This window comes from Aulonocara stuartgranti (assembly GCF_965226115.1).
Source record: "Aulonocara stuartgranti genome assembly, chromosome: 17".
NCBI classification, from domain to species: Eukaryota; Metazoa; Chordata; class Actinopteri; order Cichliformes; family Cichlidae; genus Aulonocara; species Aulonocara stuartgranti.
The window spans coordinates 6,111,061-6,172,008 of NC_138953.1; the positions used below are offsets into that span (position 1 = coordinate 6,111,061).

General features: G+C 41.5%; 2 protein-coding genes across 2 annotated transcripts; one reads left to right on the forward strand and one right to left on the reverse strand.

Moving 5' to 3' along the window:
* The first annotated feature begins 23,340 nt into the window (after positions 1 to 23,340).
* Positions 23,341 to 24,285, forward strand: LOC309691966 (enkurin-like). Its single transcript, XM_082510046.1, has one exon. The coding sequence runs from the start codon at positions 23,417 to 23,419 to the stop codon at positions 24,200 to 24,202; it is 786 nt and encodes a 261-aa protein (XP_082366172.1). The 5' UTR covers positions 23,341 to 23,416; the 3' UTR covers positions 24,203 to 24,285.
* Positions 24,286 to 27,487: 3,202 nt separating this feature from the next.
* On the reverse strand, positions 27,488 to 52,952 carry LOC309691991 (inactive tyrosine-protein kinase transmembrane receptor ROR1-like). The gene is made up of 8 exons (XM_082510093.1): positions 52,767 to 52,952; positions 51,250 to 51,567; positions 50,923 to 51,168; positions 50,616 to 50,818; positions 32,228 to 32,407; positions 31,327 to 31,554; positions 30,761 to 31,125; positions 27,488 to 30,562 (listed from the first exon to the last, which is right to left on the reverse strand). Exons 1-8 carry the CDS (start codon positions 52,795 to 52,797, stop codon positions 29,860 to 29,862), a joined length of 2,274 nt encoding a protein of 757 aa, XP_082366219.1. The 5' UTR covers positions 52,798 to 52,952; the 3' UTR covers positions 27,488 to 29,859.
* Between the last annotated feature and the right edge of the window lie 7,996 nt (positions 52,953 to 60,948).

A 60,948-nucleotide genomic window follows, 5' to 3' on the forward strand; every position in this document is an offset into this window, starting at 1 on the left:
ATGTCAGAAGGTAGGCTGATAGGAAAAAAACAACGAAAATACACTACATGAGGTAAGAGGAGGAGAAAAAAAAAACTCCACTCAGACTGAGCTCCTAGTGGGAGAACAGTTTGATAAAAGAAAAAACACCTCAGCACAAAAGCACATGACTATCAATACACCATAGAAACACGAGACAAGCAACAGGGGCGGGTAAAGGGTAAGAGAGAGCCGGCGTAGACAGCGCATCCGGTCCTGCAGCATCTGTGCTGGTCCAGTTGACTGCTATCATCCCCGGTAGGGCACAAGCATCGAAGGCGTTGGAAAGGGAGGGGGATGAGTGAGTGCTTATCAGTGTAAGTGTGTGTGTGTGCGTGTCCATAGTTTAGCTGAGACAGTGTCCTTCGGCCTATCAGGCTAAGTAAACAGTCCTCCAGCCAATCCAGGTGTCCTTCATGGGGCGGGAAGAATAGTCATCACACAGTCGTTATCAGGGAGTTGTTTTGGTGGGCTCCAGCCTTGGGCCTGCAGCTGGGGCCGTGGTGTCCAAATGTTGAATATTGTTGATTTCTCCTTTGTGAGCAGCTCGAATTCTAGCACTCCGAGGCTGGTCTCTCGATCTCCCGTTGAAGAGCTGCGAGCCTCCCCATGATGGTATCAAACTTCTGTTCCGTGGTGTTGTCAGTCTTTTGATTCTGAGACCTCACAACTGCAGTGATCCGTTCCGCGATGTTTTCCAACTGTCGCTCAAGGGTCTCATTTTGAGCAGGCCTCTCTCTGATGTTTCCCCTCATACGCTCAATGGTGTTGTTTTGAGCCTTCACAGCAGCTGTAAGCGTCTCCAAGGTGTTGACCATATTACGTTCGTTGTGAGAGGTCGCACCTCGTCCCGTCGCTTCGAATCCAGCGGGCAGCCTTGTGGGGGTTTGAACAGCCGGTTCCGCTTTCTTATTTCTCTGATAAACCAGGGCTAAGCCAACGCCGATCAGCATGAACCCTGTTATCATGGTTCCGAATAGGTAGATATCTTCAGCGTCCTCGATCGACAGTCCCGCCAGGCACACGGTCCTCCAGTTCTCCACCCGTCCATCGTGTAACCGGCAGGGAAAGTCCCTCCAGGGCACTCAGGCTCTCCCGAGCCCCGACTTCTCGTTAAGGGTGTCAATAGCACTCAGAGACCAGTTGATCAAATCCATAATTCTCTTTTAGGTTTAGAGAACGACAGTATTATACTGAACATAAAGTTGTTTGCAAAACTTGTGCATAATTTTTACAAATGTACAACTTCTATTCGCATTTCAAGTTATGAAAACAATTCCTTAAACATGTTTGTGGCTTTTACAGTAAAAATGACAAGTATTTTCTACTCGGATTTTGAATTTTTTTTGTCTGAATTTAGATCTATTGTGCAAATATAGTATAAATGAAAAATTAACTCAAATTTCAGATATTTGAGGTTGTGCCAAAAAAAAAAAAAAAGAAGATTTTTTTAAAGGTGAAATATAGAGGTAAAATCAAAAGTAGTCAAAAACGGCCAATTATACTCTGGACCCCAGAGGGTTACTAAATACATTTACATGTCTTGGTGACTGCAGCTGGAACCTTGGCAAAAAGTGTATGTGTGTGTGTGGAATGCTAGCTACCAGCATTCATAATATAATAGTTACAATAGCAACAGTAACCAGGGGGGTGGGGCTTAAATGACAGAACAAAGACAGGCTACCATGATGTCACATGCCAGGCCACCATGATGTCACATGCCAGGCCACCATGATGTCACATGCCAGGCCATAAAAATCTATAAATAGGGGTGCCTCGACACACAGTTGTAGAATTCCCTTGCAGGTGATTTTAAGCTAGCGATTGAATTGTGTTTTCAGATGAAAGCGCTTATAACCTTCTCCCAAAGTAGAGTACTCTTCCTCCACCCAAACCTAAAATGTATATTTCTAAATACAGGGAAGCAACTGTATTAGAAAATAAATATAAAAATGAACACAGGACCATGGTGCCAAGAACAGTTAAGGCCCCATCTCATCGCGAAATGTGCCCACAGAGGCCAGAAGGCGAAAAACCTGAACACACATTCAGGAAAAAACCAGAACACACAGGCATGAAGAAAGTCATGGCTCAACCTGCTTGTGTGGATACACGCAAAGGGGACAAGCAGCTCCTTGAGAAATCTGGACTTGTCCCCTTTTATTTACAGAAAAACGATTACGGAATCGTTCCAGGCTACCTGCGTAGAAGAAAGGCAGAGAAAGAAAAGGCTAAGCAGGACAATGATGCCTGGTTAACAAAACAACAGGAAACAGTTAAACCACTGGCCGAACAGGAGAAACAAAACATTCTCCAGGGCCTAAAGAGGAGGTTTAATGAGCTAAACTTTGAATATCAAGCCCTCCCTTTTACTATCTCCCCTTCACAGCACAAAAAATACAATTACAAAATGTTTCTTGAAGAGGCAATGAGTCAAGTTGAAAAAGACATTGCCCTTTTTGAGGAACATAAATACATTTACGTAGGCAGGGAAGATGCATCTGACGAACAACAGTTACAGCGGACTCCACTGCCACCCATTAGACCGAAAAACACAAAGTTGACACCCGCTCCTCAAGTCACACAACCAACGAAAAAGGAAACTTTCTCGACCGACAACCTACCACCTTTTCGTAGGATGTGTGTTCCACCTATATCCAGAAGTGGAAAGCAACCGATTCCCACCCAATCAGTTATAATTCCACAACCTAGTCCTGTCCCTCTGCCACCTATTTGTAAAAAAGCTGAATCTACACCCCGACCACCTGTAAGACCTCCAATGAAACGAGGTGTAACACCCATCCTTCCACCCATTTCCACCAAAAAGCTGTAGTGCTGTACCGTTAGAGTAGTTTTTTAACTACCTAACCCCCAACCGGTCTTGACAGAAGCCGCACCATCTGAGCCTGGTTCTGTCGAAGGTTTCTTCTTTTTAAGACAAAGGAGTTTTTCCTTCCCACCGTCGCCCAGTGCTTGCTCAGATGGGATCATTTGATTGTTTGTTGGGGTTTTCTTAAACATAAATTGGCCTATTGAAAAAATGTAGTGTTTCTTACTACATTTTATTTTCAATAGACCAATTTATGTTCAAAAAAAAAAAATTACAGCAGAAAAGAAAGCATGGGAGACATCTGATGCATTTCATTGCTTTTTAAAAAATAATTTATAATTTACCTGGAACAAATAAAAGAAAGTAAAACTAATCTTTTGTGGATTCTTTTCTTCAATAAGTAGTAGAATAGGCAGTTCTTTATACATAAAGCGTAGTGTTTTGTTAAAAAATAAAGTGGCACAGCGGCACTGTGGTAAAGGCCTGTGTTTTTACCATCAGCGTGACAGCACCGTGCCGCCTTTGCAGTTTTAAGGCCCAGGGAAACAAGCCTGCCAGCGCTCTGTAGCGGCTGTGACCGCTGCCGATAAGGAAAGGCTGCTCTTCATAGAGGACTCAAGCTCGGGGAAGCCTTTTCTGGTCGACTCTGGCTCCCAGAAGAGCCTCTGGAACTCTTGTGTCGTCTTTACAATGGTATATTATTTAATCTCAAAAAAAACAAAATTAAAAAAAATTGGAGATTTCCCGTATCACATAACATGTGCAGGTACACTGGTACAGCACATGTGAGCGAAATTCTTATGTGTGTGCAACAGAGGTGTGCAAAATACAATAACATAAGAACAAGCAAAATATACGAATGGGTAAATCTGAGAATTATAAGAATAAATATATGTACTGTCAGAGTATTTTTGCTCTTAAAGATTTTATTATTCATATAATAATCAGCTAAGAGTGTTTATATTTCTGTTCTGTACTCAACCAGCTGCATATTTTAATTGCTGGCTCCCTACTTTATAACGGAAACTGCTTGCCTTCACATTATCAGTCTTTGCCTTCACATTGTCACTGTTTGCCTTCACACTAGCAGGAAACCGCCACCCACGAGTAAGAAACAACCTTGTAGAGAACACGAAGTTTTTTGATAAACCACACCTGTTTTCTTGACAAGATAAGGATGATATTTCCTTTTTTGTATGCTTCATGATGTGTATAAATAAAGCCAGACTGCACCAAGGAGGTGTGTGAGTCTCTCCCTGAGTCTCTCACCCGTGCACGTTTAAAACTGCTCTAAGTGTCTGAGTGATATTTCATTGCATCTGAGTACTTTGATAATAGAATATCTTTAACATGTACAAATATAAGAGTGTATGTTAGGGCTGTTCGATATAACGATATATATCAAATGAAGATATAAAAATGTCTATCGTTTCCTATTACGCTATCGTTTGTTTCGCGATGTCGTAAAATAAACTGTTTACAGCAGTATTTTTCATCGTTTTGACGGTCACCTTAGTGGCTATATTAATTTCTTAAAGTTCTCTCTTTCTCTTATATTTAATATAACCACACTATGGGCGGGCAAGTGCCTGTTTTTACGTGTTTTCGTTAGCAACAATGACGGTAAAACCATCGCGTGGTTCCGCTGTACGCTTGTTTGTTTTCCACGTAAACCTTTCACAATAAAGCTCAAGATCCTGTTGAGACTTTTCAAAACAAACTGAATCACATAAGAGAGTATGCAGAGTTTACAGATGAGAAGCAAACAAAGAGCCGTCAGACTCAAACTATATGTATACACCTGCCCGCCTTCGTAAACAACTAAATGCTATGTTGCCCTATCATTTTTTGATTGGTCCACATGGTATATTTTTTCACCAATAGGAAAGGCTGGGGGAGTTGGGAGGGGGACTGAGTGCTTTCTAGTGTTTTTCCTTATAAAAACCGTTTCTTCCCGCAGTAAATATAAACAACGATAGTATTCAGGAAGAAAACCTGCATATATTATACTGAACATAAAGTTGTTTGCAAAACTTGTGCATAATTTTTACAAATGTACAACTTCTATTCGCATTTCAAGTTATGAAAACAATTCCTTAAACATGTTTGTGGCTTTTACAGTAAAAATGACAAGTATTTTCTACTCGGATTTTGAATTTTTTTTTGTCTGAATTTAGATCTATTGTGCAAATATAGTATAAATGAAAAATTAACTCAAATTTCAGATATTTGAGGTTGTGCCAAAAAAAACAAAAAAAGAAGAAGATTTTTTTAAAGGTGAAATATAGAGGTAAAATCAAAAGTAGTCAAAAACGGCCAATTATACTCTGGACCCCAGAGGGTTACTAAATACATTTACATGTCTTGGTGACTGCAGCTGGAACCTTGGCAAAAAGTGTATGTGTGTGTGTGGAATGCTAGCTACCAGCATTCATAATATAATAGTTACAATAGCAACAGTAACCAGGGGGGTGGGGCTTAAATGACAGAACAAAGACAGGCTACCATGATGTCACATGCCAGGCCACCATGATGTCACATGCCAGGCCACCATGATGTCACATGCCAGGCCATAAAAATCTATAAATAGGGGTGCCTCGACACACAGTTGTAGAATTCCCTTGCAGGTGATTTTAAGCTAGCGATTGAATTGTGTTTTCAGATGAAAGCGCTTATAACCTTCTCCCAAAGTAGAGTACTCTTCCTCCACCCAAACCTAAAATGTATATTTCTAAATACAGGGAAGCAATTGTATTAGAAAATAAATATAAAAATGAACACAGGACCATGGTGCCAAGAACAGTTAAGGCCCCATCTCATCGCGAAATGTGCCCACAGAGGCCAGAAGGCGAAAAACCTGAACACACATTCAGGAAAAAACCAGAACACACAGGCATGAAGAAAGTCATGGCTCAACCTGCTTGTGTGGATACACGCAAAGGGGACAAGCAGCTCCTTGAGAAATCTGGACTTGTCCCCTTTTATTTACAGAAAAACGATTACGGAATCGTTCCAGGCTACCTGCGTAGAAGAAAGGCAGAGAAAGAAAAGGCTAAGCAGGACAATGATGCCTGGTTAACAAAACAACAGGAAACAGTTAAACCACTGGCCGAACAGGAGAAACAAAACATTCTCCAGGGCCTAAAGAGGAGGTTTAATGAGCTAAACTTTGAATATCAATCCCTCCCTTTTACTATCTCCCCTTCACAGCACAAAAAATACAATTACAAAATGTTTCTTGAAGAGGCAATGAGTCAAGTTGAAAAAGACATTGCCCTTTTTGAGGAACATAAATACATTTACGTAGGCAGGGAAGATGCATCTGACGAACAACAGTTACAGCGGACTCCACTGCCACCCATTAGACCGAAAAACACAAAGTTGACACCCGCTCCTCAAGTCACACAACCAACGAAAAAGGAAACTTTCTCGACCGACAACCTACCACCTTTTCGTAGGATGTGTGTTCCACCTATATCCAGAAGTGGAAAGCAACCGATTCCCACCCAATCAGTTATAATTCCACAACCTAGTCCTGTCCCTCTGCCACCTATTTGTAAAAAAGCTGAATCTACACCCCGACCACCTGTAAGACCTCCAATGAAACGAGGTGTAACACCCATCCTTCCACCCATTTCCACCAAAAAGCTGTAGTGCTGTACCGTTAGAGTAGTTTTTTAACTACCTAACCCCCAACCGGTCTTGACAGAAGCCGCACCATCTGAGCCTGGTTCTGTCGAAGGTTTCTTCTTTTTAAGACAAAGGAGTTTTTCCTTCCCACCGTCGCCCAGTGCTTGCTCAGATGGGATCATTTGATTGTTTGTTGGGGTTTTCTTAAACATAAATTGGCCTATTGAAAAAATGTAGTGTTTCTTACTACATTTTATTTTCAATAGACCAATTTATGTTCAAAAAAAAAAATTACAGCAGAAAAGAAAGCATGGGAGACATCTGATGCATTTCATTGCTTTTTAAAAAATAATTTATAATTTATCTGGAACAAATAAAAGAAAGTAAAAATAATCTTTTGTGGATTCTTTTCTTCAATAAGTAGTAGAATAGGCAGTTCTTTATACATAAAGCGTAGTGTTTTGTTAAAAAATAAAGTGGCACAGCGGCACTGTGGTAAAGGCCTGTGTTTTTACCATCAGCGTGACAGCACCGTGCCGCCTTTGCAGTTTTAAGGCCCAGGGAAACAAGCCTGCCAGCGCTCTGTAGCGGCTGTGACCGCTGCCGATAAGGAAAGGCTGCTCTTCATAGAGGACTCAAGCTCGGGGAAACCTTTTCTGGTCGACTCTGGCTCCCAGAAGAGCCTCTGGAACTCTTGTGTCGTCTTTACAATGGTATATTATTTAATCTAAAAAAAATTTTAAAAATTTAAAAAATTGGAGATTTCCCGTATCACATAACATGTGCAGGTACACTGGTACAGCACATGTGAGCGAAATTCTTATGTGTGTGCAACAGAGGTGTGCAAAATACAATAAGAGGAGGAAGAGGAGAAGTCTATCTTATGGCCAACCTCTGACTGTATCTTGGTCACATTACCCAGCAAAACCCAGTATGCAGGTTCACCTGTAACAGTCCTTGTGCCACAGATCAACACTGTTGCTTCTACATTAAACAGAAGAGCAGTGACGTGGGTGCAGGTCTCCGTGACTCCGGCCTTACAGCTGGAGTGGGCGGCTTCAACCTTCCCTGTGATGCTCACAGTGACCCATGGCTGCAATGCTGGTTCATTCAGTCTTTGAGAGTGCAGGACCTGAAACACACACACAAAGTTCTTGTCTTTAAATGAACTATGAGCCAAGGCTGACATAAATGTTTTATCTACTTAATCATTAATGTAACAGTGTTTAGAAAGTTAGCACATACATGTAATTTTTCATTTCTTTATGTGTCCATCTATAGAACGCTGCATGTTATATTCTAAATCTGCCTGTTCTGTCAGAAACCTGCCTGCAGAAAATGAACCTAAAGGATGTAATCACTTTCAAGATGGAGAAAGCATAAAGTGACAATTATGAATCACTTAATATGATAAGGAGATTCTGCAGGTCATTAATCAATGTATAAAATTAAAATAAAATGCATTTTTAGTGACACAAGATACAAATATGGAAGCAAGATGTATAATCGCTCAGTTTGGGGAAATTGTGGGTAGTGTGGGGGTGAACAAAAAGTATTTGACCAGCATAATATAATCTGCAGTATGATCATTGCTTTAACAATGTAACAGATAGCTTTAAGAAGGCCTTAAGATGCTTATGCACACAGTTATTATGTTTAGTAGAGGTTCTTGATTAAAACATTTATTTAGTAAAAGTCATATCCATAGTTTCAGTTCGATTATTACATATACGAGAGTGGTTTCTGTCTCTCTGTCTGGTGAGGGGTCAGGAGCTAGTCGCGAGGTGAAACAGGGTGCAATTGTGGTTAGCACACAGATACACACTTAGTTAGAGAATCATTTATAGGTGAAAGTTTAATTATGTTTTGCTGATGTTGCAAAGAGCAGTTTGTCGCAGAACTGCTGCGAGCATCCGGCAGTGACAGGAAGCACCTGTTGTGAAGATAGGAGACAATTGTTCTTTTAAACTGTGTCAAAAGTCGTTGTGGTTTTGATTTGATCTATGTATAAAATGTGTCTGTGACGTATGAAGGGGCGTCAGTAAACAAACCCTGATGCTATAAAATATCTGTTCATGCTTTGATTGAGTCGAGGACTACTGGCTGTCTGCGTACAGAGTGTCTTCCCACGCGTGTATTCATTAAAATCATTGTTTGACCAAAGATCCTCTGGACCATGGGTGGTGTGTACTCTCCTTCCTCAACTTTGAATCTTAACATTTGGGGGCTTCGTCCGGTGGTTGAGGAGGGAGAATTGGAGGTTTAGATGGAGAAATTTGGTGGTCTCTGAGGTGGTCTGACGGGCAGACATGAATTCCAGTGGTCGAAGTGAGTGGGCATAAGCCGGCTTATCCAAAAGGTAAGGCACTACCTGTTGAATTATTTCCAAAGTGTGCCAAATTGGACATGATAAAATTTAAGTCTACTCACTGAAGTTACTGGTGGATGTCTGTTTTGATTTTGATGAAAATTTCATGAGTTGAAGCAGTTAGAGTTCTGCTAAGAAGAAATGAAAGCAGTTAAGAGTCTGATAAGAAAAGTTTAAATACTGGGTTGAAGTCCCAAAGAAATTGAGTTAGAGTCTCAAGTAGTTTGGTAGGGAATTGGTTATTGTGTTGGTTAGAGTCCAAATTTGGTCATAAGAGTGGACCTGAGCGGTCATTTTGTGAGTTGGAGTCTCCATTGACCACTAGGTTGCACCTGCCTCAGTTATACACTTGTTTCGGGTGTTGATTGTTGTTTCAAAGTATTATAAATTATTCTAGAACGGCAGTTCGAGTCTGCTAGGAAGCGCAGAGCCCGGAGGTTACGCTCCCTCCTTGTCGTGGACGCGCGACATTGACCTCTCGGCGAAGAGGGATAGTTCAGTGTGGCTTAACTGTGGGGTACAGGGCATCCTGGAATTAAGCTAGGAGTTAGAGTCTCCTTACCGTTTGGAACGGTACCTGCGCTTTTTTGGGCAGCAAAGGTTGGACCTTGGGTGTTGGACACTCTTAAATTGAGTTAGGGATTTTAGAGATGAGGCCAGAAACTGTTGGACAGATACTGGTTAATTGATTACAAAAAAGTTGGACTTTATCGGTTAGACCGTTAACTGAAATTTGTCAAAATTGGTTAGGCGCTAAAGCTGACAGATCTGACAGTAGTTGTAAATATAAGACGTCTTTGTAATATAAAAAGATCTGTGTGAAAGGAGTCTGAGGCAATGCTGCTGCTATTTTTAGACGGTGTGTGTGAGTGAAAATGCAAATGAGTAAGCAGTGAACTGTTTAAACCACAGTTGGTTTTACAAATACTGCTGCAAACATTGTTGAGTGTGTGTTTCAAATGCCATTTATGTTTATTAGAGGAACTTGCAGCAGCGACAATTTGTGCACAGGATGTTGATGATCAGATAAGGAAAAATAGAGCGAGCAACCGGACGTGAAAGCAGGGCTTAAAGAGTTTTAAAGTGATGAGGAACGTTGAAGAATGTACATAAATACAAGTCAATAAGTTAAGAAGATAATTAGGATCAGGCTTTTGATTAAAGAGTCCCAGATAGGATAAGTTAGGGAGATGCAGGAAAAGGTGTTTTGTTTCCTTTGCAGAAGATCGATCTCGGCGTCCACAGGAGGGGCGAGGATCCTGGAGATCTTGAGGCCTGCAGAGAGGGACCGAGAAAACCTAAGCTTACACATGGAGTGTTCTCGAAGGGGAGCTGGTGTTTATTACCGGACCAATTAGATGACATGAGGTTGTCTGATTTGCTGAGCGAGGACACAATGTATTGCGACCTCTGGTGTTCCAGAGGTCGAAAGGGGGATTGTGGGGGTGAACAAAAAGTATTTGACCAGCATAATATAATCTGCAGTATGATCATTGCTTTAACAATGTAACAGATAGCTTTAAGAAGGCCTTAAGATGCTTATGCACACAGTTATTATGTTTAGTAGAGGTTCTTGATTAAAACATTTATTTAGTAAAAGTCATATCCATAGTTTCAGTTCGATTATTACATATACGAGAGTGGTTTCTGTCTCTCTGTCTGGTGAGGGGTCAGGAGCTAGTCGCGAGGTGAAACAGGGTGCAATTGTGGTTAGCACACAGATACACACTTAGTTAGAGAATCATTTATAGGTGAAAGTTTAATTATGTTTTGCTGATGTTGCAAAGAGCAGTTTGTCGCAGAACTGCTGCGAGCATCCGGCAGTGACAGGAAGCACCTGTTGTGAAGATAGGAGACAATTGTTCTTTTAAACTGTGTCAAAAGTCGTTGTGGTTTTGATTTGATCTATGTATAAAATGTGTCTGTGACGTATGAAGGGGCGTCAGTAAACAAACCCTGATGCTATAAAATATCTGTTCATGCTTTGATTGAGTCGAGGACTACTGGCTGTCTGCGTACAGAGTGTCTTCCCACGCGTGTATTCATTAAAATCATTGTTTGACCAAAGATCCTCTGGACCATGGGTGGTGTGTACTCTCCTTCCTCAACTTTGAATCTTAACAGTAGCCTGCAAGAGCCTCAACTTCTCCATACCCACAATGTGCAACAAATGGGCACAGCTGATCTTCAACAGTGGAACATCGGCCAGTTACTTCCAACTTTAACGCAGCTTGTAGTCTTGGAGAGCAGCACACCAAAACTGCATGCACAACTTCTGCTAACAGTGGAAACGGATTAAGAAATCCATGCAAACAGATTCATAAACCGAAAGAATATTATTTTACAGGATTAATGATCATATCAGCCGCTGGCTGATCACAAACCCTGAGGGTGTATCCACAGTATTTCTGATTTCGCGCCATTACCCCGATTCATAGCGGAAGCCGGTTTTTTACTTCCGCTTGCGCTGTTGTTGACAGTTGCGGGGTTACACCTTCACTGTTGATAAAGATTTCTCTCACTGCAGTTTGTTTTACCTGGAGTAAATGGCAACACATCGAAGGTGGATACACAGTAAAGATGTTTTAAAAAGCAGCGAGGACAGTTCAGTTGCAGTGCCTCACCCGTCACTTCTCACGGAGTGGGTAGATGACATGAAACTATGGCCCGATGTTAGCTACATCGACATTATTAATTACCTTGTATTTTCCGAAGGCGTTGATGGCGAGGAATTACGTAATTACAAGAGCACCGAGGCGTATAATTACCTGCACAGCAACAAAATTGATAAAGTACTGCTCAACAAACAAGGCGACTTTATTTTTCTTAAAGCAGCTGTAGAGCCGAGCCAGAGTATTAATCAAGCGAAACACTTAGCATGGGCAATGCTAAGAGAAAGTGGAGTAGTGGAGACAGTCGGCTGTTCCTGTATCGCCGGATTAGGGAGATCATGTAGCCATGCGGCTGCTATTCTGTGGAAGGTATATCACTTATCTGGATATCACAATGTTTAAATCACTGAAACAGAAACACTGGACTGGTCAAAGGCTGTGATTAAGGAGTCACGCTACTGCCATCTAGCCAAGTATTACGTGGAGCACTGTTTACATGTGAAAGCCACTCGTTAACTTTGTGTGGGCTGTATGCTGTACAATCACATGAAGATAAAATATAAAAAAAATAAAAGACTGAACATTAAGGTCAAATTTACAAGACAAGAAAAACTATAGTTATAAGAAGTGACACAGAGTAGTATAATACATGTTTGTTTATATATATGTATATTTGTACACACACACTACTTTGAAAAAAATTAGACTGTGGATGTATATTTCTGCATCAAAAAGTAACTGACTATTAATATGAAATGGATAATATGGGTGACTTTGCCAGTGTTTATATCTGTTTTGGATATGATTCAGGTGTATTGACCCAGGGTCATATCTATAACATGCAGGACACCAACCGTGTACTGCTTTTGTTAGTGTAAACTTCCTCGTTATGTTAAATCTTGAGTATTGACAGTGAGAAAAAACTATTAATGTTTGTTACAGGTGCAGAATGCTGCGATCAGTGGAAAGACAGGGCTTGCGTGTACAGACGAGCAGCGCAGGTGGAATGCAGGGACAGCAAAGAACCTTGAACCTAAACGTCTAAGCCAGATAAACTTCAGACATCACAGGGCAGAGCAGCAGTACGATGTGAACTCCCGGACTGCAGTGACACAATCTCTCCCTAACACACCATATCACCTTACACATCAAGACTTTATTGACAGTGTTAGCAAAGCACCAGTGAAGCCACTTTTCCTCCTCAAGAACACATTAATTGGAAAGTGTTACAATGCCTCGCCATCTGCAGGTCCTCACCGCAACAGTAAAGTTGATGAGCAATTTTTTCAGCCACACCAAGCACACAGTTACAAACTAAGCTGTAATCCATGCAGGGCATTCTACCAGGCATACATTCAAGTTTCTGAAGAGCAAGCAGAACAATTACAAGAAGAAACAAAAGAGCAAAGTGCATCTGATTTGTGGCACAACTGCAGGAAAATCAGACTTACAGCAAGCTCTGCTAAAAAAGTTCCAGTACGTGCCACCACAAAAAATGACAAATTTTTATCTGAGCACATGTACCCTTCCTTTCGTGGGAATTATGAAACAAACTATGGTAAAGAAAATGAAGTTAAAGCTTGTCATCAGCTGAAAGAACAGGGTATGAACATCCTTCACATGGGTAGTGTTATCAGCATCCAGGAGCCATGGCTCTCTGCGAGTCCTGACGGGGTCATTGACTCAGATGTGCTTCTAGAAATAAAATGTCCTGTGCAGACTTATCCTTCACTCACGGAGCAGCTTACCCAGAAATGCAGCGATATCAAACTGGTAGATGGAGAACTGCAGCTGCAGAAAACTGGCAGCAGAGGCTATTACATGCAAGTGCAACTTACAATGTTTTGCACAGGGCTCAAGACTGCCACACTTGTGATCTGGACACCTACTGAGCATGTTTCATTTACAGTGCAATATGATGAAGCATTTGTAAAGGAACAAGTAAAACGCTTGAGAGGGTTTTACTTCTCATATTTCTTACCTCGACTTGTAGAGGAGTATGCAGCAGGACGGTTTCAGTTAAATGAGAGATACTTGAAGATAATGGGCAAGCTTTAATACATGTTACAACTATAAATGGGACAGTCAGACACCAACATGTCTGCAGAGTTTGGTCTCTGTCTTGTGAATGAAAGGAGACATTCAATATGAAATCTGTTAAATATTTCAATACAACTAAAATGTACGTAGTTGTAACATATGGTGGGAAATGAATGACAAACTGACAACATTAAATGTTGTGAATAGTTCTGTATTTCTGTAATCTTCCAACACAAAAAAATGTCAAGAATGCACAACTAATTATTGTAGATTTGAGAAAAACATTTTTTTTTCATTTAAGAAATTTATCACATTGTGGTTGAATAAAAAAGTAATAATTGTTCAATTGATTGATTGCAATTGTTTTATATATACACATACATACATACATACATACGCACACACACACTGTATCACATAACCTTTCATCTAGAACACAAGATAAAAAAGTGAGACCTGGAATTATTTACTCTCTACATATATGTACATCAAATTTTAAAATAATTACATTACACTACGCAACTTTATGTCCTGAGTAACCATCTTAATATCCCCGAGTCCACAATTGTTCATAACATACACAATTATTGTGTATCACGAATGAGATCCTCTCTTAAGTTCACTAAAGCAGCACATATTCTCAGTATCTTGTCTACTTTAGGAGCCATGCTTATAGGAACAATTTGTGAAAGTATTTTGTAGACTTTCAAGCATCTGATTGCTCTTTCAACATGGATTCTTACATTTGCAATCCGATGTGTGTATGTTACCTGTTCCTCAGTTAGCTGTCTACGTTTTTTTGTGAAAGCGGGTATTACTAATCTAACTTTTCTCTCAAAGAGTAAGTCTTTAATTGTAAAACCTCTATCTGCCATGACTTCATCACCAGGTTTTAGGTATGTTAATATTCCAGAGTCCATTGTGATAAATTTGTCACTACATCGGCCGCCATATGCCGCAGACACAAACATGATTAGTCCACATGGTGCAACAGCAACCAAATATTTGACTGTGTTGTGTGAATAATAATGGCTGTATGATTCCCCTCTTGAGCCCAGATTTCTGGGTTTCTGTAAAAGGGTCTCACTGCAGTCTATAATGCATGTACTATTTGGAAAGTTCTTCTTGAAGGCTTCAGGCATAGTTGCTTGAATAGTTTCTTTTGGCAGCCATGGAATTAATGGTCGGAGAACTTCCTCCAGCTTGTCTAACCAGTGTGAGATGATCTTGCTGGCCATGCTTTGTGATATATGAAACTGGCGGCTTAGGTAACCTATTACACGGTTACTCTTTAATTTCATAAGTGTCATGAGGACTTGATCTCGGACAGGCATGGTAAATTCATTGTTGTCATATCCTTCCAGTGTCGACACAAGTGTGTTAAATGTTTCTAAGGCTATCCCAGTGTACAGCAAAGCGTCTGCATCATTTTGAAGAATGAAATATGCAACTTCATCACACTGAGTCATCTTATCCTGCACATCTTTTCTGCGAGACCTGTTGCAGTATTGATGGTCTTGTTGCGAAGGATCCTCCCACTGTGTGTGGACTGAGTGCAGATGTGGCTCAGGGGGTTGTGTGGAGATGCTGGCCTGGTCTAATTCCACTGAACGTAACACTGTGGAGTCTGAATAAGACAAAAATATGATCAGATGTACAGTCTGTCATGGCAGCCTACGTACGCTCTTACAGAAACCTGTGGATACGAGAAGCAGAAGAAGCAGAGGGAATATCCCGTTTAAGTTTAGATAGTATTTGTAAAGATATTGACCATATCCTTTTCTGAAAGTGTGGATATAATGGATGGGGTAAGGTACTGACATGCTACAACTTTATAGTTGTTAAATTCTGGCTACAAGTATACATACCCATCTTGTACATGTTTTTTTTTAGTTTTTTTTAATTATTATTATTATTGTTATTATTATTATTATTATCCTACCCAATTATGTGTTTCTTTTAATCAGAGTATGCTGTTTTAATGACTTTACAATATCATTTACATTGTGTTCCTTACATTTTCCCTAATTGTATGTTATATTAATCCTATATTTCCATCCATCCATCTTCATCCGCTTTATCCGAGGCCGGGTCGCGGGGGCAGCAGCCTAAGCAAAGAGGCCCAGACCTCCCTCTCCCCAGCCACCTCCTCCAGCTTATCCGGGGGAATACCAAGGCGTTCCCAGGCCAGCCGAGAGATATAATCTCTCCAGCGTGTCCTGGGTCTGCCCCGGGGCCTCCTCCCGGTGGGACATGCCTGGAACACCTCACCCAGGAGGCGCCCAGGGGGCATCCTTGTCAGATGCCCGAACCACCTCAGCTGGCTCCTTTCGATGTGGAGCAGCAGCTGCTCTACTCTGAGCCCCTCCCGGATGGCCGAACTTCTCACCCTATCTGTAAGGGAGAGGCCAGCCACCCTTTGGAGGAAGCTAATTTCTGCCGCTTGTATCCGCGATCTCGTTCTTTCGGTCACTACCCACAGCTCGTGGCCATAGGTGAGGGTAGGGACGTAGATCGACCGGTAAATTGAGAGCTTCGCTTTTACACTCAGCTCCCTCTTCACCACGACGGACCGGTGCAGCGTCCGCATTACTGCAGCTGCAGCCCCAATCCGTCTGTCGATCTCCGGCTCCCTTCTCCCATCACTCGCGAACAAGACCCCGAGATACTTGAACTCCTCCACTTGGGGCAGGAACTCATCCCCGACTCATCCTATATTTCCGTTTTTATATTTCTAATGTTTGCCTTGTTTTCTTCACTGTCTAGTCTGCCTCTGTCTTGCCTGTATGGATGCATTTACACCGAAATGTCCCCAACAAAGGATGTTTTAATTCACCACTATTCCAGTGAAACACGAGTCTCCCATCTTCCTGCTACCAGTCTGGAGTTTTTGTTCACCAAAGCACACACCAACTTCATACTGACGGACAGATCACTGCCCTTTTGCCGCCTTGTCTGACCGTGTTTTGTGGCTGTGGTTCACTTCACCTCACTCTTCCCCATTCTTGTCATTAAATCAGGCTGTTCTGCAACCATGGCAGCCATTCACTCTATGGCTTTATTCATGGTGTATTTTACCCCTTCACCAAAGGCCGTTCTCGTTTCCAACATTATATTTGCAGTGTTCGTCTATCTATCAATATCTGCGGAGTATTTTTTTTAACGAGTATCCTATTTTCTAAAGCACAGCATGTAAAGGGTAGCTCGGTTAGCAGGATGCTAGCATGTAGCGCTTAGTGAGACACGCCTCAGACGAGTTGAGCAAAGACCCCGTCTGTGTACTTTATACGTGAGCAACGGATTTAAATAAAATTAAGGTTTCAAAAGACAAACTTGAAGATAAAAAAATATATATATACTCACCGGAGAGCCGCCAGGGTTTGCCGCTGCCATCTTGGCGCTCCTAAATTCAAAACTGCCTCTGCAGTCAGGCAGGGGAGGCGTGGAAATTGTCTTTGAGTTAGTCAAACGTTTTCCTTAGTTCGAGTAGATGATAAAAAAAAATAATAATAAATGGGATTTTAAGTCGGACTAGGCGTTCTGTAATGATCTCTATTTAGGAGAAAAACTTAATCACTCACCTTTAAACAGCTCTCTTTTAGGAGACACACTGCTGGCTAACGGTGTCATGTGATCAAACAGCGTAATTTAATTGGCTGAGAGCCACTCGACTCGATCTGGTGCTGATTGCTCTGGCTTGGGTCATTAAAGTTCATCACTTTTGCAGTTGAATTTTTGCAGGTGAATTTTTGCAGGTGAATTTTTTTCAGGTGAATTTTTGCAGGTGAATTTTTTTCAGGTGAATTTTTTGCAGGTGAATTTTTTGCAGGTGAATTTTTTTCAGGTGAATTTTTGCAGGTGAATTTTTTGCAGGTGAATTTTTGCAGGTGAATTTTTGCAGGTGAATATTTTTGCAGGGAAATTTGGAGGATAAAAATTCAGTGTCATAAATTCAATGTCTAAAAATACTTGAATTCTGATGATACTATATTTCTTCCATACCGCAGTATGTCATGGAAATTTGGACGACGAAATATCACATAGGGTCGCTCAGCGTTGCCGAAGAGGACCGGGAGAAAATGCAAGCTTGACAAACGGGACTGTAGTTTTTCCATCATCTATTAGTGTTTGTTTTCCACGCTACGCTATTTGGAAAGGTTATTGATATGCTGCGGCCTGCATCCGCGCCGCTGGAGTTCACGCACATCGTCCCCACGTATGTACAAACAACCTCACGTCGCTAGTGTTAATAGTGTGGATAGTGTACGTGAGTGCAGTGTAAACGGAGAAAAAAGGGAAGAAGATAACTAGCACAACAGCTAACCTTGGACTGTGGCTAATGAGCTAATCAAGAAGCCATCGGTAGTCTCGGAGCTAAAGACTCTGGACTACCCCTGACAATGCCACCCAAGAAAAACTCAGCCTTGGAGGAGGCGGAAGATATCAAAAGATCACTGGACTTCCTATCACAGGATGTAAATGACATTAAAATTAAACAAGACAAAATACTTAACCTAGTGCAGGAAGTGACAGAGTTGCGTGTACGCCTTGCTGAGCGGGACAAAAAAATAAACAGCGCTAGAGAAGAAAGTCGAGGATTTGGAGCAATACTCAAGGATAAACGATGTTATTGTGACTGGGATTAAGATCAAACCCCGCTCTTATGCTCATGCTGTGACCTCCGGTAACAATGAAGAAACCGGCTTACGGGAGGAGAATTCGATGGAGCAACAGGTGGTGTCTTTTTTTGCGTCTAAAAAGATACACTTGGATGTAAATACCATTGATGCCTGTCATCCTCTTCCCACGAAGAACAACATGCCAGCGGTGTTCCTGAGGTTTGTCAGCAGAAAAAACAAAGTTGCACTAATGAAGCAAGGGAAAAAGCTAAAAGGTACTAACGTCTATCTGAATGATCATTTGATTAAAAGAAATGCGGACATTGCTAAAAAAGCCAGAATCATGAGGAAGCAGGACAAGATACAGAATACTTGGGTCATGAACTGTAAGGTATACATCAAACTGAAAGGAACGCCTGAGGAAGCTAAAGTGGTGATTATCAGAGATATAGAGGAATTGAATAAATATGAATGAATACTACTGAGGGTCTGCACAATCTGTGTCAGTTAAGGGAGCGTAAACTCATACAATGACATCTAAATACTCCTTAAAACGGAAAAAAGATGAACTAGAAACACATGAACGGAGTTTAAATCTTGAGGATTTGGAACTGAAGCATTTCAAATATACTGATCATAATGCTTTAGATCAAGAAGATCATCTAGACCCTGACAACCATTTCCTATTAGCTAACCCAAATGACTGTAAATATTATTCTGAAAAAGAATATAATTCCTCAATTAAAACTGATAAGAAATTCTCAAACATTCACTTTAACAGTAGAAGTTTGTATGCAAATTTCAGTTCAATCGAGGAATATTTACAACAATTTCAAGACCCATTTAGTATTATAGCAGTATCAGAAACATGGATTAAAGAAGAAAAAGGTGTTGATTTTGAATTAAAGGATTATAATCTGAACTATGTTAATAGAACAAACAAAGCAGGAGGAGGTGTTGCTATATATGTCCATAGGAAATTTAAATTTCGAATATTGGAAAGTATGACATTGACAATAAATGACTTATTTGAATGCTTAACCATAGAAATTATCAATGAAAAAGTGAAAAACATTATTGTTAGTTGTCTTTATAGATCACCTGGTTCGAGTCTAGAAGTATTCACTGGATTGGATTGAAAAAATATTTTCAGTTGCAAGTAATAAAATATTATTCATCTGTGGAGATTTCAACATCGATTTGATAAATCCAAACAATCACAAGATCACCGAGAATTATATTAATAGGATGATTGGTATGAGTTTATATCCCACAATTTTAAGACCAAGTCGTATAACATCTCATAGTGCTACCCTTATTGATAACATCTTTACAAATAACTTAGAGTTAATAATTGCTAGCGGATTAATGGTATGTGATATAACTTATCACCTGCCAATATTTGTAGTGTATGACGTTAAGAGTGTATGTGAGAAAGTACCTCAGAAATATATCTACAAACGAGTAAGAACAGAAAATGCAATTAACCTCTTTTATCAGGACTTGATGACTCAGGATTGGAATGCAGTGTATGCCGGAGATGATGTGGATGGTGCTTTTGAAATATTTTTGGATATCTTCAACTCTCTGTATGATAAAAACTGCCCAGTCGGGCAAATCAGTATCAACAATAAATTTATTAAATGCCCGTGGCTAACAAAAGGATTACACAAGGCCTGTAAGAAGAAAAATTCTTTATATAGACAATTCACTAAGCTAAGAACTGAAGAAGCAGAGTATAGATATAAAAAATATAAAAATAAACTAACGGAAATATTAAGAACTAGTAAGAAATTATACTATACTAAATTAATACATAAAAATAAAAACAACACTAAAGAGATATGGGGAATACTTAACACTATTATTAAAGGTAACACAAAAAAGGGCTCATATCCAGATTATTTCACTAATAATAACAGTGACAATTACAATTTAAATGAGATGGTGGAGTGTTTTAACAGCTTTTTTGTAAATGTGGGACCGGAGCTGACTACAACAATTCCAAAATGTAATAGCAGTGAAATGTCATTGATAGAAACAAATTCAAAATTCAAATTCAAAGACTATGTTCTTGTCGGGAGTTACAGAATTAGATATTTTAGATGTAGTTAACAACTGTAAGAACAAGACATCTACTGATTGTTTTGGTATAGATATGACATTAGTCAAACGAATCATACATAGCATTGTTAGACCTCTAGCTTATATATGCAATTTATCATTTCAAACGGGAAATGCCCAAAGAAAATGAAAATAGCTAAAGTTATACCCATATATAAAAATGGAATCAAACACATCCTCACTAACTATCGACCAGTGTCCCTGCTCCCTCAGTTTTCTAAAATATTAGAAAAACTTTATAATAATAGATTAGGTAAATTTATTGACAAACATAAATTAATTAATTAATGTCAGTACGGATTTAGGATAGGAAGGTCAACTTCAATGGCTATCATTGATGCAATAGAAGAGATAACCAACAGTTTGGATAGAAAAAAAACATGCAGCAGGGATATTTATTGACTTGAAGAAAGCATTTGATATGATTAACCATAGTAGATTACTTAAAAAATTAGACAGATATGGTATTAGGGGAGTGACTTTGAAATGGATCCAAAGTTACTTGACTGAGAGACAGCAGTATGTGAAGATGGGCGAGTTTGAATCGGGGTATTTGGGCATTAGCTGTGGAGTGCTACAAGTAGGGCTGGGCCATATTATACCGTTCACGGTAATACCGGTATAATGTTAGGCAACGATAGGAAAATGAAATATCGCGATAGAATGGGAGTAAAACGCGCATGCGCAGTGCCTTTGTTTTCATACGCACATGGCCGATTGTTGAGTGAAACAGATGAACCAGAATTGGTTTGTAAAAATGGTGCAACTTCAGTGATGTGGAACTGGTTTGGTGTTTGTCCGTCAGATACACAACAAAGCACTTTTTTTTTGCAGAACATGCAAGCGGCCGTCGTTATTGTCGTATTTGTCGGACTAAGATGCTCTTAAATCTGGGAGTAATCTGGGTCCTAAACTCCGTCTTTTTCAGGTCAAACAACACTGCAGCATTACTGAGAGTTAAAAACTGTCTAAATTCTTTCATCTTTAATAAAACGATCAGCATTGCTGCTTTACCAGGTGTAACTATGAAGTTTAACTTCCAGGCATCCATGAAAACAAAATTTATTACATTTAACGGAGTTAGACGTTAGCAGGAAGCTAGCGGAAGTTAGCTCGCTAGTTTCGCTAGTTACCTAAGCATGATATTGCATGTTCTGACTGAGAGATTTCTGAAAAAAAAATCAAACGTACAGCTCTGCTATCACTTCCAACATAAATGAAGACAGGAAACTAAACAGCAGTGACGTTTGTAGGGTTACTGAAGTTGGGCTAGCTGGTATAAAATGATGTGCTACGTGATCGCTAGCGACACAACTATGTTAGCATAACATAAACAGTGAAGCTGGAGGACGATCACTAACACTTTTCCACTTATAAAAGTTAACGTGAAGGTTCCTCATGGTTAGAGACAAATGCAATCGCATGGCAGGATGCTGTAAACGGACCAAACTTCAGTCAGGAGAACAACTGAGATAATTCATCCACAATACAAGGTTAGTCATTAATATACTGCAACAACATGGGAATAGAGCAGCTGCCAGAGAATTCAACATTAATGAATCAATGGTACAGAAGAGGAGGAAGCAAGAAGAATGAGTTTAATAAAGTTTGATTTATCTGACTGCTTTGTTTCGCTTAATGTGCCTTATAATCCCGTGCACCTTATGGTCCAAAAAATACGTACTGCACACTGCAGTTTAATGTTGCAAAGCACCTCTTTTTAACTTCAGTGGACATGGTTATGCTCAGGATATGTCAGCCCATTTCTACTGGAAATGCCTTTTGGTTAAACTTTCAGCAAGGAATTTGCATTTGCACTGTTACATTTTTATAAAGCTTTAATGTACATAAAAACCAGCTTCTTGTTTAAGTGAAAATAAATGGAAGGTTGTCTTTTTGCGCTAGTAATGTTGTAGAGTTGTATTTTGTCTCGCATCAATTATATCGTCAGTTATATCGTTATCGCAAATTTTCAAGTATATATCGTGATAAATATTTTTGGCCATATCGCCCTGCTCTAGCCACAAGGATCAATTCTGGGACCAACTCTATTTAACCTTTATATAAATGACATATTTAATGTATTAAAGTTATTAAAACTAGTCATATTTGCTGACGACACCAATATTTTTTATTCTAACGACGATCATAGTGACCTAGTACTTAACATTAACAATGAATTAAGGAAACTAAAAATATGGATGGATGTTAACAAATTATCTATAAATTTGAGCAAAACCAAGGTAATGTTCTTTGGGAATTACAATGTAAATGTAGATATTGCAATAAAATTAGATGGTGTAGACATAGATGTAGTATCAGAAATAAAATTCTTGGGAGTAACGATTGATAGCAAATTATGCTGGAAATCACACATTAGACATATACAAAATAAAGTGTCTAAAAGTATCTCAATCATAAACAGAGCCAAGTTCTTCTTAAACTACCATGCATTGTTTTTGTTATACTGTGTACTAGTCCTACCATACTTGACTTATTGCGTAGAGGTGTGGGGCAATAATTATAAAAGTTCTCTGCACCATCTGGTCACACTACAAAAATGTGCTATAAGAGTAATGTATAAGGTAGGATATCATAGTCACACTAATATATTGTTTTGGCAGTCAAAACTATTAAAATTAACTGAGTTAGTTGAATACACGACTGCTCAACTTCTATATAAGGCAAATAAGGGTATACTGCCAGAAAATATCCAAAAGCTCTTTACACATAAAGAAGGAGGTTACAATTTGAGGGGATGTAGTAACTTTAAAAGGCAGAGAGTTAGAACTACCAGGAAAAGTTTGTGTGTGTCTGTGTGTGGAGTGAAACTTTGGAACAGATTGGATGTCGAGCTCAAACAATGTCCAAATATTCATCTGTTTAAATTGAGGTACAAAAAATGTATATTGTCAAGGTACAAAGAGGAATCGAGGGTGTGATTTTCCTTGTTTATATATAGAATGTTAACAACAAATTTTTTTCATAATTCGTACAGTTCAAAGTGTTCAACAGCAGCATAAAAAAATATTTATTTATTTTTTAACGTAGGTCAGTTTGTTTCATTTAAATTGACCGTTAATCAACTAGCTGGTGTCAAACAAATTTGGAGATTTTAAGGCTATTAGCCTTCAAAAGAAGCTACGGCACTCTTTCGTTAATCGCCTCTTTATTCATGATGTCTGAAGATGTTCATCTTCCAGAAAGTGCCTTCAATCTCCTTCCAGTGGAAGACAAAAAGAAGGAAAAAGCTCCCAGATATATATCAAAATTCAGGCCTGCAGTTATGTTGGAGAGAAAACTGGTGAAGGAGCCGATAAGGACGATGGGACCTGCCAGATTGGAGTTGCCATCTCCAGAGAATTTCCTCAAGAAGCATTCGAAAGAGCCCAAACTGCCTGAACAGACACAGAGCTCCAAAGATGTTCATAAAACCTGCTCTTTCACTGAGAGGAAACCTCCAGTCCCCAGAAGGAATGACAAACCACTGATGGGAATTCACACCAAGAGGGACTTTTTAAAGGAAACACCTGAACTGGTGCCAATGAAACCACAGCCTGCATGCGTAGACACCAGCAAGGGGCACAAACAGGTGCTGGAAAACTCAGGGCTTGTCCCAAAGTTCATCACACGAAAGGACTTTGGTAGAGTACCAGCGTACCTCCAGCAGCGCAGCAAAGCAGAGAGGAGGGCTCGAGAGGAGTATGAAAACTTTGTAAAAGCAGAGCGGGAGCAGAGGGCCATGAAACACATAACAGAGGAGGAGAGACAAGCCATCCTGAAGCGCCTGAAGGAGACCTGGGATAAGCTGCATCACGAGTACCAGGCCCTTCCCCTCATCATCGACACTATGTCACAGAGGGCCACCAAGGACTGCCTCGAAAGGCAAATGAAGCAGCTGGAGGACGACATCAACTTATTCGAGAGGTTCAAAATCATCTACATACCTAAAGATGATTAAACTCAGCAGAGATGAGATGCAGTGTAGTGAATGTTGTTATTTGCCCCATTCACGAGGAAAATAAACTGGTTGATTTACTGTAAAAAAACAAGAAAAAAACAACAACAAATAGCTATATAAACAATTATCTTATAGAGTTGAAATGGACACTGTTGATATTGTCTTACGCTGTTGTTATCGCTGCTATCTCAATTATTAGGAAACAGTAGACCAGAATTAATTCTTAAAAGTAAAATTAATGAAGTTACTACTATATAATGGAAGCAAACTTCATTGATATTTTTATAGCCAAAATATAAATAATAAATGGAGAGGATGTATTGATGGTGATGACTGTGATACTCAACGGTGGTAACAAAGACTGTATTATTGATGCTAAATATTTGCACTACTGTATGTTGTAATTATGACAATGTCAATTTTATAATTGTAATTGTATGTCATAAATATTTAAATGTACTGTGTAGCTATAAAATTTAAAACTCAGATAAGATTGTAGGGGTGGGAGTTAAAAAGCTTGTCTTCATTCCACTCCTTTTCGAGCTAAACTTGTTTTTTTTTGTGTGTGTATAATTAAGTGTGCCTATGCAAAAAGGCACACTTATTACTATTGCTCGGATTTATTAAGTGTGCCTATGCCAAAAGGCACACTTCTTATTCTTTCTCGGATTTATTCTTCTTCTTATTATTATTATTATTTTCCTTTTTCCGCCTGAAATTTTGGAGCGTAACTCATCCCACAGTTTTGACACAATGAATTGGATTGGACTTGTTTGAGGGTAGGAAATTTGTCTATCGCACAGATTTCTTCAGATTTCAAACTGTGGAAATGAACCACTTTTTTCTCTCGTCATAACTTTTTGTTGGATTTCCACAGAGACCTGAAGATTTCCATGACTGTTCACCAAAGCCTGCTGTCTCTTACGGTGAAAGAATGATATCGATACTCCAAATAGATTTACGGTGTGTTCACACCGAACGCGATGGACGCGAATAAAACGCCCCAAACGCCCCTAATTTGACGCGTGTACATTCGCGTCTCAACGCGTGTCCAAGAAAAATCCATCGCGAGTCAAAATATCATATTTTGACGCGCGTGAACCGGAAATGTGGGAGGAATGTGGGAGGGAGTTGTGCCAGACCGGCAAGATGGCAGCTGTCGAGCTAGCGCTTGAAGAGAGAGTCTCCCTTCTCTATGTACTGTGGAGAGCAGAGCAGCAGCGTAAAAGACGTCCTCGCCGTACCTGGGTCCATCAGGTCCTCCAGAGGCATGAGCAGTTTGGTGAGTTTCACCACTTGCTCCAGGAGCTGCGCCTGGATGACGGCCGATTCCAGCGCTATCACCGTCGGCCAGTTTGAGGACCTGCTTTCCCTCGTCGGTCCCAGCATCGCCCGCCTAGACACCAACTACAGACGCTCAATCCCACCTGCAGAGCGCCTGTCCGTCTGCCTGAGGTTAGTAAAAGTGTTTAATACGGTAGTCCTTTATTGATATCTGTGCTAATATGCTAATCCATCCAGTTATACACTGCTAACATGGATGTGCTATGCTAACAGTGAATGCTGTCGATGTTTACTGAAAGCAAACTGTGGTACAGAGACGACTCTTTATAATATTTCTAGCGATACTCAGAAGGTCTCATCAAGCCCCGATTTAATTCGATTTATGCTGTTATCAGTGTTTGCGATGATAGCATGGCTGTGGTGTCCTATCAATGTATGCGCTCGGTGTTTGCTGATATCAAACTGTAGCATTAGCACCACTGAGTTAACATTTGTAGTGATACTCACTCCTTTTTATTTAGACCTGGTTTAATTCTGGGATAGTTGAATATTTGTATATAATCCCTGCAGCTGTCAGACTCTATAGCAGGGGTCACCAGCCTTTATTAAAACAGAGTTAGATCAAACTGAACAGTTTGGTTCATCTTTAGTTACATGGTTCTATCTTGATAAGCTGTCTTATCACAGATTAATTTTTCAAAAATATTAATGATTTAAGCAAGGAAAGGGCTACATGTCAACACACAACTCTTTATTTCTATTAATGTCTTACTTCATTCCTACCTGATTGACATGTTTAGGAATTATGAGTGATTGGCTCACTGTAGTGGCAAAAGTTGCTACCAATCAAATTATGATATGTTAAAGTTAAAACAAAACACAACTGTTTTAGATATGATCTAATATACATTTTGTAATTATCCTTATAATTACAAAATGTTTTATGTAAGATTTAAGTTTTGTGATTTAAATCTGACATCACAAAAGTATTTTGGAATTTGAATAATGTATTTTGTAACTGCAGTACACATAATACTGATTTTGAACAATTTTGTCCAGGTTCCTTGTCACCGGGGACTCCTTCACGACCAAGCATTCAGTTACGGAGTCGGTGTGTCCACGGTGAGCCAGATCACCCCCCAGGCAGCGACGTCCATCTGGGACTGTCTAGTGGACGACTTCATGGCTGTGCCTTCAACTGGAGACTGGCGGTCCATCACAGAGGGATTCCAGGAGCGCTGGAACTTTCCTCTGTGCTGTGCAGCTCTGGATGGGAAGCACATCCAGACAAAGGCACCCCATATATCATATAGGAGACACACACATTGATATACACTAAATATTTATTTCATTTCTTTTTTGTGGTGCCCAAATTTATGCACCTGCTTGATTTTGTTTAAACAATTATTGCACACTTTTTGTAAATCCAGTAAACTTCTTTTCACTTCTCAAATATCACTGTGTCTCTCCTGTATGATATTTAACTGACATTTTTTATTGTAACAACCAACGATTTATACAGGAAAATAATGTCTATTAACAAGGTTGCCCAAACCTTTGCATCCCACTGTATTAGTATATTTTGTCATTAGTATAATATGAAATAAATTCTACATGTGTCAAGTCGTGTGCCAACATTTGCTGTGTAGTAGAACTGAGACATTAGTCATTATAAAAATTTATTTGAAATAATATTAAAAGTCTCAAACAGAAAAACATTAAACATAAATATATAAAATATAAGAATTTACAGAGAGACAGGAATAAAAAGGACCAGCTGCTCTCCAGAGCAGGAACAAGGCTGAGGAGGAAATGCTCCATTGGAGACTGGTGTGGCCTCTTCAGGGACTCCAGGATGGCCAGCTCCACCGCCGATGGACCGTCCAAAGACATTCAAAACTGTTCTCAGAAATGGTGATTTGGTGGACCCCAGTGGATTCACATTGCTATTACAAGTCTGTATTCTTAAAACTGATCGATCATACAACAGAAGCAGCGGGATTTACCAAACATTATTTAATAAATGATTTTGCAATACAAAACATCTGTGCAAAAATATTCAGACAAAATACAAAGCCAAGGCCTCTCTTGATCAATATGCATGTAAACCTGTTATGGGTACACTGGCATTGAAATATACATATACTTTTGTTTCTTCTTACCAATAAAAGACAAAAAAAAAGGCACTATAATGAATTTTTGCCAAATACAAAAATACCTCAACTTGATTAAGATTCACAGTCTTGTGTACAAGTGGTTTGTGCACTGCTATATTAGTACATAGACTACATAAAAAAAGATGACTGTAGCCACAATGACGGCACCCAATGGTTGAAACCTTCACTTGAGCATTTTCACTTTTATTATTTTATTCTATTAGACTCTGTACACTCATACGGTAGCCATGCCTTATACTATTCTCTGCCTTATTAGCAATTGTCAGTGACAGCATCCTTAACAAAATGAGAAACGTCCTGTATTAAATAAGGCTTCACTGATGTCAAAAATCAAGTGAGAAGTGGACTGGACTGGGGGAGTCGCCCCCTGTTGGCCATCAGTGCAGACTGCGTTGGCCTTGCTTTTTTAAATCTGGAAGCAAAGTCTAGCTTATATATACAGTCTATGTTAGTATTCGTACATCATTTACATGGGTAAAGATGCTTAGGTAGCTCACTCTGCTTTAGATAAATAGAATCACAAAAACACACAGAGAGGAAAGGCATTTGAAAAATACACTCTCAAATGATTTCAAATAGCATGGACACAAGAGCACACCCTTCATGCTGCTAATAACAGCCAACCAGCTTCACTACTGACCTCTACTCACTTGAATGCTGAGGAAAACTAAAGAGCAGTAGGATTTATAAAGACAACTGAATTTGATTTTGATGCCATTTTTGCAGCTACTTTTTTCTTGTTGCTACATTTCACGTGTCCACTTACTTTACAACTCAGAAATGCACTTTATTCTCTGCATGTCCTCAGTAAAAACAACCCGGATGTGTTATTGCTGTAGTTAAAACATGCACTCAGGAACATTCGCACCCATTGATTGTTGACTTGACACATTACTGCTGGTTTTCTGACTTTTGTTTTTAGGGAATGAAAGAAGCTTCATATTTGGCCTCTCATAAACCATCGTGGATGGCTGAGGCATAGTTTGTGCGGCTACGAAACTGAGACTCACCAAACACACACTTCGTCATCCTTCACTGGGAAACAGACAAAACGGTCAGACTTTTTTTTCAGGTTGTACTTTTTCTGTTAAAAGCTGCACGTGCTGAGCTTTTTTTTTCCCATCTCCAAAATGAAATCCGTAAAAACTTTCGGAAAAAACATAAAAGACTGTATCCAATCAATTATGCGGCGAATGAAGTGTTTGCCCTGAGAACGGTGTGGGTTAGCTGTGGAAGGAAGCGAGTGCTTTGTGATGTCTTTTGTTCATCTGCAGGGGGCCCTCTTGCCAGTTCTGAAGTTAGATGCGATGTCTCCCGGAGAAACAAAACTGGGGGGCGATGATGAAAAGAAATGATACTTAAAGGGAGGCCGATCAGATAAACTTCTAGCTTCACTGTGTCCGGTCTTCTTGTTGCAGACGTCTCAGACAGCGTGATGAAGTTGGAAAATAAAAAAACAAAAAAAAACAAAACACACATTCAGCTGTCATTCTCAAAGGGACTTCTTAGCACCTGCATTAGTACTTTCATAGCTGTTGGCAGCATGGGAATTATGCATGCTAACATAAATGTTACTGATTGGTTTATGAGGGCCAAGGAGGCATCATTTATTGGAGCAGGCCACTGTTGATCGTTTTTATAAAGTTACTCGCCGTTCCAATTCCCTTGGATATTTGATTTTTTTGTGTTGACAAGCAAGCCAATGAACTAGTTTAGAAAAAAAGGCACCTGAAAGTCATCACATGAATATCCATGTCTGCCTGACATCCTGTAGGAAAAAGTCCATCGAGTGGGAATTGTTTAGTTTTTTTTTGTCTGATTGGAACACAAACTGTTGAATAAGGCCACGGGAAGAATGTTTTCACCTTTAAAGTGTTTTACTTAATAAAAAGTTCATTTGAATATATATCTTTGTATTTCATTCATTCATTCAGGACCTATGTACTGTATTTACACAGAGGTTAAAATAACATTTTCAAACCATGATAGTAAGTACGCCTCCTGTAAACAGTAAGGCATGACAGAGTCAGACAGCTGCTTATATAGCCTGCTTAGTGTTTCTTGGATACCCAGATGTGTGGCACGCTCCATCTCTGTTGGGTCTCGGTAAGACCAGAGAAGAACTGTGACGCTGCGCCACTGGCTGAAGCGCTAAACGTCTCATATCTGGGATCTAAGCTCAAAGAGGTTGAATATTTACAGGTCTGCAGTGATGACTGAGTCGTTGTACATCAGCACATCAGAGTCAGGGGTAAGCAGTGCTGACGTCTGAGACACGTGGTCCACCATCCCCTTCTGGGAGATTTGTCCGTACACCTGAGCCGACCCTCCGCCGCTCCCCGGCATGATGCAGTGGGACAGCAGCGGCGTGTTGGCGTCATGGTTGGAGCCCGTTGTGGAGGGCACGCCGCTGACATGACCCGTGCTGGTGGAGCCGCTAGCGCTGCTGGGGGAGCGGCTTTTTGGAGGGGGCAGGTGGTGCTGGATTACCCTAGTAGGCGGAGCTGGGGGTGCAAAGTGAGCTGGGAATGCTGCGTATCCTGGCGGGATTGGGTATCCGTTGACTGGGATAAAGCGCTGGTGGGTTTGGGTCACGGCCATGGGCGTCCATGCTGGAACTGCACCCATCTGTCCCGGCGCGGGAATAGCCTGGGCTGGGTAGAGGTACCCCGCGGCGGCGGCAGCAGCGGCAGCATAGCGTGGGTTGCTAAGGTTGCTGACGGGGCTGGCGCTGAGCGAGGTGGTCTGAGTGGTGGCGTTGCCTCCTCCTCCAGAGGGCGTGCTGGAGCTGGCGTGGGACGACAACCCCTCCCAAGCTCGCAGGCGGGCGTGAATATCCTTGAAGCGCGGCCGACGTGCTGGTCCTTCCTGCCAGCACTCTGTCATCAGACCATAAAACCTAAAAGCCAACAGAGTTATTTCATTACCACAAACAGCAACAATCAGACTGCTTCTAAAACTCTATTTGAATTGAATACACTAAACTAACCCTAATACCAGAGTCCAATAAAGACACTTGCACACTTGAGTTTCACCATTAGCTGGATGCACTATCTTCTTGTATACTTCTCATATTGCACCGGTAATTGCAACATACCTTGGTGGGCAGTCTTCGGGGCAGGGCAGCAGCTGCCTCTTTCTCGCCATCTCCATCACTTCCTGGTTCGAGAAACCATAGTAGGGCTGTAGCCCGTAGCTGAAGACCTCCCACAGCACAACTCCAAACGACCAGATGTCCGAGTCTGTGGTGAATTTTCCCGAAGCGACGGCCTCAGGGGGCATCCAGCGGATGGGCAGCACAATTTTAGGCTGGAGGCAGTAGTAGTCTGAGGAGTAGATCTCTCTGGAGAGACCCAGGTCAGAAATCTTGACGTGGAGCTGCTCGCCTACCAAAATGTTCCGAGCTGCGAGGTCCTTGTGAACGCAGAAGTGGCTGGCCAAGTACTCCATCCCAGCAGCCACCTGGTTCACAATATTTAGAAGACGTTTCAAGGAGCAGTGAAAGGTAGACATTAAAACACTGATTTTAATTCAAAGTTTCTACATGAGCGATTAAGATCATCATCAACATTTCATGTAAATGGTTCATGTTTAAATGGAAGGCACAACAGTACTTCTTCCACTACGCTTGTAGCCAACTACGAGGATGTTTTTAGATCCTACCTGTATGGCCATATGCAGAAAATCTCCATGATCCAGGCTGGATTTCACCGTGCCGTCCTCATCGCTGCTACAGCCGACGTCTGAGTGTGGCGAACGCATGATGAGGAACTCGTGGAGGTCACCTTGGGGCAGAAACTCAAACAGCATGCAGACTGGCTGCTCCTGGGTAACCACACCCACCAGGCACACCAAGTTGGGGTGCTGAAGCTCGGTCAGCACTGCGGCCTCCTTTGATGAAGTTGGATAAATAACGGTGAATTTCAAAGAAACAAACAAACAAAAAAAGGTGGCTGGCAGGTTGATTTCAACATTTACTGGAAAAGTGGATATTTACAAAAGATGTGGGAGTTTAATGGAGAAACTGAGTCTGAAACTGTGTGGCTTTGACAGGTGATTATAAGAAGATCACCCAAGCTGGTTTCACAACGGCTCATTGATCACTTTTGAAATTGAGTCGATGGCAGTACCACTTTAAAATGTGGGCACAGTTCAGGTCTGCCTCACTTTCTGTAAACGGAAAGTGAGGATTACGTCTTACACATGCCGACTGCCTCAATCCGCCGTCACATCTAAATTTATCTGGACAACCTTCCACCAAGTTACAGTTTATTTTGGGAGCTATTTCCAGAGAACTCATCTACAGTTGAGCAGTTCAGCCGTCTCCAATCTTTCACCGCGTCTACCTTCTATAGACATACAACAAGCCGTGCTTGAAATCTTGTGGGCCTAGACGCCTTTCCTCTAAGAAAGCAGCCACATGTAGTTTTTAGCAATAGGATATTTTAGTGGTACATTTCATTTTCCAACTCTACACAAAGACGACTGATGTGGCTTCATTATTGTATATATATACATTTTTTATGTGTGTTGTAAAAACGGTTAATTTAGAAACATTTCTTACTTGCTGGAAGTCAGCCCACTGCTGGGCATTGGAAATGTCTTTGAGAGTCTTTATGGCCACAAGCTGGGCCTGGTCCATGCCCGGCAGATACAGATGACCTTTGTAGATCTTCCCTAGAGTACATTCTCCGAGCTCCTCCATGAAACGGACGGCTGATAAGGGAAGCTCCTTGGCCTTGCTCTACAGAAAGAAGGAGGAGGAAAAAAATGGTAAGGTGACATCAACAGGTTGAAAACACATTCAACAAAAATGAAATCATTACTTTCTTTGTCGGGTCAGCAGCCTTTCATCACCGCTGTCCTTGTAGGGAAAAGAAAACATGATGTCGCTGCTTTCAATCTGATGTAGGCGAACTGCCTAATATAACACCAAATCCGTGTTTGAATTGTAGAAGAAAAATAAAACTATAGCTCAGAGCTGATAATTCACGCAATCAGACTCAGCCCATTACATCAGCCCCCAAATCGCCCCTTTCACGCCTCTGGAAAGCGATGTGGGAAAATTGCGAAATCTGGCAACATGTCGCAGCTTAAAAATGTCATCTGGCTGACAGGTTAAGCAAAATTTGGGAAGATGAGGCAATTAATTCTCTTGCCAGTAAACCCTAGAATCAGCTGCAACAATAGCAGAAAACAATGTAGCGCTCCCTGTGAGGGATGACTTTGCTTTTTCATCTTTTGGAACTCACTGAGGAGTGCTCTGACTGGAATGCTGGGTTACAGCACATCTAAATCCAACAGGAATGAGCTGGGCTGTGGGGTTAGGACAGGGTCAGGCACGTTTTGGAATTCATTTAAAGTAAATTGCAGTCAATTAAATCCATTTCCTCATTAAGATAAAGAAAACGAATGATTCAAATGGAGAAAATGCGGTTCAGCAGTTTCCCACAAACACCACAGCAGATACACTGTGTAAATGCCATCTGTTAGAAATTAGTCACCTTAATAAGTATATTTAGTGTCAGATTTCTGTGTAAAATAGTTGAGGGGAAAGCAGATCACTTGTTTAAGAATTCATGAGGACTGTTCATCAGATGCCCCCCACCTTACCATCTCTCAAAAAAAAAAACGAAATCCAGGGAAAATGGCCTTCTTCAAAGGAAAGTTTATAAGAATTTATTTTTTATATTTTATGAGTGATTATTTTTTAATTTTTTAGGGGGCAAAGTCTGTGAGCTACACTTCTGAAAGTGTGAGCACAGACTTTCAAACCTCAGCTCAAGTTAATCCAATTTGGATGTCCGATCTCCAGCAGCAGCTTGGGAGGCCAGTAGAGGAGATGGGACCCACATTTTGTTTACAGCTTCACATGTGCAAAGCACGTAATAGACTTTAAAATGGAGCAAATCAGCTGAACACTTCACAGATATTAAAGCCTGATTATGGGGGAAAAACACATTTTCATCCATCTTCAGTGCGATAAGTCCCAGGTATGATGCCATAACTTTTTTTGAGACTCTTATCCAAAATCTGTGACGGTATTTTAATTTCTCAGTATGAATTTTTTTTTTTTAACATAACGTCTTATTACAATGTGTATCTTTCCCCTGATTTTTTCTTCAGGCAAATCTGTGATGTCAGGTTTCTGTGTGTGTCTTCTTTTTTTATTTTGATCATTAAGATTAGTCTTCTTTGCAACCAGAGCATGACCACGGTTGATAATCATACCGACCATCTCATTAGAACAGCACCAACAGATGACGGTGGGGATGTTGGGGACTGAATATTTTTTATATAAAGTCGATGGTGCCAAACTGCCACTCGTATCTATGCTTGGGAAGAGATAAAAGGTGCAGAAAGGTTGGCAGAGATTTCCAGATTCCAGGAACTTTGAGATGAATAATGAAATTCCTCTGTGAGGACACATGCACTCACACACTCACACATGCACACCGTCTGTACGAGCTCTGAGGGGGGTGGTGAGTGTGTGTGTTGTGCATGATGTGAGACACAGATGTTTTTAGTTATGGGTTTTTTCCCCGCTGTCTTTCCTCCCCACACCCAAACCCTCAGAACCTCCTCACACCACCACAGATTTCTATGTGCGTGTCTAAATGGACTGTCATAGGCAGTAACCCTTGGGTGACCCCCTGCAAGCAAAGCCTGTTAGGTAGCAGCTTAATCCAAGACAAAGCTGCAGATAATGAAAACAGGAAAGAAAGACATTTGACTTAGTAAAACGTCTAAAAGTCGGAATATTTAGCCCATATAAAAAAGTTTTTAAAAGACAGAAATCACACAGCCGCTCCCTTTTATTAAAATTTTCTTGTAGATCTGTAAAATTTAGCTACAAGGCTGAATGGACGCATGAGGGCGGGGCTTTGGTAATCTTTCAGCTGATGGTTATGCAGTCTGCTATATTTCAGAACCAAGTTGGCAACAAAGACCATTTAAAATCAACTGTATAATTCCATGACTGCATGGCTGTCACTCTCCTGTAAACGTAACTCTTTGCAGACACAAGGTCTTCATGTAAACAGCAAGGAGAGACTCCCTTTTTAGGTCAGTGAAACATTTATTCCAGTCCCCCTCCCAAAAAACCCTCAGAAACAAAATAAAGCAAGGATATTAATGGATTCTGACGCATCTGTGACATCTGCAATTCTCTCCGCGGCTCTTCGCTGTAATACTATACGCCTTACCTTGAGCATCAGCTCAAGTGTGCCCAGCAATACATGCTGTCTAGATAAACCCCCAACCCTCCGCCCTCAACCACCACAATTATGTGGAAAAAAAGATGCGCTTACACGACATGACAGGGTGTGCAGCCTTGAAGGCAACATGATACTCATGCTGATGTGAGCTGTGTGTTTTACTGGGAGACCATGATATACATTACAAAAAAGAAAAAAGCTCCAGTGGTATTAGGATGGACAGAAGCATAGCAATGGAAAACTAGATCTACTTCTACTGAATCGAGAAAAGGTTCCTGAGAAGAGATTTAATTTTCAGTATATAAGAAATTTGGGGCGTTTCTGAAGGTACTGTACCATGTTAGAGCATCTTAACATAGAGTCCTTGAATACTAGGCAGTTGTAGAGGATGAGTTACTCTACTTTAAATGACTCCCACCCCTTATTGGAGGATTTCAGCTTCTTCCTTTGGGACAGAGGTTTGCAGCCCCTAAATGCAGGCGAAGCTTGAAGAAACAGCTTTGTCCAAATTGCTATTTTGTTGTCGTTGTTGTTGTTGTAGCAAATGACACACATGTTTTTTTCTGTATTTTTTTAAAACTGTATTTATTTATTTACTGTACTTATTTCTCTGTTTATGACAGTGCTTTTATCTCCTTTTTGCCGTTTTATATCAGTATAGTGTTGTCTAGTTTTAGAAGCTGTGATTAGGACGTCTATTTAAATTTGTTGATTAAAGATCATAATTAGAGATCATAAGCTGCCTTTGATTTAGACATGTCTGATATTTTTGTAAAAACACAAAATAGTGTATATATATGAATATTTTCAAAAAATGCACAGAATGCTCTGTGAGTTCATGACATCATCATAACTGATTTACTGAGCAGCTGAGTTAGAACTTGTCACTCACACACTGAGCAGCACTCACAAACTTTCTGTTTCTAAACAATTTGTTCACTTTTTATCTCAGTCATGCCTGAAAAGACATCAGGTAACTTTTTCCATCGCTTTCGAGATTTGATTCAGAGAAAACGCACAGGTGGAGATGTAAGTAACTAAACATACTCATTCTTGACTTCTCTGCTGTTCAAATGTAAACGTTTCGGAGAGATGTGTTATATTTTGCTGCTTTGCACAGTGTAATTTTTGTGTAAGTCACTGTAGACAGAGCAACTGTCAGCGCTTCACCACAGAGTCCAGGATCCTGGACTTTCACAAAGCTCTGAGCAGTAAGAGAAATGTGTTCTTTCAACAGGCAGACACATCGCATATCGCACAGAGACCCAGAGATTATGCTGTGCGACTCCCACCTTTACCTAAGCAATGCGCAGGCTCTCCACAGAGAGTCCAGAGAAGCAGGAACTTAAGTCCCTGGTTGGATGACCCCTTTTGGAATCAGGAGGACCCTAAAAGAAGTCCGTGTAGCCTCAGCTCTGTAGACACACACACACCAAGTGAGCTGAGGGCCATTCCTCTCATTGACAGTCCTGTTGAGATGACACCGCTCACTCCAGTTCCTCCACCTCCTCGAGCAGCTTGTCCATCACAATTGCCTGTTTTCTCTGCTAAACATTTAGGAGCAGGTCAGTTCAAAGGTGATGCTTTTCTTTAGTGGTTACACCTGCTGTTAATCAGTTAGTTTAGATTTTAAAATTTGACACTGTAGATTATCTATTTTAATGCTAAATTACACATATTCTTGCTGTCCATTCATTTTATATGCTTTTTTGTAGAAAAAAAAATCAGGAAGAAAAATGTCTATTGTTGTTTTTTTTTAGTAAGATGTCAATTTGTAGTTATTTATTTATTTTTTGTCTAAACAGACACGAAGGTCATTCGTGGAATAAGAGTCTTGACAGTAAAAGACAAATTTGGGCCTATTTTGGAAAAACTGCAGCATTTCCAGGATGGGATTGTAACCTCACCTGGACACACAGTACCAACCAAAACATTTACTGCAGTAAAGCCTTTGACTCCAAAACCTCCAACAGTTCCCATACCGCAAAAACGAGGACCTCGGCTTGGGACGCTGCTGCGCCGTGCAAAAGTCGTCCCTATAGACGGTAAGTGGTTTTCCTCAGTAACTGTAGAAGATGCTGAATAATCAAACTTTAAATTAAGAGATTTTTTAAAAAGATTTTAATGAACAATTAATCACTGCATCATGTACAATGCTTCAAATTAGAAGAAATTACATTTTCTCTTTACTAACCTCGTTGATTATCAGACAAGAAAGCAGACAGTCAGTGCAGTCAGAATAATCCAAGAGAGGGCAGGGTCAAACTCCCGCCTCTAGCTACACCTGTAGAGAGCCTGTCCCACAGCTTTAGTCTGCTGTCTTCAGACGACTGGTAAGAAGCGTAGTAAGGAGACATTAAATACTGCACAGAAACAGTGCTGCATAATGTGGCTGTGTTATTTGTGGTGTTCCTGAAGTCGTGTTCAATGTTGTGTTGTGTAAATACAGGATTAAGAAAAGACAGGGGTTGCAAACTATTCAGTCTCTGGCAAAGCACCACTCGGACATCCTGAAGACTAAACTGCATGAAGTGTGTCTGGTCCTCACTGAGGAGGTATTGCACACTTTATGTTTCTTATATGTGTTTCATGCAGCTAGTTTCCCTTCAAGTGCATACTACAGCCTCAACTGATGATTTTCACTCACATTTTAGGTGAAAAACCAACGCTCAGCAGTAGCCTGTGAGGCCATACATACCATCGATGAGCTCTACATTCAGCTCCAGAAAACAATGGACCCAGAAGTTGAAACAACAGGCCGAGCTCTATTGCTGAAGCTTGCACAGACCAACAACAACTTTCTTCATCAGGAGGTCAATCTGGCACTTGATGCCATGGTGGAAAATTGCAGCCATGGACGGATTCTGAGCGCTCTGTTTAACACAGGACTGACGTAAGAGGAGAGAAGAAGCTGTAGTGATTTTATTAGAAGACATGAAAGAGAGATGATGTTCACTGAGTTGTGTGTCTAATATTGTCCTTGCTCAGCCATCGCTGTGTCGCAGTGAGGAATAGCACAGCTCAACACCTGCACCAGCTGGCAGACAAAGTTGGAGCAGCCGTCATCCTGAAAGCAGGAAGCTTCACTGAAAGGTTTCTAATTGCTGCCTCTAGAATGGCAGGGGATGCTGCACCTGAAGCCAGGTGGGTACTTTTAAATGGGTTTGAAGTGCATCAATGTTTTATTTTCTGTGAGTTTACACAATTAATGACAACTGTAATCTTCCACAGGTACCATGGGCGAACAATCATCAAGAAACTGACCCTTCACAAGGACTTTATGAATTTGTGGATGAAGATTGTCCCTGAAAAAGACAGGCGTCCTGTGGAGAAGAGCCTGAAAAAGGCTAATAATTACAGGCAGCAGGTCAGCATTCAGACTAGGCTCTCCTCTCCAGCAGGGCCTGGGATCCCCAGATGTGACAATGCAAGTCCTGACGAGTACAGAGGAGAAGAGCTACAGTAGCAGCAGCACTCTGAGGCTAAGCTGGGAAAGTGGTTGGAGGTTCAACCATCATGACCACAGACAGTCCCAGTCGCTCTGCAGGAGTAAACTTCTCCATCTTCAGGACTACAAACTATTTCTCTGAAGGACAATATTATTTAGATTTACATTAATTATTATTACATCATTCTTATTATTACATTATTTGTATTATTTCATTATTATTATCACATTTTTAAGATCCTGAATGGACAATGAATGAATAAATCCCTTTTTTTTTCATGTGAATTAAAATGGCACTTTGGTTGGCACATATACAGTTTCTGTTTTTCTGTCAACAAATATTAATACATTCTTAGTTCTCTTGTTTTCGTTTTTAACCCATGATTTTGCATTTTTATCAGGATTCAAAGTCATTTTTATAACATAAAGAAATATTAAATAAATACTAGAAAGCGAAAATTTCAGAAGAAATTTTAAGTGTGTCTATGCTAATCAGTGTAGTTTAGAATAGAATAGAATAGAATTCAACTTTATTGTCATTGCACATTTCTTGGATTCATTTGGTGATTTATTAAATCTATAACTGTTATTCTAATCTGCTGCTGAGTCTCTTACACTTTTCTTTATGCTGTATATTTTCACGTCTCTGGAATAGTTGGAAGTTAGATAGTCAGCTGGGAAACTTTGTGTTAACTCATGGAGCTGAGGATATCGTGGACATGCTGACCTCGCTGCGTGGTGTACAGAGCGAGGTCAGCATGATTAATATTCACAATAAAAATATTAGCCGAACATCATGAAGTCTGTATGTGTTTCATAGTGTCGAACAACCTTTGTACAGTTAAAGCCAGCAGTTACTACATGACAGAAACACCAACGTTATCTCTTTTATGCGTTTATACACAGGTCACGCTGATTACTGAACAAAAACCCAAAGATCAGATGTTAAACAAATTTATTTGCTCTCTCTCCTCCTTAAACATGTTTTTAATGTTAGTTATGATTCAGAATTGGCGACTGAAACACGTAAGACACATAAGAACATCAGGAAATAAAACACCGATAAATATAACCTCAGTAAAAGAAGTCAGCGGGGGTTACTACAGCTGTGCGCTTTGTCGGTGGGATTGCTTGCGAGGCGAGCGGGTCTATCCCACGCTTTGCCGTGAGACTGGGCAGACATCTCCGAAATCATCGAAACACTTTTGCAAAGAGGCTGTATCTTGACAAACCGACCAGACACATGAAGATTATAGTGATGGGATTTCCGGCTCTTTTTAGAGATCCGGCTCTTTCGGTTCGGCTCACTAAAAAGAGCCGGCTCTTTCGGCTCCGAACCGGCTCTTCAGGTTGTTTTGTTGCTTTAATTAATTTATTATTAACAATAATATAAAATTATGCACAAAAGGAATTACTAACGTAAAAACAAGTGGTTTTATTTATATATGTTTATATATAAATATATGCGGTGGCCCCTAGAGACAAAACACGTACAAACTCCAAAACACATTTCTAGCATGAACTGAACTTCCAAAGCAGAGCTACTAGATCACTTAAATTACACAATTGAAAGCATGTGTGTATTGTTTGTATATTTATACACAGGCACTCATATATATATTCAAATAATTTAAAAAAAAAGTTCATTTACCTGTTATTACCACACACCAAATCCGGTCGTTGGTACTTGCTGGCTTGTGTAGCCACAAGATAACAAAGGCTCAACACTGCGCCCAGCATCCTGGAGCACTTCTGTTGTCTTTTGTACGTGTTTTGAGTTTTTATGTGCTTCTGAGTTTTTATATGCTTCTGAGTTTTTACGTGCTTCGGAGTTTGTACGTGTTTTTACGTGTTTTTGGAGTTTTTACGTGTTTTGGAGTTTGTACATGCTTCAGAGTTCGTACGTGATTTGAAGTTTGTATGTGCTTTGTCTCTAGGGGCCACCGTAAATATACTTTTATTTATTCACTCCACATAAAATGTAATAAATAAATCATATAATACAAAAATCAACTATTCACATTTCAAGTTTTAACTATTTAAATTTTCAGCTTTTTCCTTTCACAAATTTAAAGTGAAAAGAACACAAAACACTGCAAACCACAACACAATTAAATATAAATTATAATATGAAAACTAAAAGAACATGCATATTCTCTGTCATATGGACCTGCATGAATAAACTTTCTCAATCCTTTATCATCTGCAACCGAAAATAGTTGTGGATGATTACTATACCTTTCTAATGTTGTTGTCCCTGCCTCTCTTTCTCTCTCTCTGGCTCTGTTCCTGTGCTACTGAGTGTAACTACCGCCCCTCCCCCCTCTGCCCAGCGTAAAGCACAAGGCTCGCGTGCAGAGTGAAGCGGAAAAAAAGTGCGAGAGAGAGGCCGAGAGAAAGAAAAAAAAAAAAAAAAACCCCACGTGACGGCTCGCGATAAGGAGCCGGCTCGCGTCGTTCACGTCAAAGAGCTGGCTCTAAGAGCCATTTCGTTCGCGAACGACCCATCACTAGAAGATTAAACCACTACATTCTCGGCTAAAAAAATATTAAAACGGTATTTGGTGACACACAAACAGGGTTTTTCAAAGCTCAGTTCTGTTAGCTTCCACATGCCGGTTGTTGTGTGCTAGAAACAATGGCCACCAGGCCAAAGCAATGGTTTTGACTCGATCAGCGTTAACCCCGCCCCCTGAGTTTGATGGGTGAGGCTGACAGATAAAATTATTTCATGATGAGAGCCAGGCGCCAGGACTGCCAAAATGAAATAAATAAATATATCATTAAATAATTAATTAAATGTGTCAATAATTAATTAAATGTGTCAATAATTAATAAAAATGTGAAATACATAAATAATTAATTAAATGTGTCAATAATTAATTAATTAAATGTGTCAATAATTAATTAAAATGTGAAATACATAAATAATTAATTAAATGTGTCAATAATTAATTACATGTGTCATAACTATTTATTTAATTAATTAATTCCAATTTTAATTAATTATTGCCACATTTAATTCATTATTTAATGGTGTATTTAATTAATTCATTATGGCAGTCCTGGCGTTCCATACTGCTCTACCAGGTGTAACAATTGAGTTTAACATCCAGGCATCCATGAAAACGGAATTTATGACATTTAACGGAGTTAGAAGTTAGCAGGGAGTTAGCTCGCTAGCTTCTATCTAAATACAATATAGCATGTCCTGACTGCGGGGTTTTGGAAACAAATTAAAATGTACAGCTCTGTTATCACTTCCAGCATAAATGAAGACAGAAAACTAAACAGCAGTGACGTTTGTAGGGTTACTGAAGTTGGGCTAGCTGGTATATAATGATGTGCTACGTGACCGCTAGCGACACAGCTATGTTAGCATAATATAAACAAGCTAACTTTTTTTTCCACTCGATAAAAGTTAATGTGAGTGTTCTCGGTGGTCAGGAACAAATGTAATCGCATGGCAGGATGCTGTAAAAGGACCAAACTTCAGCCAGGAGAACAACTGAGATAATCCATCCACAATACGAGGTTAGTCATTCATATACTGCTGCATGGGCTGGGCTGTAGTTACATCCTAAGGTTTTAAAAACTGAGCTTTGAAGGATATAAAAAAAACAACAACAGCAATAGAATAATATTAAACACAAAGTGAACCCGTCTTCCTTCATTAAATAGGTTCTTTTAGATGTTAAGGAGGAATTGACTTAACCAGGCTGGCGGAGAATGAAGACAACCGGACACCTGCTGCAGATGGGGAATCAGTGAACTTTTATTGAGACAGAGACAACCTCTCAACACAGCTCACATCAGGAGATTCCTAATATTTGCTGTGAGGATGGGTATATATTCTCTAAAACTTACAGGAGGGGGTTGTGAGGAAAGTGCTGCATTAGCAGAAAAACAACTCCATAAAAGGAAAGCGGCCTTGGGTGTTCTAGTCTCTTCGCTTGCAGATATCTTACACCTGCAGGATGAGGCGATCGCTTCTTATCGCTCTCAAGGCCAAAGTCGTGAGCACATTTTCATTACACAGTTGCACAGTAACTTTAAAGCTGAACAATATTTAAAGCTGAATAATGTTTGATCAGATTATATTTTCTTCAAATCCCCCTTTTGACCCATCTTAAATGGGTCAACACACAAAAATAAGTAACATTCAAAGGAACACAGAGACGTGTCGAAGCCTGGCTCGAAAAACTCCTCGGGTCTTATCATTTGTCTTTATCTGTCATTGCAGATGAGGAGAAAAGAGTCCAGGCACCACCCTGCCCAGGGGTCGGCTGCAAGCAGTCTCGGTTCCCGACGAAAGCAGTAACAGCTGTCCTGCACAAACGGATACAACGAGTCAGTGCAACCAGGGTAATGACACAAAATTAACAGTTCCTGTAACTCAGCAACCAAAAAGCATAAGTAATGATAAAAATGTGGAGAGTACAGAGTATACTATAATAATGAGAGATATAAACGTGAAAATGTGAAAGAATAAATCAACCGTAAAATAAACTCAGAACGGTAACTGCTAAGGACATTCAAAAGTGAATATGGTAAAACGTGAGGAAGGGGTGTGGAATAAAACAATTTATATCCAGTGGTGGGAGTACACATTCGCTCAGGCTTAAGTCCGGAGACCCTGAGAACATCGCTTAACCCTCACAACCCGACCAGACACAGTTCAACCAGATATATCCTTCAAGAGGAAGTGGGTGAGGGAAACAATTAATAACAAGCCTAATACAAAACACCACAGAGAAACAACCATTCTAGAAGAATTTAAACAAGAGAAAGACGATAATGTTCGTCACCCTCACGATCAGAGTTTTCATCATCCGTTGGCGAGGAGGTCAAGGCCAGATCCTTTAGGGTAAAAATTAAGCCTGAAAGATCCGGTTTTTTTGCTATTCTGAGCATATTTTGGTTTCTCCAGTGCAAAGCCTGACCCCTAGAGTGCTTGGACCAATCGAGGTCCGTTTCTGACACTAAACTGGACCACTTCCACTGATGCCAACCTCCCAGGGTTATATACCACACTGAGGAGGAGAGATGTACTGCAAGGTTAAAAAGATCCCCCCCTTGGTCTTTGGTGACGGGAGTGACTGGGAAGCTAGCGAAATCTATTTCGACTACCCAACTTTTATTGTTGGGGACACAGAGAGTAATCATTCTAGTCGTACTTGGGGTGCAGGAGGTAACCGTGTGTCGTTTCTTTCTAAATGGATCGGGCGTGGGCAAAACTGGAGAGGAAGTGGTGGGCAAGACCCTAGGGGCTGCATTTGTCAGATTGGGACGGTCAGAAGGGGGCGAAGCTTTTGAACTTGAAGGTGTCAGAAGTGTCGGGGGCCCTTCACAGATCAGGATTATGCCAATGGGAATGAGACCCAGGGCCAGGAAGCAAACAAAGACGCAACATCTTTGCCTGCCTGTCATTTCAGGGGGAAAGGGCCAAGACATGTTTACTTAGCTTGGATGTCGTCTAATAGAGGATGATGGGGCACAGAAAGGTGGTCCAGTTCCCCCCACCTCGCCAAGGGCGTGTTCTAGGAGTTAAAGAGCAACAAAAAGTATCAGTGACACAACTTTAAATGAGCTTTCAGCGGTTAAAACTATTGCAATGTAAAATGTAAATCTTAAAAACTCAAGCCAATATAAAAGCAAAGTCATAAAAGATGTTAAAAATAGAACAATAAAAATGTTTAGTTCAGTATGAAGAACACCCCCTTTTGTAACCCGCCGGCTTGTAGGTTGAGTTTTGGCTCCCTCAAGTGGTTGGTGATGCTGTTGCAGCTCCTTCTGACAGGTCCTTCTGCACCTCTCTCAAGGTTCTTCCTGGTTCGGTGGCAGCAGCGCACTGTGTGTAATGAAACCAGGTGTCACCTTTCCCTTCGAGCCTGACAGCGTGGGAGGTCCGCTCTGTTATGCGGTAAGGGCCTGTCCAGCGAGGCTCAGCCCACTTTCTCTTTGTGACTTTCAGGAGGACGTAGTCCATTCCAGGTGTAGCCGCCTCTTTCAGCTCTTGCTGGTTTCTTTCAGCGACCTGTGAGGAATACTGGGCAACAAAACTGCGGAGCATGTTATAATATGTCCTCGGATCGAGGTCTGAATCAGCTTCATCCGACATTAACAGGCGAGAGGAGGGGCCAGGAAAAGGCCTGCCATGCTCCAACTCAAATGGAGTGTAACCAGAGGTTTGATTTACTGAGCATCTTATGGACATTAATGCAAGAGGCAATGCCTTAACCCAATCTAATTTGGTCTGTGCACAGATTTTAGCCAATTTAGTTTTTAGAGTTTGATTCATCCTTTCCACTTTCCCTTGAGATTGGGGGTGGTAAACTGAGCCAAACTTATGTTTCAAACCTAATGCGGCTTCAACCCTCTGCAGATCGTGGTTCCTGAAATGTGAACCATTGTCCGACCTTATGACCTCGGGAAACCCATGCTGTGGTATATAATGATTAATCAGACACTTCACCACAGTTCTACTGTTTTCACTTGCTGTCGGCCAGGCTTCTGGCCAACCTGAAAATGCATCCACAGCCACCAGCAGGTACCTGTAACTACCTACTCTGTCCACCATGTCTGTGTAATCAATGATTATTTCTTTCCCTGGGCAAAGTGGGATGGGGAAGTACCCTGCTATTGGCTTGAAGGCGGGCTTGATTCCAAATTGGTTGCACTCCTTACAGGTTTTAACCATGTATTTTGTCATGTCTTTTAGATAAGGGTGCCACCAGGCGGCTAAGTTCCTCATCATTTGTGCAGGTCCCACATGCCCCACTCCATGTGCCTCTTCCATTGCTGTCTGTCTGACCCCTGGCGGTAGAATGGGCCTTCCGTCTGGGCCACGCCACACATCTGTGTTTGTGGCCCCTCTTGTTACCCATAATGATTTTTCCTGGGGGCTGGCTTTGTCCTGTAACTCTCTGATTGTGGCTAGGCCTAGTTGTATGGGTGGTCTTTCTGGAGGGGGTGTGGCTTCTGGGTCCATTACCATAATCAGGGAGGGTAAGTAACCAGCTGTCTGCTTCGCTACTAAGTCGGCCTGTTTGTTACCTAATGCCACTAAATCCAATCCGGCACTGTGTCCTTTGCATTTTACCACTGCCACCTTAACAGGTAACAACAGTGCTTCCGCTAATTCCCTCATTTCCATCTCATGTTTAATAGGCTTTCCGCTGGCTGTCAAAAAACCAGCTCTTAGCCACTGCTTGAGCTCCACATGCACTGCTCCCACAGCATAAGCTGAATCACTGTATATATTCACTTTCTGTCCCTTTCCCATCCTTAAGGCTTCAATCACCGCTCTCAGTTCAGCTCTCTGTGCAGACTGTTGTCCTGTCAACTGCTCTGCCTTCACTGTTTTCCATCTCATGTCTGTCTGTTCCACTATTGCCCATGCAGCCTTCAACATTCCACTTTCAGTTCTAAAACAACATCCATCTGTGAACCAATCTTTTTCTGCATCCATTAGAGGTTCTGCCTGCAAATCTGGCCTGATTTTCTCCTGTACCTGCACAACCTCTTCACACATATGTGGTTCTCCTGATCCCATGTGATCAGCCATGTTTATGCCTTCATGTGAGTAGGTGATGTGTGGTGCTTCCAAAATGGTACTGAGGCGTCTCTGCCTGAGTGAAGTGAGTGTGAAGGCCTGTGAGGAGACGTAGGCCACCACACTGTGTGATGTCAAAATTTTTAGTGGGTGGTTCATCACTATGTGTGCTGTTTTCTGAATGATTTTTGCAAGTCCAGAAACGTGTTGTGTGCACGGTGGGTGGCGTTTTTCAGTGTTGTCAAGCATTACGCTTACATATGTCAACACTTTTCTCTCTCCCCCTTTTTTCTGGAACAGGATACCATTGATATGGGTTCCAGTTCCAGAAACATCAAGATGAAAAGGCAAAGCATAATCTGGCACAGCAAGGTCAGAGGCGACAGAAAGCTGTTGTTTTAACTTTATAAACGCCTGTTCTGTTTCTGTAGTCCATGAGAGGGGAGCAGAGAGGTTTCTCATGCCTTGTTCATTTACCAAAGCGCGCAAAGGGGAAGTAAGGCCAACATAGTCTGGGACATAGGTCCTGCTGTAACCAGTCAGGCCCAAAAATGACAACATGTCTTTTACAGTTAGAGGTTTTGGATGGTGCAAAATGGAGTTCCTGTGTTCTGGGGACAAGGAAATACCGGACTGTGAGACCATGCGGCCTAGAAAAGAAACCTGTTTTCTTGCAATCTGTAGTTTGGTTTTGCTCACTTTAAAACCTGTGTTGGCCAGGTGGTGAAGTACCACTCTGGTGGCCTCCAAACAGATGTCAGCCGTGGGGGCAGACAGCAAAAGGTCATCCACATATTGTATTAACATACAGTCAGATGGTAGTGGGCTGGTTTGTAAAAGTTCTTTCAAACACTGATTAAACAGTCCTGGGGAGAGGGCAAATCCCTGTGGTAAGCGAGTGTAACGCCATTGTCGGCCTCTAAATGTAAATGAGAAAATGTCACGCAGTGACTCACGAAGTGGGAGGCAGAAAAAGGCATTAGCCAAGTCAATGCAGGTGAACCAGGCATGAGATGGTGGGAGGTTGGTCAAGGCAACATAAGGATTAGGCACAGGCAAAGTAGGAGTGCCAAGTAAGGCATTAATCCTTCTCAAATCATGTGCCATTCTGAACTTCCCCGTGGCTTTTTTCTCAACGGGTAGGATGGGCGTGTTCCACTTAGAGCAGGAGGGCTCCAAGACACCGGCAGTGACCAAACCAGAAATTGTTTCTGCAATCCCAGCCTCAGCCTCCGGTCTGTGTGGGTACTGAGGCTGCCACAAAGGGGTAGCAGATGATAGTTGAAAAGAGACTGGCTCCACATCAACTAAACCTACATCTGTGGGTCCAAGGGACCACAAACAATCTGGAAGAGAGTCGAGTAAAGGCGCAGCATCACAGTGGTCTGTGTGTTCTCTGCCATGTGACCCGCTGACCACTCCATGTTGCAGTGTTGAGGAATTAAAGCAATCATTTAAAATTTGGTATGTCTTGGTAGATGGAGAAAACAAAACCTGTGGGAGTTTTGTAGGTGTCCAGTCAGTGGCCGCAAGGGAACGTTTAACCATTCCACCCAGCTCCTTAGCCTGGTGTCCAGGATGTAAGGCCAGTGACACATGGGGAGCTGCCTCATCAGACATCATGTACCACTGTAATTGATCTGTTGTAAAAGTAACCGCTGCTGCCACTCCCTCCGGTGCCGCAAAAATGCACGACATGTTCAGAGACCAAGCCCGCCCCTCACACTGCTCTTGGAACATGTGCTGGTACCAGGTGGTGTCATGCCTGTCATAAAACAGTGTAACATGAGGTGGGTCAGGGGGAGGGGGCTCTACTACTAGCTGAGGATGTCGCCGACAGAGAGGAGCTTCCTGGGCAAAAATGCTTGGTATCTATGGGAGTTGGAGCTACGGGCGGTTCTTCTCCAATAGTCATTATTCCACCAGAGATATTAAGTACCGGATATATGCCTGCTGAGGGAGGAGTTGAGGCAGAATAGGGAGGTGGCTGAGACCTATTTTTCTTCATGTGTGGTTTTGCAGTTTCCCATAAACACACCCAGTGATTAAATTTAGCTTTGCGGCCTGCGTGCTTATCTGCTTCCTTTCTGTGTCTCACCCCGCTCATCACACCTGCACCTGCTGCTGCTGAGTTGGCTTCTTCCTCCTTCTCTTTTGCCTGCATAGCCTTATTCTGCCAGATTATTCCCCAGTTACCACTACTCCCCTCGTCCTTTCCCTTTTCTTTCATTAACCTTTCAGCTGTTTTCCTCAATGACTCTTTCTGCTTTTTTGCTTCTTTAGGCTGGTGTGTGGAGTTGATGACTGTCTCAACACATGTTAATTGTTCTCCCAATGTGCTAAGAATAACACCGGGACCCCAACCATCATCATTAGTTTCTCGACCTAATTCTCCATCCATTTTACTGTCAATGGAGGAGTGTTCTTTTATTGATTTTAAAGGAGAATTTGGGCCAGCTGGGTTTCTGCCTCTGTTAGGCACTAACAGCTGGGGCGCTGCTTTAAAGGTGAGTCAGCACTGAAATATCCCTTCAGGTGTTACCAAGCTTCTACCAAACCGGAGTCTGGCGGGTAACCTTGCCTAGAGCTTCCTGATAGGGGTGCTAGTTGGTTGTCACCTTGTTCACACGTCTCATTCACACTTCATACATTACCTGCAGTCACTCATTACCCTCCTTATGTATGTAATAAATGTGTAAAAAAAAATTCTATGTGTGGTGTATTATTTTAACCAAAAGAGGAACCTAGTTCCTTTAATTGTGTAATCTGTGAACAACGGAGAACCGAACTGTCCTGCCCAGTGTTCCACAGCAAGCATTCAGCGTGTATTTATGTGTGTCCAATATCAAACAGAACATCAAAACATTTAAAACACTAAAATCATCGGGGTTTTAAGAAGAGATCCGTTTTCTCCTATTGATCAAAGGGACCCCTCCTTTGGACTCCAACCAGTACTTCTCCTTTTTAAGTTTTAGAGGATCTTTTCTAATAAAGTCCTCTGGGCCTTCCTAACCCTTCTGTAGTTTAGAGAATATTACTAAAAAATATTCTCAAGGCCTTTAACCTTTTAATTTGTTTAGAAAGGCGTTACTAATAAACCCTTTCAAGGTCCCAGACCTGCACTGAGGTATATATCCGACACCGGAGAGCAACCCGTCGGCTGCAACCGTGGTCAGACCTCAGTTCACTCTTATCTTTATTCACTTATTCACTTATTTCTTATTCACTTATCTCTTATTCACTTGTCTGATTCTCAACAAGCCTTAAGTAAGCCAGACAATTTTGGTTATGAATTACTAGGAGTTTGGACACTAAGTATTTTTATAATGTTCAATATAGCAGAAATAAAAGGTCTGCTTACCTTGTTTTTGTGTGCACACAGCTTTTGTCCAAACTCCGTTCACTCAGACCACGGCCGAACTCCTCCCATCCGTTCCAGTTGACCTGGAGCGGATCCTGTTCGTGACGCCAATTGAAGGATATAAAAAAAACAACAACAGCAATAGAATAATATTAAACACAAAGTGAACCCGTCTTCCTTCATTAAATAGGTTCTTTTAGATGTTAAGGAGGAATTGACTTAACCAGGCTGGCGGAGAATGAAGACAACCGGACACCTGCTGCAGATGGGGAATCAGTGAACTTTTATTGAGACAGAGACAACCTCTCAACACAGCTCACATCAGGAGATTCCTAATATTTGCTGTGAGGATGGGTATATATTCTCTAAAACTTACAGGAGGGGGTTGTGAGGAAAGTGCTGCATTAGCAGAAAAACAACTCCATAAAAGGAAAGCGGCCTTGGGTGTTCTAGTCTCTTCGCTTGCAGATATCTTACACCTGCAGGATGAGGCGATCGCTTCTTATCGCTCTCAAGGCCAAAGTCGTGAGCACATTTTCATTACACAGTTGCACAGTAACTTTAAAGCTGAACAATATTTAAAGCTGAATAATGTTTGATCAGATTATATTTTCTTCAGCTTAAATAAATGATTAGCGGTAATAAAAGCCGAGGGAGGTCAACAGTGATCACTGACTGTTTTAGGAGCTTTTTGAGATCAAATAGAAGAAAATACATAACATTAAACATGTTAACAACACAAAAGCCATATTAAACGCAGACTACTTTAGACCCGGAAGTAAGATTCGTCGCGTCATCACTGAACAACCGGATAAGAATAATAAAGCCGACGAATAGTAATAAGTGTGCCTCTTGGCATAGGCACACTTAAAAAGATGAATTAAGTGAGAGGACCAAGGATAAGGAGAAGTGTAAGGGAAGGGTGTGGAAAAAGAGACAGTGAGAAATAAACAGGAGGGAGGTGGTGGGCTGCAGTTGAACATTCCTGAACCTGCTGAGCTCTGATGACGGATCTGATGCTTTGTCTGAGACAGGTCGTTACCACACACACTCAAGCCAGTAACCCCGGCATGCCGTGACATATCCCTAATGACACACAGAGGGCTGTGCCAGTGTTTTGACTCCTTCTGCAGTCTGTTTGCATGCCAAACGACAGCCTCTTTACAGTCATTACACAACAGCGTGATGATGCACTTAGTGTCCACTTCAAAATCGTGAAGTTTACAGTGTTTAATTTTTGCGTTGATATTACATGTAAAAAGTGTTCTATATCTGCAGAAATAAACGGTAATCTGCAGGATTACCAGGAAGGCCCTCCGTCATTTATTCCCCACCCTGAGTGCCATCTGCTGTGACTGTAACGCTCCCTACCTTAGGCTTGTATGCAGTCGCGAGCATGGACATCTCAACGTTCTGGCCGCGGACGGGTTTGGGTTGGCGCGTCACGGGAGGCCTGGAGGACTTCTGGTTGTTGCGGCACACGCAGATGAAGAAGAAGACCAATGCGATGGCTAAGGGGATTACCACGCTGGGAACCAGGATGTACAAGATCTCAATGCCAGACTCCTTATGGTCTAAACAGATGGGACATCGAGAGAGGGGAATCATCTCATTTCACACGTCACACATGTGTCACAAAGGCAACATCGCAAACTACGATTTAAAACTAGCGTCTCACCACAGAGGGGTATGTCGCAGAGCTCCATTCTGACCCCCTCATCTAGTGTGAAGCACCAGGGGGCCTCGTGTTTGTTCCCTGGGTTGCGGCAGTACGAGTGTCCTCCGTTAAGCTCCGGGTAGCGCACAGCCTGGTAGTTGTGGCTGTGAGGATACTGGGAGTTCCACGGCTGACACTGACGCCCTGACTTGGTTATGCTTACCGTCCCTCTGTAGTCTACCCCACTGTTGTTATAACATTTGTGATCTGGTGGAATATAACAGACAATGATGTTTTAGCAGCGTCAACACAGTAAATCATTACAATTGCCACATGAACATGTCTCACTCTTGTTAATAGGCTCTGTCATAGGGATCCCGATCCTCAGACAGTTGGCGGCCTCGGGGCTGTCGGAAGTAGCCAGGTCATCGCAGTTTGGCAGTTTCAGTCTCTTCAGTATTATCGGGTTGGAGCGGGCGATGATGTACTCGGTTTTACACAAGTCGTTCTCCAGGATCTCGCATTCGTCCTTACAGAGGTCACGGGGTTTGTCGGACCCCGAGCTGCGGTCGCACGTTGGGAAGGCAAAGTGGCAGAGGGAAGGGATGGCGAACTGTGAGCAGCGGTCAGACAAATGGTTGGACGTCCCGATCATGGTGAAGGCCGCTGGGAACGAGAGGATTCAATTTCAGTTGCTTGAAAGTTTCTAAATAACGAAGAATTAGGAGACTGAATAAAAACAGAGAATTTCATACTTTAAATGCACGACTCGCGCACAGCGATGCTGTTCACTTATTGCAAACATGTGCATTGCTGCGGCTGTCATTATCACTACGGCGACTACGATGAAGAGGAGACGCGAATAAAAAGCGGCCAAGTGAACCTGACAACCATCCAAATGTTTCTCCAGCACATGTTGCTTGAGTAAAAAGGAACATAGAGATCAGTAAGTGTGACATTAAATTCAAGATGCTGAATCTGGACTCTGATATGATTTACAGTCCTACTGTTGGCCTGTTACGACTCTGTGGCGCCATAAATCTCAATTATCACTCGTCCTTGATGTTTCAGATCAGGCTCTGGATTCATGGCCTGCGTCATTCCCTGAACTGTTGCACGGATATAATCAATAATGACCTCTGAGGACAAACGCATGCATACGCATAAAACAAAAAGCACACACGCTGAGACACAGACGTGTAACAACACTGGAAACAGTGTGTCGGCCACATGTGATTCATACTGAGTGGTGAACTCCCTTTGAACTCTCTAAGTGACGTTCTGCTTCCTTCCTGGAGCATATTAATTATGATTACCTTCTGAAAAATCTGAATTTACACAAAGTTTTTATTGAATTACTACATCTTTTTTATTTTTAGCAGCAAATTATATCTCTAAAAGAGTTTGGCAGTTTCAGTCTCTTCAGTATTATCAGTATTATCAGTATTATTTGTCTTTTAGAGACAAATTATGTCTCTGAAAGACATAATTTTCTCCCATTTAATTGAATCTACCAAAAATGCAGGTGCCATCTGCCATCAAGAGCAAGGACAGAAGAAGCGGCACTTATTCCAATTTTTCAAACAAAGCATAAAGAAATGACTTTTGGCTCAAGACTTTTGCACAGTACTGTATGCCCTTTGGTCATTGATTGTGTTCAGTTGTCTTTCTTGAATCTGCAGGAACTAAATATTTAGTAACATGGAATCATCTTCATCAAGTTAAGCCTGTACACACAAACTAATCAAACGTTTCTTATGAATGAATATGTATTTATGATGGATGTAGAAGTAAATTTAATCTATTCTCAAAACATTAATTCGATTTGTGTTGGCTCGAAGGAGGTTTAGCCCGCTCAAACTCACCTGTGATCTGGGTCTCAATCTCCCCCTGCATCTGCAGCGAGTCGACAAAAATGCTGCGGTTGCCGATAAAGCGGGCGCAGGCTATGCCTCTGTACGGCTGGCAGAATCCATCTTCAGGAAACCCGTTGCTGAGAGGTCAGAGGGGCGAGAAAGAGAGGGTGCTTTTAAAGTTCGTCTGAACAACATGAATCAATTTCATCGACTCTTTCACAGGAAAACCACTAGAGGTCAGTCTACATTAGCATATCCCACAAGACCAACTAGTTCCACTTCTGTGGAGGGAAAGGCTGCTCCTTGCTGCCTTTGCTTGGCTACAGATCAGGCAAACTCAAAGGCAGATATCTAATACACATAAATGTCCTTATTCACAGTAAACTGCTTTAAGAATCTCACGTCGGACTTTATTCGTGTTGCGTCAGAGAGTCGTCACTCTGAGCCACAATTTAAAACATATGAAAGGAGAAAGAGAGCAACCTTGTTTCTACAGATATGCAACTCCACTCAGTGAGCTTCTTTTGGGGCATTTCTTTTAATTTCCTCGTTAATGTAACGATTCTTATCCCGCTTAACACAGTCATCATCATCCTCTCCCCTTCCTGTCTCACTCTCTGTGCTTTTTTATTCTTTCTCCATACACACATACACACACACACACACACACACACACACACACACACACACACACACACACACACACACACACACACAAAGCCCACGCTCACCGGCAGACCACTCGCTCAGTGTGAGATCACTTTGTCATGCGCTTTAAGTCATACCATATGGGACGTTAAGACCAGGCACAACTGCAATATGTGGTATAGGCGAGTCCACGATTCCACTGCATATATGAAGTATATCCTCATGGTGCAGACCTGCTGCCTGAGTAATGGCGAACAGAAGCAGCTAGACTATGACATTTTTAATATATTTAACTTAAAGTGCAGCCAATCACAGCTAAGACACAGGCCTCAGCTGTGATTGGCTGAACAATAACACCAATAGTCAAACATTTCGACTCTGATAGGTAAGGTGGCCCCGAGAGGTCGATCGGACCGCAGCTTATGAAAACACCAGCAAATAGAAAAATGCTGAAAAAGCACACAAAATAAAACTGAATAAAAACCCCAATAGAAATAGAAAAAAAGTTGCTAATAATCACAAAACAACACACAAATGTTTTTGGGGAGACAATAATGTGACGGAAGAGTTGCACAAATGACAAGCCAACAGTAGATGGCCAATAGCAAACTACCTACAGTATTATATGAAAGTGTGCAATTAAAACAACAATATAACACATAACATTGATGAATCCTCAACTGCTTTTAATGACGCCTCCGTATTTTTTGATTTCTGTCCGTTCTGTGGCTGGTCCATCACATTATTGTGTCCCCAGAAACATTTCTGGATTTTGTTTTTTCTACTTCTGTTTTATTCAACTTCTGTTGTGTTTTCTACGCTTTTGCTGCATTTTTCTATTTACTTAGTGTTTCCTTAACTTGCAGTCTGTTTGACCTTTCAGGGCCACCATATATGGGGGTTTAAAAAACACTATTGTGTAGCAGCCTAGTGAGAATTTAACTGCTTCTCTACTTCTTTTGCACATCATTCTTTTATTACAGCTTTACAGAAACGTCACTTTTGCTAATGAGAGTTGGATGGTTTACAAGAGATGGTACAAAGTGCGAAAAGCACTAATTTTACTCCACAAGCTGTAAAAATTGCACACACATTCCCCCATCCTGGTTTGGTGTGAGTGTGAGGTCAGTAGGTTACCTCTCTCTGTGGAGTGTTAAGTGACTGAAGGGCCAAGGTCAGTTAACCCCCTTTCCCTGTCTGTGCAGATCTTAAATGGGCTTTCCAGACATGGACACACACTCACACACACACTCATGCACACACACACCCACACTCACACACATGACTACCAGGGCAGCGGTCTGCATACTGCCGATTCCTCAGAGATAGGGTAACTTTACAACTTAATGCAGGTTTAAACAGATTTTATCCCCGGAATATGTAATTTCCTACTAAAATATGCAGTAATAATGACTTCATGTTGCGGTGGGCCTGCAGAGGGCTTAGCACCTCTTCAACAAGCCGCAAATGCATAAACTGATACTCCTTTGGATGTTTTTCACCCTTTTGGGGAAGAGCCGCCTGTGTTTAGGTGAAAGCAATAAAGGGAGTGTCTGGTAATTGTAAGCAGTAATAATTGAATAATTTGAGAGACTTACAATTGGTTAGGTTCCTGCCATTTTTGAACGTAATGAAGCGGAACATAAAAAAAGGTAGCTCTGGCATGAGAAAACATACACAAACGGGATAAAGAGCGAGGGCTGGAGTGTGTCCAGGCAACCCAGAGGTTAGTTTGGTTGTGCGTCACAGAGAACGGTGGACACAAACATCCACACTAGCATGAAGCCACACACAGACAAGCAAATGACAAGGGAGAGGAGACGATCCACCGCAGTGCAGCCAGATCCCCGCGGGCAAATTATAACTACTGCAAGTCAGAACGCCCTAAACCAAAGCGGCTCAGCTTGAATCCCAAGTCGCCCTCACTGGGCTTCCTGTATTTTAGCTTCTTTCACTGGTTTCCAAATCAACGGAGCTTCCAAGACCATGTCTAAGAAGATGATTAAAGCATCTCGTCTGGTAGGGAAGGAATGGATAACAGCATGTTCGAAGAGCGATAGACACATCTACGAAAACCTAATCACTGTGAGACATCTGAGGTTTTCCGAAAACCTCTCTCGGTGTTTTCTTGTCCATTTATTTTCTCATGTGTTTGTGTGTGTCAGTGTAAGCTATCCCGAGCAGGGGAAAGCTAAGCGCGGTTGCTATTTGTGTAAACAGTGAATAACTGTTCAGGCCTTTGATTTTACACACTAACGCCACGGGCCCTCTGTATAATGTTTTATAACAGTTAATTACAAAGGGAGCCTTCTCCGTTCCAGACTCGATCTATAATCCAGATATAAACAGAAAGACGAGCCTCACCACAGAGCCTAAACAAGGTGCTGAAGACACTGATGCATTGTCCAATTACATTTTTTCCGACCTCATTATTTATTCAGGGAAGTGCTTGCTGAGCAGCCATGGTCTTTTTCCACCCAACACCCAGGTTAACATCCACAGTATTAAATAGAGACTAGTATTTACCAGACCTGTGTGGTAAATACATTTGCACAATAGGTGTGTAGAAAAGATATAGAGTTCAACTCATTCGATTCATATGTAATTCAAGTATTTATTTACTTTTTTCACGCTCGAAATAAATAAATAGGGAGATGGATATAAATGGAACATCTAGCTCATGTGAGCTACATTTAGCAACCCTGAATTGGACAAATGGAAGACGTTGGATGGGTGGATGGTTGTTGAAGAATGGAAGTACAAAAACACCTACGTACATGTTGTTATTACCTGGTTGGACCCCATTATAACCGTCCTTTCAAAACAGCTTTAATTCTTGGTGGCACAAGATTTTATCCATACTAGCGTGAGAGCATGAAGCAGTTGGTGCACATTTTTCTCCCCTTCCACCGCATGCCAAATTGGACTGAGATCTGACAGTGTTGTGTGTCAAAATCCCAGTATATCAGCAGTTTCAGCACATCTAGCACCAACAATCATGCCACAGTCTTTGTTCAGCTTTCTTTTCCATTCCAATGCTTGGTTTGAATTTCTGCAGCTCATCTTGACCATGTCTGCATGGCTAAAGGGTTACTGTCATGTCATTAGCTGATTAGTTATTTGTTAATGACCGGTTGAGCAAGTGTACCTAATAAAGTGGGAGGTGAGTTTTATATAAATTTGAAAGCATCCAATAAGAGAACAAGACTGATCCTATCCATACTAACTATTTTGGCACTGTTATAAAAACCAAGCTAACACTGCTTTATGTTTTCAGTCTCACTCGAAATCCCAAATGTAAATCCACACGGTGGTGCTAGGAGATTGTCAAATACATAAGGTAACATAATCCAACATCTGCATATTATTGCATGGTAATCCATCTAATAGGTGTTGAGATGTTTTAATTTGAACCAATGTGGTAAACCATCAGACTCAAACAGCAGCTCTGGAGTCATTCTGTAAACTAAAATTAGGATTACAAGGAAAAGAACATGGACATATTTACAATATTGTGTCTTGAGCCACTTCAAATTTCTTTATGTTTTGCTAGCAAAATTGGAAATAGGTGCAGGGATATATTAAAACATGTGCAAGCCTACATGGAAATAAAGTATAGAAAGCAAAAACAGAGTTTGTACAATTGTAGTGTGAGAGTCAGTATTTGGTATTTGGCCACCTTTATTTTTCATCACTGCCTGAATTCCCTTTGGCATCTTTCTTATAATTTCTTTAAGTAGTCTTCAGGAATAGTTTTCCTTGAAGGCCATTTAAGTTTTTTGTTTGATGTTGCTTCAGCTAGATAAATGGGAACAATTGCTACAGGCTGCTAGCCCAAAGTTGCGATTTCAAATTGGTACCTTGCGAAGTTTTCGATTATGTTTTGACACAACACTGATTCATCATTTGAGTAAGGTGCCTTTTTATGCTTGAACAAGCCATAGGTCAGCAGTCAGTTGCTTGAACTGGTCAGGTGCACGGACTACACTGTGAAAAAGCAGCCAATGTCCAAACAACTGTGAAAAAGCACCGAGAATCGTTGCTCAAGACCATTTTAATAAACATCACAAGAAAGTCTGGCTCCTAGAAGCAAATTCTAAAGAAATTAGGAGTGGCTCAAAACCTTTGCACTGTACATTTTCAGTTTTTCATAGGCAGAAACACACGTGCTTGGACAATGAAACATATAAACCACAAACTGATGATAGGATGGAGTGGGCTCGTTTTGATGTCTTCTCTCTGATCTCTTGACTAATACTGTGTCAGAACATCAGTACAATGACACAGACACGTTCCGGGATTTAAGGGCTGTGGTTTAACACAAACATAGAATTATCAGGAAAGGGAGAGTTTTCAGTTAAGGAAGAATGTTAAAAAATGTTGAGTCAACTCTGAATATCTCTAATAAGTTGTTCAATCTGGATTTTTTAAACCATATTCATCAAAACGTCCAAAGTTCTCAGGATTTCCACAGATTCCGCAAACTCTCCCAGTTCCACTTTCCAATGTGATGACTCGTCTTCACTCTTATCTGCTTTAACTTTTCCGTGACGATTTTTATTCATTAGTGGGACACATGGCAGTGAAGATAACTGTCCGACCAATGAACACAGAACATGAACACAGCTCAAAAAGGCTGTGACACGAATGAGCACACACTTTCTTTACTCCAGAATCAGAATCAGAAAGGGGTTTATTGCCAAATGTTGAGCAGGTTTACAACATTAGGAAATTGCTGCGGTGCTTCAGTGCAAACATGCTGTCATAAATAGCACTTAAATAGACATGGAAAAAAATAAAAGTAGGGATAAGAATTAAAAGTGCTACGTGGAAAGATATGTGCATGAGATATACATGAGATATATACATGAGAATAAGAATTAAGAGTGCTACGTTGAAAGATATATACATGAGTGCAGGTGGTGATCAGTGCCAAACATAGAATGATGCAGTGAACACAGCATAGGGTCATGTGTTAGTGGCGGGTACAGTCATATGGTTATTGTTCATGTGTCCAACAGCAGAGGGGAAGAAACTGTTCTTATGGCGAGAGGTTCTGGTGCGAATGGACCGGAGCCTTCTGCCTGAGGGGAGCAGGTCAAACAGACTGTGTCCAGGGTGAGAAGGGTCAGCTGAGATCCGAGCTGCACGCCGCAATGTCCTGGAGGTGTACAGGTCCTGCAAAGATGGGAGTCTGCAGCCAATCACCTTCTCAGCAGAGCGCACAACACGCTGCAGTCTCTGTTTGTCCCTGATAGTGGCTCCAGCGTACCACACGGTGATGGAGGAGGTGAGGATGGACTCGATGATTGCAGTGTAGAACTGCATCATCGTCCGTGTTGGCAGGTTGAATTTCTTCAGCTGCCTCAGGAAGTACATCCTCTGCTGGGCTTTCTTGATGACGGAGGTGATGGTGGGCTCCCACTTCAGGTCCTGGGTGATGGTGGTACCCAGGAAGCGGAATGAGTCCACAGAGGTGATGGGGGTGTCAGTCAGGATGATGAGGGGGAGTGGGGCTGTGTGCTTCCTGAAGTCCACAATAATCTCCACTGTCTTCTGGGCATTCAGCACCAGGTTGTTGTGGCTGCACCAGGACACCAGACGTTCAACCTCCCTCCTGTAGGCAGACTCGTCCCCGTCCGAGATGAGTCCAATAACGGTGGTGTCATCTGCAAACTTGATTAGCTTGACAGACTGGTGGGTGGAGGTGCAGCAGTTGGTGTACAGGGAGAAGAGCAGAGGAGAAAGAACACAGCCCTGAGGGGAGCCGGTGCTGATGGTCCGGGAGTCCGAGACATTCTTTCCCAGCCTCACATGCTGCTTCCTGTCCGTCAGGAAGTCAGTGATCCACCGGCAGATGGGATCAGGCACATTCATCTGGGAAAGCTTGTCTCGGAGATGGTCTGGAAGGATGGTGTTGAAGGCAGAGCTGAAGTCCACAAACAGGATCCTGGCGTAGGTTCCTGGGGAGTCCAGATGCTGCAGGATGAAGTGTAGGGCCATGTTGATGGCGTCGTCTACAGACCTGTTGGCTCTGTATGCAAACTGCAGGGGGTCCAGGAGGGGGGCCGTGAGGGTCCTGAGATGGGAGAGAACTAGGCGCTCAAAAGACTTCATGACCACAGATGTCAGAGCCACGGGTCTGTAGTCATTTAGTCCAGTGATCCTAGATTTCTTGGGGACAGGGATTATGGTGGAGGACTTGAAGCAGGCAGGCACATGACATGCCTGCAGTGAGGAGTTGAAAATGCCAGAAAACACTGGGGCCAGCTCGTTTGCACAGTGTCTGAGGGTGGCAGGAGACACACCGTCTGGGCCGGGAGCTTTCCGAGCATTCAGGTTCTTAAACTGCTTCCTCACATCTGCTTCATGAATATGAAGAGTTGTGGTGGGAGGAGGTGGTGTGACAGAATATGACAAGCGGCCTCGTCCTGGTCTCATTTGAGGATTAAACTTTGGTGTAGGGTTCTGATAATGAAAGAAACCTTTAAGCCTTGAGGATATAAGCTCGAGTGTTTCCCCATAAGAAGTCTGTGATGATGGGTTTGTGCTGAGTTGTGGGGTAAAGGGATGTGAATCTCAATGCTCTTTGTTGGAGCATGCTATGGAAAGGAAAGGATTTGAGGATGATGAGAAGGGGGAGGGAAATCGTGATGACACTTTAGATTTTAGGGTTTTGTTTCCATTAGCTGCTCTGGGTGCTGAGTGAAGAGGAGATGAGCTGCTAGCAACATGAGGTCACACCTGTTGTATCCTGATTAGGGATGCCCCTAAACTAGTTTTTATTTAATCACTCTCATCCTGGTTTGACAGGAATAATAAATGCTTTGACAGAATCAGGTCTAACATGACCAATAACTTTTTGCTGCTCTAAACCTGCAAATTTAGTTGATAATGTACCTTTTTGTTACCAACCCATTATACATATTACGTTGTATAAATTCATAATTGTCATGTAAAAGAAGCCAAAGTGCAATGATGTGCAAATCATCTAAAGAGACTCAGAAAAGAAGGTGACTGGTTGGATATGCCCAGTAAAGCTCATGAGTTGTATTGTATCACTTGAATACAACTGTTTGCAAATTTATGTGTTAGACGCTATGTATGTTTGCAACAGATTAAAGATGCCCAACAACAAATCAGACGGCACTTGTGCATCTGGAGATGCACAAGTGCATCTAAGTCTCCGTTTTTCAATTTGTCTGTGCAGCAGGTGAAATCTACACGCATTCGTCAGCATGTTGGGCTCTCTCCATTGGTGTGCACTCGTGATTTCATTATCACAGTAGGGCTGTGTAATGATCTCTTACTGACAGGGAGCCAAAATGGCCACCAGAGGCTGAGGCTGACTGGGATCTGTGGCTGCCAGTGGCCCGTGACCACACTGGGAATGAACAGCAAGTGAGGGCAAACTGAGGCACTGCATCAGGATACAGTGGAGAGAGAAGGCCCTCTTGGTCATCATGTTACTGCTGCTCGCTGACTGCAACAATAGAGGCTTCTGTCAGAGAGAAGGAAACTAACAGAGCGCTAAGAGAAGAAG

Coding starts and splice junctions, on each gene's coding strand:
- LOC309691966 (XM_082510046.1), top strand. CDS start 23,417: ATGATGTCTGAAGATGTTCATCTTCCAGAAAGTGCCTTCAATCTCCTT.
- LOC309691991 (XM_082510093.1), bottom strand. CDS start 52,797: ATGCAGGGGGAGATTGAGACCCAGATCACAG. Junction 51,169..51,249: donor GACAGAGCCTATTAACAAGA/GTGAGACATGTT, acceptor ATATTCCACCAG/ATCACAAATGTTATAACAAC. Junction 31,555..32,227: donor AGTGGGCTGACTTCCAGCAA/GTAAGAAATGTT, acceptor ACTTCATCAAAG/GAGGCCGCAGTGCTGACCGA.